At 29.0% G+C, this 60,948-nt stretch overlaps 2 protein-coding genes across 3 annotated transcripts in view; one reads left to right on the top strand and one right to left on the bottom strand.

The window, feature by feature from the left end:
• Window positions 1-461: 461 nt before the first annotated feature.
• Window positions 462-44,710, top strand: barr (barren). The gene is made up of 17 exons (XM_067279144.1): window positions 462-613; window positions 4,424-4,667; window positions 10,797-10,887; window positions 13,830-13,916; window positions 14,943-15,066; window positions 15,141-15,202; window positions 16,675-16,746; window positions 22,093-22,267; window positions 22,379-22,467; window positions 27,943-28,196; window positions 34,255-34,382; window positions 36,642-36,874; window positions 41,211-41,303; window positions 41,751-41,906; window positions 44,117-44,224; window positions 44,312-44,470; window positions 44,571-44,710. The coding sequence occupies exons 2-17, from the start codon at window positions 4,429-4,431 to the stop codon at window positions 44,625-44,627; spliced, it is 2,127 nt and encodes a 708-aa protein (XP_067135245.1). The 5' UTR covers window positions 462-613; window positions 4,424-4,428; the 3' UTR covers window positions 44,628-44,710.
• Window positions 44,711-51,761: 7,051 nt separating this feature from the next.
• Window positions 51,762-60,948, bottom strand: part of LOC136982360 (fibroblast growth factor receptor 3-like) — a 22,545-nt gene continuing 13,358 nt past the window's right edge. The window contains exons 3-18 of one of the 2 annotated variants that reach the window (XM_067278837.1): window positions 58,488-58,760; window positions 58,066-58,131; window positions 57,771-57,928; window positions 56,527-56,650; window positions 56,251-56,441; window positions 56,042-56,180; window positions 55,733-55,965; window positions 55,522-55,658; window positions 55,244-55,359; window positions 55,045-55,155; window positions 54,743-54,933; window positions 54,549-54,671; window positions 54,405-54,475; window positions 54,191-54,328; window positions 54,015-54,120; window positions 51,762-52,676 (exon numbers count right to left, since the gene is read on the bottom strand). In XM_067278837.1, the coding sequence (XP_067134938.1) occupies window positions 52,563-52,676; window positions 54,015-54,120; window positions 54,191-54,328; window positions 54,405-54,475; window positions 54,549-54,671; window positions 54,743-54,933; window positions 55,045-55,155; window positions 55,244-55,359; window positions 55,522-55,658; window positions 55,733-55,965; window positions 56,042-56,180; window positions 56,251-56,441; window positions 56,527-56,650; window positions 57,771-57,928; window positions 58,066-58,131; window positions 58,488-58,760 (2,291 nt within the window). In that variant the 3' untranslated portion in view covers window positions 51,762-52,562. The remainder of the gene's footprint in view (window positions 52,677-54,014; window positions 54,121-54,190; window positions 54,329-54,404; window positions 54,476-54,548; window positions 54,672-54,742; window positions 54,934-55,044; window positions 55,156-55,243; window positions 55,360-55,521; window positions 55,659-55,732; window positions 55,966-56,041; window positions 56,181-56,250; window positions 56,442-56,526; window positions 56,651-57,770; window positions 57,929-58,065; window positions 58,132-58,487; window positions 58,761-60,948) is intronic. The other variant, XM_067278847.1, reaches the window with a different exon arrangement.

Raw genomic sequence — 60,948 nt, 5'->3', positions numbered from 1 at the left:
TAACCCATAACATGTAAGATAGGCAGAAGCTACTTACTACAGATATACACTTGTGAATAAATAAATGATTAATGTTCAATGCAAGTTACTATTAAAGTAACTTAAATAATTGTTTAATCACTATTTATTTTAAAATAATGTATTTGTCCATTTAAAGTTTGAAATTTAAAATATAATTTAAGCATCTTACTTTTCTCCCCGCTAAATGTGGACTTTTATCCATGTTGAAATTATACAATTTTTACCAAACTAATCACATTGAAAAATCATTTTAAACCACGCGCTACTTCGCATTCACATACGAAAATATTGCGTAATATTTTTAATAAGTTTATTTAGACTTTTTTTCACAAAATCTTATTTATAATAATGGTAAACGAAATTTAAACGATAAGAAAAAACTTTTCACACTTTTTATATTCGAAAAATTGATTTGAATCCCCTAGCGTTCGATAGCCGAATTAAAAGTAAACAACAGACAGCCGCCAAAATCGAACGTACGATTTTAATATTTGTAAATTAAAGTTTAATGCGTTCGATTTAAGTACTTTATTCTACGTGACAGCTAATATAATCGTATTTGGGATAAGTGAAACAGTCGATTGACGTATCTGTGAGTTTTATTTGCTATTTATAATATAAGCCTGTTAGGCTTAGGAATTGTATATTTTAGCTTTAATAACAGAAATTATCTTAAAGTATGAAAAATTTAATGATTTTAACCAAATAAATTTGGTTTAATCGTGGTTTAATCAGTCCTACATTTCATTTTTTTGTATTCATTCATTAATTCTTATTTATATTTATATGTCACTTATTAGGCTTTAAACTTTCCATCATTGTCATTTGGTTTCTGTCTTATTAATTAACTAGCAGATGAGCCCAGCGTTGCTCGGGCAAAAAGTAACAATAGCGAAGATTAAGATTATTACATTATAGCCGATTTTTCGTTATAAACGAGAATTAACTTATATGATGATAACATTACTTGAATAAAAGGTTAATTTTAAAATTTAAAAAAACTTGCCCCATTCAATACTTATAGACAATTACCCCGAATTCGTTTATTTTGGATTTATTGTTTTTGGGTTACCCAAAAGGTGGAAATGATTAAAATATTTATTAACCCTCTCCCTAGTGTTATCACCCATCCAGTTTTCACCCGGACAGTCCGGGAATTGACTCACTGTTCGGGTGAACTATTAATTTTGTCCGGGAATTTCATAGAAATTGTGAAATTACGATGAAACAAAGTTTTTGCAAATATTGTTATAAATTTACACAATTTGAACAACGAAAGGTCTCAGACTCACTGACACTCATTCTCCATTTCGCCATGTTACTCTGTTTATGCCGACGTGTGATGCTCAACCTGCCTCTCCACCTTTTTCTTTTCTTTTTTATTTTTTTTTATTGCTTGTATGTTACTCCTACACAAGTCCCTAGTCTCTAACTGTAACTGATTTAGAATCAGCATGCACGTTATTCTTTGCATTGTGAAAGGACATTGTGCATGCATCAGGAACTTCTGTTCGAACAAACCTGACTTGCTGTCCAGGTCAGCGATTTTGTAAAGGTGGCAACACTACCTCTCCCTGTGGGGGAATTTCCAAAAATCTCTTCTTAGTGTACATTCTCATGACATACTCTGTGTACCAAATTTCAACTTTCAACTCCTAACCATTTGGGCTCTGCGCTTATTATTATTATGTTGGGTTTAGGAGTTATTCTTGGTTGACACCAGTGGCTGTGTACTATGCTGGACCATGAGTCACATCATAGCAACCAAAACAAAACTGAAATTAAATAAGTGTGTTTGTGTCTGTATTCAGGAATTTCCTAACAATATGGCATGTATTCAATATAGTGGCCTTCTGTAGTGTGATGTATGTGTTTCTATTCAATTATAATGTTTCCAGGCTTTTGTATAGTGTGTCTGGTATCACACCTGTAGAGGAGAGAACAACAGGTACAATAAGCACCCTATCCATCTTCCATAGATGCTTTATTTCCTGGGTGAGTTATGTGTACTTGCTAATTTTTTCAGTGAATGTGTTTTGTATATTGAGTGTTTGGAATGGATATGTCTATAATGTATGTGATTTTATTGTGTTTGTCTGGTCTGTTGTGGTAAATTGAGTGTGATTGAGTGTGATTGTCTGGTCTGTTGTGGTAAATTGTTTTATCTGTGATTATGGCTCTGTTGTTGTACATTTTGTGAGTGTTGTTTTTTAATATTGTCTGTGGAATGTAAATGTATTTGTAGTATGGTTTATGGATGTCTAATAATTAATTTGTGTTTGTTTGCAAACTCCTAGTGTATTATATTTGTTACTTGATTATGTATGTGTAAATAATCTGTCTGTGCCAAGAGCTTGCATCCGGAAGTGATGTGTTGTATAGTTTCTGGCATGATGTGACATTTTCTGCATGTGTCATTTGTGAGTGTTGTATCTTTGAGTATGTTTTCTGTAGTTTTTAGTATTTATGACCTGATCCTGTATGGCAATCATAAATCCTTCGTCTCCCCAAAGAAACATCCCCGAGCTAACCAGCTATTTGATGCAGTTTTGTCAACAAAATCCTGGGCCAGATCATAAGGATGCCTGCCATGGAGTGCCTTTTGAGCCCATGATTGGTGTTTATGCTTTTTATATGTTGTGTTGTGTCCATATGATGTGATTGTAAATTTAATGGTGTGTTGTTTGAATCTGCTAGAGTTACTGCTTTATGTAACTGTGATGTTTTTTGTAGAAAAACTCTCGCAGTGACTGTGTTTGTTTGTAGTGAAGGTCACGTCTGCCATCTTTACATGGAAGGGTTAATCTTTCTATGACAGATTTAGGATGATGTTGTTTATGCTTAGTAAGTGTTGTTCTTGTTTTCCTTTGGAGTTGCTCAAGATCTGTATGAGTATAACTCCATATGAATATGTGAATACTGGGATGATATATGTGTTTATTGCTTTAACTGTATGTTTTGCATTTAACTCTGTTCTGAGAATAGCATTTAACCTACTTTGGTATTCTTTAGTTAATCTTTGCTTTATTTGTGTATGTTCTGTTAGTTTGGCCTGTTGGAATCCTAAATACTTGTAGAACTCGCCCTCTTCCATAAATTCAATAACGTCTCCATTTCCAAGTGCAAAATCTTCTTTCTTCAGTATTCCTTTTTCAATGTGAAATGTTTTGCATTTATCTAGGCCAAACTCCATTTGTATGTCCTTGGTGTATGAATGTGTGATTTGTAGGAGTTGTTTTTGTGTGGATGCATAAAGTTTTATGCTGTCTGTGTACATGAGATGTGACAGTGTAAACTGTGTTGTTTTTTCATGTCTGATATTGTAGCCATATTGTGTGTTGTTTAACATGCTGGATAATGGGTTCAAGGTTAGGCAGAACCAGAGAGGATTCATGGAATCTCCTTGAAAAATTCCTCGCCTAATAAATATTTGGTTTGTTTGTATGTTATGAACCCTGAGATGTAGTGTTGTTCTTCAGTGCTGCATAGTGTTTTGGAAGAATTTAATGACTGATGGGTGTATTTTGTACATGTGTAGAATATGTAGTAGCCATAATATCAGGATATCTATTTTTAATAGGATAACAACGGGCTACAGAGATCAACAATTTGCGAGATTCGCAGTCCTGAGTGTCCATCAATTCTTTCCATTTCTGATCCAGAGCTGTTTGTCCCAACAATGATTTCCTGATTACCCCCTCTACAAATTTTTCTACTTCACTTATAAATTTTTCTAGAGTACTATTATCAGATAGTGGATCTTTAAGTTGTGTTCGTTCTTGTTCTACAGAATCCTGGATTCTGTAGAACAAGAACGAACACAACTTAAAGATCCACTATCTGATAATATATGGTAGCCAACTGTGTGGAATGCTGTCGAATGCTTTTCTGTAGTATATATATGCCATGTGTATGTTTCTGTGTTGTTTGTGTGCTTGCTGTATAATGACTGAATCTATGAGTAACTGTTCTTTGCATCCTGCGATTTCTAAAATATACAAATATATATATATATCAATTTCATTGATACTGTATGTATACTTTATGACCCTCGCTCACATATAACCTGATTTCTATAGTTAAACACATTGTGCATTATTGAATATGCTGAGCTATGGCTATCTGCAAATGGTTGGTAACTTCATTGACTGCAATGGACAACACAAATTGGAGAGATAAAAATCAATGCATCAGTTTTTTGTTTCTAATTTCTAAACTTATAAATATCTCTTTAAAAACATAAATTTTGTTTGTGATTTTGTAGATTATTGTTTTAAAATTAATTTTAAACATTAATTAATAGTTTTTGTTAATTGATTTATGTATTTTTAAGATTCTTTTTATTAAGTATTATTAATATTTTAACAAATAGTTTTTATAATTTTTCATTTGTCTTTTAAAGAAATAATGTTGTTTAATGAAGAGGCATCAACTAATACATTGCGTCATAGTCTCACTAAACCTACTGTTGCAGGAAGAATTCTCATTCATAAAAGAAATCTTTCTAAGAGTGAGCTTCAAGCATCTCCTAGATATTCTGATGTGCCACAAAATGATGATGAATTGGAAAGGAGACAAAGACGAAAAGAAAAAATTGAACAGTTACAGAGAGATATTACTAATAGTCCCTTAACTCCTGCAGAAAAGTAAATTAATTTTTATTTTTAAAATGTCATAAAATATAATAGAAACAATTTTTAATCCATATAATAAATGATTATTCATGTTTTTTTTTTTTTTTGCACTTTATAATAAAATAATTTATTAGTATATTTATTAATTTGGTATATCCTATAAATAGACAAGAACAACAAAAATATTTAAGTTTGTAATTGAGAATTGCAGTGTAAGCTTGATTTATGAGTATATCTCATCACCAGAAACCTCTCATAAATAGGGATAAGCTTATCTATTATTTCTCTATGATAAAAATTTGAATGTCATTTTCATATTAATCCAGTCACCCTGCCAATGTTTCCCAAATATTATTAAGTACTACAAAACACCCATTTATTAACAATCAGTTTATTTGATTTATATTAATTTTATATAAATAAACAGTTTCATCTTAATTATTTTATTTTGTTAGGTTATTCAATGTTATAAAATGAGATAAGCAAATGTACAGTATAAGTGGTACTATTTAGTGATAAAATAAAAGATGATAAACAGGCAGAAAACAAGCAAATTAGGGTTTAGTAAGCTCTTATCTGTGATTGTAATTTTTTTAATTAAAAAAGAATTTTACCCTATCTCTACATTATAAAGTGCACAATCACATTAGAAAACAAATGTCAAATCCCTAGAAAATAAAGAAAATGGAGACTGGAACCTATTAACTACCTAATCAATGCAAGGAATTTCAATTTTGTTGTACTCATGATTAGAATATTTTGTCTCATAAATAGGGAAAGGAATAAAATAAAGTATTTAATTATATCAAATTTTTATATATTGAGTCTTGTAAACCAGAGTCACATTTAATTAAATCTGGTATCTACAATACCCATTTTATTTTAATTTTCTTAATGAAATATTTGCTATTAAAAAACAGGATATGGACACTATATCAAATGTAGGGTAGATGTACCAGTTTTGGCCAGCGTACCAGTTCTGGCCAGAAAACAAATTTAACTTAAAAATATAATCACCACATATTCAAATCTGTCCAATAAAACAAACTTTTATTGTTAACTGTTCACACAGTTAACAATAAAAGTTTGTTTCATTTGTGATTATATTTTTAAGTTAAATTTGTTTTCTGGTCAGAACTGGTACTACACTGGCCAAAACTGGTACATCTACCCTATATCTACTATATAAAGCTGAAAAAATGGGCATTTTTTTTCTGTTATGGTATGCCAAAAATGGCCACTAGGGGCATCCCTAGCTTTTATTTAAATTAATAATATAAATTATTTTATATTTATTTTATATTTTTACAGTATAATAATCAGTATATTATTATTTTTATTTGTAATTTAGTATGCCCTGATGCCTGCATTGGGCCTTTCGACTTGTTAGTTATAAAATCTGACAATCAAAATTGAAATATTTCATTTAATTCATGTATTGATATCTAAATTAAATTTGATAGGTACATACTATTAAAAATTAAATTTTTTTAGTGGTATTTTTTGATTGTATGACAAATTTTCTAGCCTGTGCTACAGAACATTGATACTATTAAATGGTTGATTTGGGTAAATTATATATAAAACAAAGTTTTGAAAGATAAACTTGTAAGTGGTTGAAATAGTTATCCTATACTTTATTAGAAAAATTTGTACTTTGTAATTTATTCCAAAATTAAACAAATATAAGTATTGTTACTTGGCCCATTTATTAATGAAAATATTAAAACATAGACTTAAAAACTAATTTTACTGCTAATGCAGAAGTATTTTGGAATATACTTTTTCCATTATCAGGAGACTGAGTTATGAATATCCAAAGTTAAACCAAATCTGTTTCAAAATAATTTAAAAATCCCAAATTTTTAAGATGATAAAAATATTTAAAGATAAGGTTAAATTCATCAATAACGTTTATGATATCTTTTATACAAGTTAAAAAAGGTACAGAAACATTTATATACATTGAAAAAATGTCAGATACAGTTTATCTAGATTCTTTACACATAACTTAGAATAAGTTATTTACTCAAGGTTTTTATTCATTTTTCACTGTTTCAAAAACCTATGTTGTCCTATATGTGCAAGCAAAGGATTCTTTGCTTTTTTGCAATAATTTCTGTGAAACATGTATAGTTTATGCTGCCATTATAGCATGGTGCTATTGAGGTCAAGGTGAATGTCGCTTTCAAAGAGACAGTCCGAAAATAGCTTTGAGGAAAGTAATGATCGGTCACTATTTCTGGCTTATCAAATACTAGTCTATGATCTGTTTATCATAAGTTGGCACCTACTGTAAACCAGTGGCATGCCGTGACATTTGATGATAGGGAAGCTGTGTTTCTGTAAGAAGCCGACTTACAGGGGCAATCAATTAATTGCGCGTCAGGGCCCGTTCGTATTCGTTTGTTCGATAAGCCAGTAAAAACCGTATACTTCTTTAAATGTATTTTTAATAGATTATACGACGTACTTAATAAATAAGAAAGTTCAATATAATTACCTCCGTTATTAGATTCAATAAATTTCCTATGCCCTCTAAATGCCAATTCTCGCTTTGAGAAAAAACATAAAACATCTATTAATTTAGATATATCTATTAATCGTAATTATCTCGTTATAATTTTCAATATTTATTTTATATTGTCTACCAATGTTAAATTCTATTCCTCTTTGATTTCCAAATTGCTTCAATTTTACGAAACAATCGTCATAAATGTTATCGTCAAAATGTAGAAATTTTTTGTCGACGTATTTATATTTACTTTAGGCATTGGTCTTTCTCTTTTAATAATGTTTTCTTTTCCATTATACGGTCTCGAGCCAAAACTTTTTTAAAATAAATTTTTGAATCACTAACCACGATATAAGGGCTAAAATTAAAATTATCAGAAAAACTTACTTGGTAAAACAAAATGTGTGACGAATATACATACCTAGTACAAAAAATTCTTCAATTGTACGAATATACTTTTAATGAAACTTATAATTAAATATAACTTTGTGAAGAAACGTACATAAAAATAACAAAATATTCTGTACTTTTTAAATCTTAAAACAATCCACTTAGTAAAATACTGTAGCTCCCTACGAGTGGCTAATGAATGGAATCAGAGACGGTCCAGGTAGGTCTGGGCGTGCAAAATCCCGAGGGTGCCGATACTGGTCAATGTCAAATGCCTCTTTTGTCGCGTCACTAGTATATATCAAAGGACGCGACGGGGTTGTTGTAGACTTTAAACGTTTCTCGCCATAGCTATAAAAATGTAAATATGTTAAACTTAACAGATTGTCCGTCGTTCGTTTTCTAACTAATTCGTTTTAGGATCGAGTGTTCGCGGAAATTTCCAAAATTTACAACTTTTCGGTCACTCTCATTGAACTGGAGAAATTTCTGTCTTTATTACATCTAATATTACGAAGTGAACAGACCCCGCTGTACTCGGCAAGAGATTGGTTCGGTTAAGCTTCTGTTTAAGTAAAATTTCGGCTCTTTCATCGGGGTTTTATTTATGTTTCTAATTCCCTAATCGCTTAATTATTTAACTACTTCTTAAATAGAAATAAGTCGAAACCGGTTACTTTGTACTCGAATATCTGTAGTCTCGGGAAAGAAGTGGAAAGAAATTTTTATGACAACCGATACATAAATCGTAAATTTAAGGAAAATAAATTCTAAAGCTTTTTTTGTACCATTGTACGTCTCATTCATTAAATTTGGTTGTAAATGATGCAGCCAAACTAACAGTTAATTTTTTATCACTGTACTAGAATTGTACACGTTTTTTCTGCATTCCCTTACAGATGCGACATACTAAATCGTAATATCACCGGTTTAACATCGAAATCCGTAAGTAATATAAGATGGGAGAGCGGAATAAACGCGGAATAAATGTATCAAATATTTTAATGGATTTTTTTAAAACTCCCGTCAACTATACAGAACTATCATAAAAACATGCCAGTAAATTCCAGTTAATTACTACATTTATTTCTCTTATCGTTTTCGAAAATTACAAAGAATTGGAAAAATAACTATTAATTAGTTATTTTTGCAATTTAATAATCTATTAAAGATCTCGCGGGCCGGATAGAAACTTTTCGCGAGCCGTAGCTGGCCCGCGGGCCGGGGTTGCCCGCCATTGATCTAGTCTACTCGTGATTCACGTAATCGGGCGAGAGCGGCCGAATATCTAGCAGGCAGGCGGCTAAACAGCCCACAACCGGTCCGGGATATAAAGTTAGAAGCTTTATGTGTGAAGCATCCACCAGCTAAACCGGGTGACGTTGGTGCTCTGTAAAGCGCATGCGCCAATGCCTATAATCTGGCTGCTTGGAAGTTGACAGGCAGGTGGCTAACAGCCCACAACCGCTCCGGGATATAAAGCTGTACTCTTTACGAGTGTGTCGCTTACCCGGTTTAGCCGGGTGAGGTTGGTGCACTGTAAACCGCATGTGCTAATGCCTATATAATCTGGCTGATTGGAGACTGACCCGGTTTCGACATTCCTTCCGCCACCGAATTATTCGAATATGCAATAGCAATCTTATCGTTTTTTTTCACATGTAGTATAGAAATTTGTAAAGGATACATAATGCAGTTATAATAAAATATTAATTTTAATTAATTCAAAGTACGTTAAAATATGAAAATTTATATTTTATAAAATACAAGGGAAGGTCATTGGAAGGTGGAATCGGCGCTTCCATCGCTTCCAATGACGGCACGCCACTGCTGTAAACAAACTAAGACATATCCCCCTTTGTTTATTGGTTTAAATCTATGTCCATCAATTAGAAACTGTGTTGCATCTCATTCATCCACAGAAAATAGTTCCTCATTATTTATAAAATCATTAATGATATACTGGTCATTTAGCAATGATTATAAATGTAGTTATTTCATATTTGTTAAATTGTTATTTATTAATGAATATTAGCACATTCTGAATCATTAAAAATAAACTTTTTGCGGTCATGTGCATTTCAATGTTTTGGTTTTGTTTTACACTTACGTATTAAGGCAAACATGATTGTTTGCCTTAATATGTGCATTTGATAATATTTTATTTGTGATTAAACAAAATAAAATTAGAATTGTTAAAAAGTCTAATTTTCTTTATTTTGATCTTTAAAGTCGCATCTTGTCCTATATGCAAGATCGTCTTATATGCAAGTAAATACAGTAAATGGAAAATGATAAGCTCAGATAGGAGAATGTGTACAGATCCGCAGATAGGATCCAACTTATGACAAAATTGGGGCCTATCTGTACTGTCTATTCTATGATTCCATAAGAAGTGAAACACAAAAAATACAGTTGGTAATATTGTGTGATACAGTTTTCAAAGCTGCACAATATATAATACAATATAAAACTATATTATATATAGAATAAGCTTATGTAACATCCATGTTTCTGAAATGTAACATCCATGTAGGCATATTGTAGCACAGTATGCCTACATGGATGTTACATTTCAGAAACATGAAAGTAGTCAACCAGGTTTAAAGGAATCAAAACTCATACTGAGAGAATAATGTAATTTTTGTAGAAATTGATTTTATTTTTATTTTTATTTTATTAAAAAAAGTTAATAATAAAATATTAATTTTTATTTATTCAATGTAATAATAATTCATGTTATCCTAATTATAAAAATTTAAACTGGAACGATTTTGGATCCAAGAGCTCTGCAGAAAGTTAATTTTATTTTTATGTTTAAGTGCCAATAATGTAAACCTGAACTATAGTTTAACATAAATAAATTTACCAATTTATATAATGTGTGTTAATTGTCCAACTTACAGTATTACATTTAATTCCTGTTCTGTGCCATTAGAAAGTACAGTTGATTGCTGGGGTTTAAAATTAAGTTATTTAATATTAGTTTTGACCATCATAAGATAGTAGGTCATAAATCAAGATTTGACTTCACATGAAACACTAATATTAGATTGCTTTGCAAATAGAGCTTTCCATAAAATTTAATATAGTTTATTAAAAATGAGGAAATTTGAAAAAAATTACATAAAAATGATTAAGATATTAATTGTAAATATTTGAGTTTTATTGAATTTTAGAAAAAATAAATATAAAATTCTCATAAACTAATTTTGATATTTTGAATTTTTTAACAGAAGAAAATCTATAGCAATCAACAGTTCAGGTTTAACAAATGCTCAATTGGCTGAACATTATGCCAATTGCATGAAATTGTTTACAGAAAATGTAAGTTGTTAATTTGATTGAATAATAATAAATTAATTTTTAATTAAAATTATTATTACATTTTATAATGTGTATTTTTTATGGATTGTAAATATAAAATTAAATTTACTTAACAATGCAATTAATTATTATATTCTTAAAAAGTTTGAATGGAGTAAAATGATTATTATATCAGCAGCTATGTTTTTCACTACATAAAATTTATTCAAAGATAAGATTTTCAAAATTTTTTATTTTTGATAATTCTGTTTCTGTATTGATGATAAATGTGATTATAAAATCACATTTATTATAACAATCACTGTGAAGATAAATTGCTTGCAATATTTGTTTTGGTTTCAGTAGCATCATAATTATTTATCAACATTTTAATTATTGCCAAATGATTTCTAAATTATTTATTGGACTACTTTAAGGTTAATTTAATAATTAGATATAAAGCAATATGTAATTATTAAATTAACCTTAATGTACTCCAATAAATAATCTAGCAGTTTATTTGGCAGTACTAACTGAATTGTGTTGTTTATGTTATTAATTTCTATTGTATATTTTCTGTGGTTTTAACAATTTAAATAAAAATAAAAAATTATAATGAAAAATAATAAATTATACAGTGGGCGATCGGTTAACGAACATAATCCGTTCCAAGACTTTGTTCACTATCTAAATTGTTCATTAACCAATTATTGATTTACCATAGGTTTTTATGGGAATTTGATTAATTTGTTCTGGAGACCCCAAAAAATAAAAAATATATACTTTCTTACTACATTTATTTATATGTAGTAATAATAAAAATACATATATACACAGTCTTGCATTTTTATTAGACATGTTGTTTTTCTGTTTTTGAGACCTTAAATAATCTGTCCAATGTTGATTGCTTTTCTCTCTTCTTCAGGATTTTTCAGAAGTAATTAATAGTATTGTAATTATAGAGATCTCCAAGCCTATTAACCTCAACCGGTTTGGATGCCATTCTAAGACCGTTGTTCTGACATCCTCCCACTTCTGTTTAATAGCAGATATCGGCATTAATCCTCTTTTTCAGAAGAAAACATATCTCGCCGAGTTTCTTGGTGTTCTTCATTCAAGAGTTCTTGACATTCTTCTGTCATCAGACTCGTTTCATGTTCCATTATGAGCTCTTCGATGTTCTTTATTTCTCAGATGTGATTTTTGTTACTCCTTAAGCTGCTTGAGTCTTCTTGATAATACAGTATCTTTCTTAGAAAGATTGAACTGTGGCCTACTGTAGACCTGTTCAAGCCATACTGTCTAGCAACATCAGACATTTTCTGCCCACTCTCTACCTTTGCTATTATACTCTCACCTTTTGTAAATAAAAACAGACAACAAAACCCAACAGTCTCACGAATGCTATAAAAAAAAATTGTTTTTGTCAGAGAAATAAAAGGCTGGAATTACAAGGGAGAGTTTCAAAGTTTGGAGGAATACTATCCTATCAGTATGTACCGGGTTGAGCACCGATGTTGACGTCTCCCGTGCTCCGAAAAGTTTTGACTTGTTGCCTGATGACAAGGGAAGACCAATCAGTATTCATTATTTTACGTCACTTCTTCTTGTGTTTTTGTTCTGTGAGATGTTTGTTGTTCGAACATAAAAATCTTTTGCGAAAGTGTTCGTTATCTGATTTGTTCATTAACCAAACTGTTCATTAACCGATCACCCACTGTATAACGTTGAGAATAGATATCCTTTACAACATTCAACCCAATTGTTCAATTTTTATACATATTTTTAGGAACATATTGTCTGAAAATCAAGGGCTAATATAAAATTGTATACATTAACACAAATACAATATCATTTAAGAAACAATGTTAGTTACCAGAATTTAATTGTAATCTTCTTGCCTTCAATAAATTATTTAATTATCTTAAGCTTCCAATTGGGGGAGTTAGTGGAGACTTATCAAGTTGTATTTGAGCATCAAAATAATGGAGATCACATCTTTAAAAACCAATTTTATTAGTGGAATGTATTTTGGTCCTATATCTACAGACAACTCCTCATACATAGTTACTGACCTGTTTAATACAGGGTAACATAAGGAATTGTCTGTACTTATAGATTATATAGAAGAATTTTAACCAGATGGCTAAAGGGACAGTTAGCAATGTATATCCAATGTAAATTTAATAATAATGTTAAAATAATGCAAGTATTAATTTTTATATAAAAGTGGCTGAAGAGAGTCTGTGTCTGATCTGTGTTTCACTAATAAAATGTGATCTCCATTATTTTGATGCTCCAATACAATTTGATACATCTCCAATAACCCTCCAATTGAAAGTTTGAGATCATTAAGAATAATGTTAGTTATATTTAAATGTTTCCCAACTTACAACACTTACATTTTTAGAGATTAGACAGATTTTTAGATATGTGAAATTAATGTAGAAATATGTCTGCAGTCATTAAATATTATAAATTTCTCAATGCTTGTATGAATATATATAACTATAACTTAAGTGTATCACAAAACTAATGTAAAATATCTTCCTATTTTCTGAGTTTTTTGCTGAAGACTACATTTTGGACTTTGGAAAATGGTTTTGAGATTATTAATGAATCTATATTCTTTTAGAAATATTTTATATTGCAAATTGATAAAGCAAATTTGAATTATAAATAAAATATTTTTAAAAATTTACAAATATATCTATATCTATCTATCTAATATATCTATATCTATCAAATATATCTGTATTTGTAATATTTTAGTAAATCTTAATTGGGAATAATTTTTTGTTTATAATTTAAACTTTAATTTTTTTGGCTTATTTTATTTTTATAATATGAGTTTTAGTATTAGTATGATATTTTTAAAATTTTTGGATTAAATATAATTTCAATATATTTATTTGAAATTAATATAAATATCTTGTACAAAAATATAAATGATATCTTTTTAGAAAATAAACGTTAAGAATGCATTTGGACTTCATCTTATTGATTATATGCCTGAAATATTAAATAAAGATGGTGAAACAAACTTTCAGGTAATTATTTCTTGATAATATAGGTTTTTAATTTTTTAATCTTCTATAACAATTTAGTAGAATTCAATCAATTTACTATTATAAATTCTTTAAAGTATATAAATATAATTCTAAATGTAGATATATATATAACTAAAATTAAAAGATCAATATTTTTAATACATCTTATATATTTCAAGAAACAGTCAATGTATTGAACTATTTATTACTAATCTTGAATGACAGGCATAACTTGAAATTTGCTATATATAAGGGACACATCTTTTGTAATAAGACAAAAATATACTTAAAACTATATTGAAGAAACAAAAATTGTCTTCATAAATCTGTCACTCAGTCACCAGGAACAAAAAAAGTTTTAATTTACAGAGATGAGTTTTTATAGAGGTTATGCCTTTGTAAAATATGCAAAACAGTTAAAAACATCAATGTCAAGAATTAAATTCTTTGTTTTGTCATTTATTTTAATTCTTGATATCATAGCCAGTGGATGTTTTTAATATTTAAAACTATTGTGAATGCTGGACTTTTTTCCTGGTGATTGTGAATGCTGGACTTTTTTCCTGGTGATTGTGAATGCTGGACTTTGAAGAAACAAAAATTGTCTTCATATGTAGTTTTAATATGTAAATACACTTCAGCCATTTTTAATCGACTATAAAAAAATATACTTCTAAACATTAATTTTTTTTTGAATAAAATTATTTTGTTGTATTCACTGCCTATATTTAGATTTTGTGCTATTTTTAATATAGGAATATGTATTTTATATAGAAATCTAAGAGTACACACTATAAAATAAAACTAAAAGTTTAAATAAGAAAGTATATTTCTGAACACTTGCAGAAATTTGATTCCTTTAAGAGAAAATTTCAAACTTTTTTAAAATTTGCTTTTAAAAATTTTTATTTCTTCTTTATTGTAAAATGTTCTATATAGTATTTTAAATTTTAGAGAAAAAATTATTCACATACAAAATATATTGCAAAAACTCTAAATAAAAAATTTTAACTTTTTTTATTTAAGATTGCAAGTTGCACTCTTGATGCCGGAACTAAAATTTATGCTTCTCGTGTGGATTGTGTCTATGCCAATACTTTCAAAATTGCTAGTGGTTTGGGGATTGTTGAAGATAATAGAAAGAATAATGGTATGATTTTAATATATTAATTTATTTATGTTTTAATATTAATTGAATAATTTATTCACAAATTTTTAACATAGAACAAGTTGAAAATGTAGAAAATGGGGAAGAACATGGCAAAACTGATAAGAAAAAAAAAAAGGCAAGTTATATTAAATTCCTGAAGTTTAAAAATATGAAGAATATAAAACATTGATTTTTTTTTTTTTTTTTTTTTTTTTTTTTTTTTTTTTTTTTTTTTTTACATTTTGTTCTGATTTTAAACTAAATTTTATTTTCTTCAAAAACAATAAAAATAATAAAATAGTAGTCTGCTTATTATAGTTACCTAGACCCATCTAGTGAATAGGTATAAATATTCACATTCACACAAGATCACCAGATGGTGTGGCATCATACCATCCTCAATTTTTCTGTTTAGCCATTAATGTATGCTGGCAAGCTAAAAGTCTTGACTCCTTGGCTGTTGTGACTAAGCGCTCCAGGTAATCGTCAGATTTTATGAGAGTGAAGTGTCTGTGGTTGTCTCGGCTTCATGTCTGTGGAGTAAACAGAATAGAGTGAATCATGAAAACCCCTCTCGTGTTTGATTTTTTTTTTATTTTCTAAATCCTAAAACATCATCTGCTATTAACAAACTTTCAAGCAGAAAAATACATCAGACATGCATTTATTTATAAATATTTATCACTTGAGAATAAAAAAATTTTACAATTGTAACATAATTTAAAAAAGTTGTCTGAGATAGGGCAGAATCTCTACAAACTAGCCAATGGCAGCAGACTATGCAGATGGATACCTTAATTTTTAAACTTTGATAATTTGCTCATTATGGCCCGTAGAATGAAACAGTTTGAAGGATTCCATTATAAAAAAACACTGCCTTTCTATCAAAATCAATCAAAATCAGGGGACATAGATGTAGTAATCTATTAGTTGTTGAGATTGTGGTAAATCTTTGTCCGATGGTGATAATTATGATTAATTTTTTTAAAAGACAAACTCCTTCCCAAAAGAGGAACCACCATTTATTAACTTTGTGTTCCAGACATTACACTTTTGGCGACTGATCTTTCTTTTTAGGCTACTGGCCGCCAAACAGTCCTTTAAAAAACACAAACACATATCCAATTAAAAATATAAGCACTTTTAAAAAATAGGAACTGGTGATGTATGGACGTCTTCTATTAGCCATTATACCTTCTTGGGGTTGTTTCTGCTTTTATCTACAACGTAATAAGTGCTGGTGAAATGTAGATGAGGAAAGCTGCACCCTGGTGATGATACTTTAAAAGATTTGTTGAGATTGTGTTATATTTTTAATTCAAACAAATTATAATTTTGATTTGTAATCCAAAAAATATTCACTTATGATTAAATATTCTATATGAATTTTAACTATCTCAGAAAATATTTACTATTTAGTAGTAGTAAATTTTTCTCTTCCCTGAACCCTCAAATAATGGATATATTTCAATGAAAAATAATTTTTATGACTTAAGTAAAATTCCTTTTTCTATTAATAAGTAATCAATTAAAGTAATTAACAAACTTCTTTAATTTTATGGCTGTTAATTCTTTAAAAAATATTTAAAATAATTTGTTTTAAAATAGTTGAAGAAAAGTAGTACTGTTGAACAAAATCCAAATTTGCTAAATATAAAAAAGTTTGATTCAGGATTTCAGGTTAGTTCATTTATTTTATTTATATATTTATATATAATATCTTTTACTTATTTTATGTAATTGTTTTACAGAAAGATGTTATTCTATTATTTAATAAATTATTCTGACAAATTTTTAAAATACTTTTTATTGGTATATATGTCATTTTTATAGGAATACAGTAGAGCGTCGTTTATCCGAGACGCCAGTTATCCGAAAGCTTTCCAGTCAGACTGTGTCATGCTGAATCAAACGTTTTTGATACTAGATTAACTTCTAGAGTATAATTTTTTTGTTTTTATATTTTTCAATATATTTATTTTGTTTGTACAAAATAAAGAAATAATTTTTAACGATACAATAGCCTCGATTATTATTATAAAAATTTTTGTTAGGCTTAAAATTGACGAAAATTCAACACGAAGCGACATGCAACGGAGAAAAATTTCAACATCGGATAGGTTAATATATTTTTTCATACATAACTGATTTTTTTCGGATAACCAATTATCTGAACAACCGCAGTCCCCAATTGATTCGGATAAACGACGCTCTACTGTATATATATAGTCTGTTTGTAAATGTTTCATAATTAAATTTGTATATTCTGAAACTAATTTTTAAAAAATGGAAATAATTCTTTCTAGATAATCTATTATTGTATTAAACAGAAAAAAGGTAAAAATTTAAATTTATCATTTTTAATTATTGGAAAAATGAGAAATTAGAATTTTATTACAGAAGATTTATCATAAATCTAAACATATTTGAACATTTTGTGAAAAATTAACAATTTGTTTAACAGAACTCATTTTTATTATGAGTTGTGCTCTGACAAGAGGACCATTAAATTACTTTCATCAAATTGTTTGATTTTTTAATGTTTACTGCATATTAGTTGGATAAGTAGTATAAGTAACTCTTGCCAATGCACAAGGGTTTGCAAGATATCAATATTTTAAATTTTCTGTTTTGGTTATATACTGAGTTTGTAAAAATGAACCACAGACAAGCATAACAGGCCTCGGAGTCGCTCACTTTTACTCACTTTTCTGAAGTATCCTCACTTTTCTCACTTTTCAGGTCATTTTCTCACTTTTCTCACTTTTTTGGTCATTTTCACGTGCTTAATTAAGATGTGGGGCAAACCAAAAATAATTTTAAAGCCAAACGAATTGCCGAATTATCGGACTATCAGAATAGAATTTTTTAGATAAAAATACACGGCCCTGAGCAGACTCAAAATTGCAACTGCCCGCTCAGTGTCGTTAGGTTATAGAAAACAAAAATTTATTTAACGTATTTAAAAAAATCTTTTATGCACTTAAAAAATCCCTCTCATTACAAATTCAGAAGCCAGTGTTGAGTAAAGTTATGTACTCATGCCATATTTTCATTATTCGCCAAAATCTACCTTATCCGAATTGCATTTCCTTCTACAAAGTTTAAAAATAAGTATTCTAAGCATCCCTGCAGTTTTGGCTGTTTTCTAAGAAAATCACTAAAGTCCTTTTGCAGGGGAAAGCACATTACGCAGAGGGATTAATCTCTCAAGCTGACAACACTGCTGCCGCTTTTAAATTCAAAATATATAATTATTAAAATTAACACGAGATAGTAGCGTAACCTCCTACCACTAAAAAAGATTTCGTTTCTGACCATTTAGTTATCCTGGTTATAGCCCAATAATTTGGCAGATTATTTGGTTTTAATTAACAATCGGGTTATGGAGTTGTCGTTTACAAAAATATTTTTTTACTTGATTTATCTTTAAATAATTTCATAAACTTGAGTTTAATAAAATTACTTTAATGATTTCATAGCATATTGTTAACGTTAAATCACATCTACATCTTCCCATAAATGTATGTTTAAATTGACTACAAGTATAATTATTCCATATAGTAAGTGTTATTTTCATAAAATGTGTGATTACTTTGCTTGTGAAATATCCATTTTTTAATCTTCTCTTATGCCGATTATAATTGTGCATTAATTGAGAGACTAAAAAAGTAAACGAAAATGTAAATTCATATTTACATATAAAATTTACCAAATAAATTAAAATATTCGAAGTGTTGTAAAAAGTACAACACGTAATTGCTTGTGAGAAAGATTTTCACACGCTTCCCAAAGGTTAACAACTTTGCAACGATGTTGGTTTTTATTCATCTGCAGGAAAAAGTTTTTTGTTATTTATGAAATCATTAATAAAATATTATTTTACTTATATTATTTGGAGTATATTTATTTCAGATTTATTATTTTATTTGGAAATCAATATTTACACATCTCGAAGCATTAAAAAATAAACAGTTTCTGATAATGATAAATATCCGAGAATAGCCAAATTAGTGAAATCAGCATCGAAAATCCCGTTCCCATGAATGAGAGGATCAATTTTATGCCGGGCACTTTCTCCTGATAGAGCATCAGTGTTGGAAAGAATGCTTAATTCACTTTTGATTGTTAAGGAGGGACTAAACATGTATGACCAAAGCCCACACCTTGTACCTATTGCAAAGGACGACTGAAATTAGCTTCCTCGGTGCATAGAAATTATCAAGAACGATTGGAAAATGAAAAGAAGTTAAAAGAATAAGAGAAACGGAAAAAAGAGCACAGAAATGTTTTGAAGAACAACAAAAGAAAGCTGTTCGTAACATGAAGATTATGGAACGGCAACTGAGTTTAAACCAGAAAAATGTAGAAGAAAATGAAATACATGCGACAGTCTAAGTTTTGTTAGAAGCAGCAAACAAAAAAACTGGAGAAGGCTATTAACAGCAAGAACATGAATGAAGTACAAGCAGCACGTGTGATGCTTATTAGTGTTAAGTGTTCAAAAGCAAGAGGAAGCGAAATAGAAGGAAGTTGATAACATGCAGAATAATCTTAATAAAAGAACATCATCTTTCATGACTGATTATTTACAGAAGCCAAAGACTTTTCAAGTATTCATGGTTTACTGGAAATACAGAAGCCACTGGTTATCGGGAAACAGAAAAAAAAAAACGCGATATAACCGAGTAATAAAAATTCTGGGCTTTTACTAAACAGATTATACATGCTATGGAATCTCTGTTCTTTCATCAGCAAGTGTTTCTGATATAAAATAAGCTTAGTTTTTCAATCCTGAATTTTATTCGTAGGTTATATCGAATTAATTGACGTTTACGTAAACATCGAAACCATGAACGCCCATTTAGCATTGTTTCTTTAACAATGACATTGAAAGACAAATACTGTCGATATAAAAACATCAATTGCGATTTTATTATACAGTACTATATAAATCGCTTATTAGAAATTCGTGTAGTTTATATTTTTCAATAAAAATTATAAATGCTGTAATTGAAAATTTAAAAAAAATGAATATTGAATATATAATAGAACATCAAAACTTATAAAATTACAGAGTAAAAATTCTCTAAAAAGCAAAATGAAGTTACTACTGTATAAAAATTTTAGAAGTTTTCGTTCAGAATTAGAGAGATCTTTTCCTTACACGTTATGCGGTGAATTCGAAATTTCACACCTTTATGTGAATTGACGCAATACCGTTAATTCACATAAATGTATGAAATTTCGAATTCACAGAAACTTGTAAATGAGGAGACTGTACTTAAAACTAATAAATAAACAACTTTTATATCAAAAGGAAACAAATGACAATCGATCTATCCACCTGTTCTGCATATTTAGCTCTTTCTCGTATTTCGTTGCAAATAGAAATTCAGTGGTAATTGGTAATTTAAAATTAATTGACTCAAATGCTTTTAAAATTTAGGGGACCAAAAAAACGCGATATAACGAGTGGCTACTATATTACAGTATATACAGAAATTTTTAAAATGTGTTTAACCATAACAGAATAAAAAGAAATAACAATTTTTACTGCTGTTTTGCTGAGTTTTCCTTCTGTGTTTTCACTTTGTTTTGTCACTATTGCACTCACTTTTTATTCACTTTTTCTGTATTTCAACTCACTTTTCTCACTTTTTCAAAGGGGAAATAGCACTCCTAGGCCTGCATAGTCAAACTAGTAAGAATGATTGGCAAGCTTTATATTTCAGCTTTCTACCTCTCTAATTTCTTTTATTTTATTTTGTGTATTATATAAAAGTATATTAGCATCATAATTTTATCACGTTGTTCTCAGAATCTTGTTCCAAATGCAAATTTTTACACATATTTGGATGATAAATATCAAAAGTTAAAACAAAGCAGTGATTGGCATCACATACGTTTAATAAAAGCAATATCAAGATTATGGTTTATTCTATATTTTCAAAGGAAGCAGAATTCATTGACATTTAAAGATACTGACATGTCATCAAACAGTTTGAAGGCATAACAGGCATATCTTATTATTGGAAGAAAAAATGGTGCTCTCAACGGGTGCAAAAGAAGCAAGTGAATTTTTAATTGTAGCCTCTCAAGCAGCTGTATAAAATGATATTTTTGGCCTAATGTATATAATTCACATGATTATATATTACAGGAAAAGATTGCTTCAGAAAAAAATGAAAATTCAAAAGAAGAGAGGTGAGAAGCTGCAACATTGAGCTTACCAATTAGCCATCTTACTCATTTGGCTTTGTTTTTATGAATTCAATATATAACCAAAACAGAAAACTTTAAATGTTGATATCTTGCAAACCCTTGCACATTGGCAAGAGTTACTTTACTGTGTATCAGTCAGATAAGTATACTATAACAAATTTAAATTAAAAAAAATCAAACAGTTTGAGGAGGGCAAGGGTTGGTCTCCTTGTAAGAAATAACCAATCATTGACTTAAAATATTTGAAGATAAGATGAATTATATTATTATGTAAATATTGAATAGTTACAATATTTGTAGAGATTCATTAATACAGTAAATGTAATAGAAAATATGAACTACACAAAAATGACTGTTTAGAATTATTAGAAAATTTAGCTCTTGGCAACAATATTATTATTTATTTAATGGTAATTTTTAGAAACTTTTTTTTGTTTTCTTTATGAGATTCAGATTATAATAAAGTACATTTAATACAATGTAATAAAAATATAGCATAATATAGATTTCATATTCAGATGATCCAAATTACTATTTGCTTAGTATCAACTCTAATCAGTTTCACTCAACTTCCCAGTACTGATTTAAAAGGGAGTAAAAGCAGTTGGAGCATTACTTCATCATTTTTTATACTACTGATTACTATGAATTGATGGGATTATATTTCCACTATCTCATCACATCATCTCTAGTTTAAAATTAAGATACTTTTTTACTTTTATGTATGTTTACAAAATTTATTACAACTAATATATATTAATAACAACTATAAAAATTTAAAGAAATCATTTCTTGTATTAGGTTGATCCATTACTTTTAAAGATGTCTAATGAATTTGATACTGGAGGTCTTAATGGTTTTTTATTTAATACTTTTCCTGCTCATGATGGAAATGAGCAAATTATTGATTCTAGAAATATTCCATTACCTTATGTAGAAGAAGAAGAAAAATTTATTGATAAAACAGAATTAAAAGGTCAGAAAATGTTACAATGTATATTATTAGTAAAAATTGAAAATTCAATATATTTTAAATTCTTTTATTTGAAAAATTTTAATTGTATAATTAAATTATGTTTATTTTCAGAAATATTTAATTATTTACAAAGGAATGTAAATATAGATCCTCAATTATCAGAGATGAGTTTTCTTAATTCTGAAGATAACATTAGAAAGGTATTTAAAATTGAATTTTCTTATATCTGATAAATATTTAGTTTTTCTATTAAATTTTTGCAACATTTATATGTATTAATAATAGTTTAGTAATCCTTCTGTGTATAATAAGGGATTATAAAATATTTTTAAGTGGTTGTACAGTACAATGATCATCCTAGTATTGTGGGAAATCCAAGTTCAAACCTATTGACATCCTGATACTGCCGATACCATATCAATACTTTACTTTTGGTATCGGATCTGATGTTACATTTTTCACAGATGGATAAGATCCAGTTGAAACCAGACTTTGCAGCTGAATCAGAAACTGAAATAGAATCTTACATTATTTTCAGTTAAGTTAGAAAAGCGTACATACTAGGGAGAAATTAGAATGGTAATATTTCAAAAAATACTTAGAGATGGGTAAGGTTAACAGCATATTTAATAGTTCAGAAATTGATGCAGGATCATTAAAAAAAGATGGAGTCAGTGGCATTCCCAAGTATCTGTTTTAAAAAATCATAAGCATCTTTTATCTCAAAATATTCTTATCTGGGATAGAGAATGTTCCTAATATGATTGTATAAAGCAAGTAGCATCCAGTCATCCATATTGGATATAACGAAATAGAGGCAAAAGACGTCTATCTGCTCATCTCTGAGAGACAAGAGAATCTTAGAAAAAGTTATCCAGAATTATGTTTGGAAAGATGAGGTGATCTCTCAAAATGTAAACAAATGATTAGTCAATTAGTGACAAGCTTGTGAAGTAGACACTGTCTCTCAGAGACATGAGACGATGACCAGAATATGGCCCCAGCTTCTGGGCACCAGAAATGCCAAGTAATGGCACCACAGCAGTCAACTCTGGTGCCATTACTTGGTGTGCCTCACCTAGTTAGGGACTATTTGTCTCTATACTCACATTGATTTAGAACTTCCTACTCCATATGTCTGTCACTTCAGCAAGTATACATCACTGTAATGAACTTTCATTTATCAATAATTTTCAACAGCTTTTACCTCTTCACTGCTAAAAAACAAATGGCAAAACATTGCTTGTCTTTCATTCACATTGTCAGTAGCATGGCCATCTTTACATTGCTATTATAACAGCATGTAGTTTGTCTGCACAACACTTTATCTGCAACAAACTCCTTAAATTATCATCAGTTCACACAAGGACAATAGTATGGTGTTTAGAAGTTGTCACAAAAGGATCTACATTTAAAAAACAATCTTATTTAAGTTTTTATACATTACCATATGTTTTTAGTATAAATTTGGAATTTTGAAATTTTTATCTGTACTATTATCCTCTGAATTGATTTGCTTTACCTCTGATGACATTATGCCATTTTTGTCAGCTTTTGTCTTTTTCTACCAGTAATTCTTGAACATCTTCACATAGTCATATCATCAAAGTTTTCCTTCTGCTACCAACTTATAAAGTTTTATGATCACTTTGATTTTTTTTTTCTGGAGATTTGACCATATTTCTCAAATAAACTGATTCTATCTATACTTTTTTCTAGCACACGTGTAATATTGACAGCATTTCTTCTTTGAACAACGGAGCTATGACTGTCATTCTTGAATCGAAAAATGTTTCCATGTCTTTGATTCCAAATCTATTGAAGTGAATCTTTTACAAATTCTATTATTATGATTTTCTGGTGCAATGAATTTTTAAAGTAGATAATGCAAAGATTCACAAAAAAGAATAGAAATGTTGAAAAATTGCATTCAGCATGGGCATACAAAAGTTCAAAAATACTGTTTATGCAAGAGATATTTAAAAATTGTATTAGAGGTTAATTATACATGAATGATATAGTTGTATGCAGGTAATTGTCAGATTTTATGGGAAAAAGTGTCTGTGGTCATCTTGGCTTCATGTCTGTGGAGTAAAAAAGAACGGAGTGAATCCAAAAACCCCTCTCGTGTCTGATTTTCTTTCTGATGTTCCGCTATAGTTTATATATTACATGCATTAATATCCCATCTGAATCTTACTTAATTAGGATAATCTGAGTTCATTTGTCATCTCATTTCCTCTCTTTTCACAGATGTTTTGTGTTATGGCAGCCAACAGAATAGTACAATTTTTTATAAACTAATTTCGGTTAATGTAACCCTTGGTGCCAAGGTGGCGGCACTTCCGGTTGCCATCTTGGATTGGCCTGGAGACTGCGCATTTAGCGCTATTTTGATCGGAGATCACCTGTCTCCGAAAATATAATAATCTAAGATAAAATATTGATAATAAAAAAAAACATACTCACGTTAACGATTCCTTTTTTATAATCGATCTTACTTTTTTTCCCTAGCTTGGTAGATTCAAATTTCATTTTTTTGCAGGTCCTTTCTTCCCTAATGTTGTCGTTTCTGCTATAACCTTAGAGGAGTGTTTGGCTGCCTTTTTTATTCACATTTGCTGGTGCCTTTTCCTATTCCTTTTTTATTTTCAGTATTTGCTTCTTATTAAAGTTCGGAAGTAGTGCAGACAGAACATATTGTAGATCAAACCATTTTGGAGTTTTCTGGACACACTGCACCCAATTGTTTTGCGAAAAATTGGAAACTGTTTCCATGTTTTCTTTATATTCAATCAGATATATGCTTCGGACAGTGCCAAATGCTGTAATTCCATTTTGCTGTACATTTCAAACACTTTGAGGATGAACCGAAAGACAAAATATGACCAAAATGGACATTGCCAAATATGCTTTTGAATGTTTCTTTCGTATGCTGAATACTTATTACCACTTTTACAAATCTTAGAAAACATGATTTTAAGTCGCTTCTATAGTATAATTTACATGTTTTAGCACACGAGTTGCACCTTGCATGAGTTCGTTGTAGTCCTAATTTTAAAGCAAATTTAAAGCCGTTATTAATATCATTGTCCCATGCTAATTTCAAATATTAATTTTCATCTATCTATCAGAATTTATGGAGAGTTTGACCTAACAAAAATTCACTTGACCTAATTTCTGCATAACTACTAGACACAAAATTATCAAAAAAATAAAATATAAATAACAACTAAAAATGTTTTTAATTTTTTATCAAATTCCCAAATACTATTGTTTAAGAACAATATAGTTACCTTTTTAACTTTTTTTGGAAAAACTATTGAAAAAATCAAAATCAAAAATTCCACTATAGATACAACGCAACGCTGTCAGTATCATCTACCTACTGGTTAATTTGCATATTTCCATGAAAAACTACTGTCTACCATGTCATATTTTACAAATTTGCATAATCTTTCACATTCTTTTTTTACATCACGTTAAACATCATTATGCATTACGTCAGTAAATTACATGATAGCTCCCTCTATCGCTATTATCTCACAACACCCGGATTGGAGATTACCAGAAGCACCACCATCTTGGCACCAAGGCTTACATTAACTCTAATTTCTCTATCAACCATTAAAAGTCATCGAAAAGATTAAAATTATTATATATAATAAATAGAGATTTTATTATAATAGTCAAGGAATTAAAACAATCATTTTTGCATTTGAAATTTACAATTCACATTAGAATAGGAATATTTCTTAATTAATGCAAGTTCTGTTTTCACAACAGTTGTTACATTATGTGTTTACAAAGATTTGGTTAAGTCATCTGATTTAATGAATGAACTAGGACTCTGGTTGCCACAAACATAAATTAACACTAGATTTAATGCAGATGTGGTAACACAAATTAGATTTACAGTGGAACCTTGCATAAAACGAGCAAAACAAATTATAAAAATTTGTCTCACTTAACAAGCGAACTTCACATAATGAGTTACAAGGAGAGGGGAAATCCCAGATTGTGGGCATGTTCCATCAGTCTGTGTTTAGCTCCTGTTCCACTAGCATCTTAGTGTTGTTGTGATCACACATTTTTCCAAACTTGTGTTCACACACATATTACATATAAACATTGACAATCATAGTATGTTATATAATAAACACGTCATCTCGTACTAAATTTAATGACCAATTTCAAATTAAATTTTAGAAATGTCTAAATAAAAATATTAATTATTTATAATTATTAAATTTAATACGAGATGGCAGCATAACTGCATACCTCTAGTCAAATCAATTAATTTCTAATATTTAATTATAGCCTTTACATAGCCCAAGAATTTGGCATATCATTTGGGTCTTCATCAGACATATCTGTGATTTTTTTTTTTTTTTTTTTTTGCTTGTTTTCTGCAAATCAAATTTGCATTCCAGGTTGGTTCATTCCATTCTAGAAGAAAAGATGAAGTTGATCCATGCTTTTTAACAATATATATTGTGTAATTTTCTCTGAATAAACGTTATATATAAAATATTTGAGTATTTTTCCGGCATGGAATGCATTATCTTATTTTACATTAATTTCTACGGGAAAAACTGTTTCGCTTAACAAGTGTTTCGCATTACGAGTAAGATTCTGGAACAAATTATGCTTGTTAAGTGAGGTTTCACTGTACATGTTAACCTATTTAAAAAACTTTTAATAGGAAAACAAGCAATTATTTATTGTGACATCATCATAATGCCAGGCTGCAATTTTTAATAATTTTTTAATTTAAAATATATGCTCTCTACCTCAAATTAGTAGTGGCTTGCTCCTGTACATCATACTTTTCCATTGGCAATAGTCATCTTGTCATAGCTAATTTCTTTCAGGAGAAAGTTTTTGAGTTGAAATAACTTGACTTCTGGTTTGCACTGGAAATTCATATATAGTTAATTGGGGCCTCCTGCCCCTAAGGTTTTCATATCTGGTCTTGACTTTCATCTACCTAACTCCATTCTCAAGATTAAGGAAAGACAGATGAACGACGGTGGGAATTTATAGGTCTATAATTTTTCAAATTGCATCCCAATAAGTGACACAATATGGTTCTAGGAATGATGACTATTTGAAAGGAAATACTCAAACTTATTTTATTTTAAGGACATATGTCAAATATTAGTCTTTGCAAAAATTAAACATTAGTCAATTCATATTTGTATAATAATAATGTTTGTTTATTTTTTTTTTTTGTTTATGACATCTATTATGATATGAAATAATGATGTAATGATGAAATCATAATTTTATTTAACTAATACTTCCATAATTATGTTAAATGAAATATCATTGAAAAATGTAAATAGGTAAATATTTAAAAATCATAATTAAATTATTTCTTATATATAAAAATGTTGCATTAGATTTTGCATTGGTATTCAGGAATATGAATCTACAAATTTTTAAAGCAAACCTGCTGATTATATAAATGTAAATATAAATTAAAATAGAACTAAAGCATATGCTGGATGAAATTTAAAATCGAATTGTTTAAATCATCAACTATTTAATTTTATTTTTATTAGAGTTATGTGAAAGCTTATAACCATTATTATTTTTAATATAATTCATTTATATATTTAAACATTTATTCTTTTTATTTCAAAAATAAAATACGGATTTCTTCAATATAGATTACCTATTCACATAATGATATCTTTTCACCACCTGATAAAAGAAAAAGAAGTTTATATGATGAAGCAATAATTACAAATAGTGAATATTCTGAAGAGGTATTCACTGAAGATACAGATGAAATGTTTGAAGATTCTGAAGAATTAACTGACAGAAATGCAAATAGACTTCCATTTGAATTTGATGAGTCTTCTAGAGTGAGAGCATTCTCAGATCATTTTGAATTACTAAAAGACACGTCAAACAAAATAACGTAAGTTTTCTAAATACATTTTTAATATATCAGACCAGCATTTCCCTTATTATATAAATACATAGGTAATCTTATTAGAAATAAAATCTGTTCTGAAAATGGATATACATATATATATATATATATATATATATATATATAAATGATAGTTACAAATACAAGAGATGTCCAGAAATAAAGAACATTTGCACATAGCCGTCCGTGCAGGTAAATTACTGCCATCAATTTAGGTCAATTTGTTCTCTAATGTGATAGCTTAGATTGTGTAGAATTTCAGTAATGGCAGGCTTGTTTTGACTGTTTTGTCAATGGTTAATATGTGTATAAAAATTGAAAATCTCACCAAGTGCAAAGTGTTATTCATTTTCTAAATACAAAGAAAGTTCATCCTACCGAAATTCATAAACAAATCACAAAAGTGTTTAGTGATTACATTGTGAATGAAACAAGTGTGAGAAAATGTGTTTAATCAAGGAAGCAAATACACAATCACACTCTACTACAGCCACACAAGCTGTGTTTCAGAAATTTGGCTGGGATGTTCTCAGCCATCAACTATACAATTCCAATCTGGCCTCCCAGAGACTTTCCATGCTGAAAGTTTTTGGGAGGATTTGGAACATTTTGGAATGGATGAGAGATGAAAGAAGCTGTCATTAACTGCATTAGAAAGCTGCATTTTGTAAAGGTTGATAGAAGTCGAGACGGAAACATTATTTAGTGCAGTTAAAGAAGAATGTATGAATTTGACCTTGCCCTTTTTGAAATGTCACACTATGATTCCTTTTATAAGAAAGGAATATTTTTATTTAAAATTTCTCTATAAAAAGTTGTACTAAAATTGATGGTAAGAATCGGATATAACGAATTTACCTTGGAAAAACTTTTGAGTACATAAAGATACATACTTCATCTTAAAGCCAAAAGAATTCCAATTCTATTAGTTAATTATGAAAAATTGATTTAAATTTAATTATTTTCAAGAAAAAATTAAATACAATAAAACAAAAAAAATAACGATTTGATGAACAATATAATAAATTGGTCCATAAAATACTTTCTCCTGCTCCAGCTACAATGGGAATAATTACTTTTTTACTGGTAGTTGACTAAACTGAAGTATATAGTAGAATTTTAAAGTATGAAATTTGGGGGAAATTGGTCATCTTGAACCAACAAGTGTAATCGTGCCCCAAAAACCAGTGAATGATAAGCATAAACAATCTTATTAATTACTTGAAATAGAATAAATAAGGAATAATAAAGTTGCCTTGTATTTACAGGGTAGCTAATTAATAAATATCTTAAATTAGTTTACATATATTTAATATGACAATCTCGTCATAATATGCATCAATTGCCACTGTCTATCCAAGCACCATAATTACATTTTACAGTTTTCTCTTCCTCTTTTAGTTTGTTGCAGTTAGATTCTGATTTTGCTTTTTCATTGTTTTTCTATTGACTGTTTTAAGACCAAATTATGTTATAGAAGCAATAATAAATAATCATAATTAACTCAAAACCAGTAGAAGGGTAATGAAAAATTAATTTTAGTCAAATTAGTCAAAAAAAACAACTGAAAGCTAAAGTAAAACATCTGAGATTTAAAAATATTGTGCCAAGTAAAAATTATGGCATCCAAAATGAAAGTCATATATTTTTCTTGGGAGCTTCTCTTTGATAAAGATAAGCTTGGCACTTCGAAGGGATACCAAAAGTGCCAAGCTTATCTTTAGCTACTACTACAAGTTTGTGGTGGTTTTATTTATGGAGTCATTGATGGCCTTAAATTAATAAAAGCTATTTTCTGAAAGTATATTGCATGTTGCATGAGATATGCATAACATTTTGCCATGAAATGGCCTTTATGGATTAATATTTTGATATCTAAATTTATTGAAATGTCTATTTTCCAAGAGTTTTTTTAGATACTAATTAATTAAAAAGTACTCTTTTTACTTCACATTTTACTAATAGCAAATGTAGAGGTCAGAGTTGCTGGAGTTGAAAGAATTTTACCAACTCCACAACACTACTTAACACTGTGTTCCTTTTATGTATCTTTTTTTAAGAAATATTGTGCTCTGAATCTTTATTTTTATTTGTATTAGACAGTCCTTAGTAAAGGTCACATTACCTGAATGTTTTCTTTAAAAATTTTTTGGATGAAACTTTCTATATTTGTTTTCTAAATATGTTGATAGAGGAACTCCCAAAAATATGTTTAAAAGTATCTCAAAGTAAAATTGATACTAAATATATTAATAGTCTCATTAATGGTTATTTCATGAGAAAATCAAAACAGCTCAAAATTGTTTATCTGTATAGACTGAATTTATATAATTATATCTGACTTACATGATGTCAAATAATCCAAGTACAGATTGGTTTTCAAAATCTTAGAAAATTTTAGGATAAAATAGATTCCCTCATCTTCTATATTAAGCATTTTTCTTTAACTGTAAATTGTAAATGAAATTAAACATCATTATGGAACTTAAGTAATGACATGAGTCACTTGTTAAACAAAAATACTTTTCAACTCTATTTCTAATCTCTGGTCAGATTATTATTGATTAGTGATTAGAAATGAGTTCTTTACTTAATTGTACTATTAACTAGCACACGGAAAAATAATTCTTCTATCCTTTCTGACTTCTGGAGGCTAAAAAATTCCAAGTCACTAATCCATTTACTCAAAATGGAACGTGGACTGGTATAAAAAAGCAGATCATGACATTTACAACTATTATGTATGATCAACTTTTGGAGAAGTTGATCATACATAATAGTTGTAAATATCATGGTACTTGTGTTAATGATGTGTCTTCTACTGATGGATAACTTGTGTTATGTTCTGTTTGTAAGAAACTGTACTGAGGAGACCGATAAAGGCAAAATGCATTTAGGGTTAAGTATAGTGTAAAATAATAAAAAACTATTTTTTTCTCAATGTTAACCTATTTGTCCTTTTGCTTTTTTATACCAGTCCACATTCCATTTTGAGTAAATGGATTAGTGACTTGGAATTTTTTAGCCTCCAGAAGTTAAACGATAGGAGAATTATTTTTCCATGTGCTAGTTAATAGTATAATTGGGTAAAGACTGATTATCTGACTCCATTGGTTTTTTTAAATATTTTATTAGAAATGAGTTTTTTATATTTTATTTTTTTTTAGATACATAGTATCAATATTTTGTTATTTTGTACATATGTTACAGTCAAAACCCGTTTTTAGTTAGAACGCGTTTTAACTAGTTGAAACTAGTATATACTGGATGTCTTTGTTAAAACCCGTTCTGTCTAGTTAAAACTAGTTTTAACTCATATTCATTTTTGACTAGCAGTAAATTCTAGTTATAACAAAGACATCCAGTATAAACTAGTTTCAACTAGTTAAAATGTGTTCTAACTAAAAACAGGTTTTGACTGTAACATATAGTGATTCAGGGTAAGATGGTAAGCGGGGAAGATGCCTACTTTTTGATATTTTCAAATGGTGAGTCAGATATTGTCATGTGTTTGTATGATGAATTGTTGGGCCAATATTGAGTGCGGAAAGCTGTAGTTGGCTATCGTTACCTCATTTTCTACATCTGAGAAGAATAAAAGCTAGATAAGAATGAAGTTTTTGTTGTGAAATGTTTCTAGAATCATTTTAAAACTAAAAGTTAAAATAGAAATTATTAAAAATTGCAAAAAACAATTAATGTGTGATGTAGTTAAGGTTCTAAAGTTTCCATTGTGAGCTACCGCCGATCCCAGATCGTACACACTAGAACACGTGACTCCACTAGGCATCTTACCCCAACAAATGGGAAAGATGCCACATTTTTCTTGGGGTAACATGCCTATTTTTTGTTAATTGAATTCCAATATGCCTATTTTTAATAAATTTTTGTTTTCTCGTTTTATTGCAGGATATGCATAGAAATTATATAAGGACTTCTCAAAAAGGTTTCTGAACTGAAAAGAGCTTTCAGCTAGCTATACAGCACGTTACAACGGGCGGAAACTTAACAATAGTTATACTGTGCTGTTATACTTACTATGAAGTACTTTGTACTACATATGCAATAAATTAAATTTGGTTAAGAGATTTGGAAATTAATTTTATGCAATTATATTTATCTTACCCTAATGGCATTTGTCATTTCACCCGGATACTTAGGGCGAGATGCCTAAAATGCCAGACAGTAAAAAAGTCGTCATTGCAAACACAATATACAATTATTTTTCATATACTCCAAAGTTTTATTTGAAAAACATGCTCAAGAATATGATATTTTCGTTAGAGGCCTTCAAAACCCAAATTATCGCTATAATTTCCTTTATAAGCAAAATGTTAGGCATTTTCCCCCGAATCACTATACATAACTTTATTTCCCCCAAACATATTTATGTAGCTAAAATTAGTTTTAACTAATGTTAAAAGTTAAAACTAGTTTTATCTAAAATCAAAACATGTACAGCAGTAAATTAACTAGACAAAACCCATTTTGTCTAGTTAAAACTAGAATTTACTGCTAGTCAAAAATGAATTTGAGTTAAAACTAGTTTTAACTAGACAAAACGGGTTTTAACAAAGACATCCAGTATAAATTAGTTTCAACTAGTTAAAACGCGTTCTAACTAAAAACGGGTTTTGACTGTAACACATATATTAGCAAAAAAGTCTTGTTACACAATTTTGTTGTTGATGATTCATTGTTTCTTGTTCAACAATGTTTTTGATGCAATTGATCACCTCAACAGCATCTTGTTTTATAAATGATGTAGTATCTAAAAAGTCTCTGAAAGCTTGAGAGCTTTTGGTTTCCATATATGTAGGGAGAACAAGATATTTGTTCTTGATTGGATTTATTTCTTCCTCATCTTCATTACTACTTTACTTCAGCAATGATGTCATCTTCAGATAAATGTCTACAAACAGCTAGGTCATTGTCAACATTGACGAAAAGAATCTTCAAATAACACTTCATCTCTTGTTACTGTAATATAATCATGTTTTCAATATAGTCAATGGATTCTGATGGAAATTCCAGTTTGTTTAAAGCATCAACGACTTGTTGATCAAAACTTGCTTTTGTAAAGTAATTTTCAATGGTTTTTTTGTGAAACTTCATTACAAGGTTTATTAATCATTCACCTTGCTGCATCTAGGAGGTTCACTTCAACTCACTTTGTTTATCTTCAATAACATACAATCTGTTCTGTGTGAGAAGCTTTCTGTATATTAGTTCAAAGTTTTGAATAGTTCCTTGATCAGATTGGGAATATTAAATTCTTTTGTAAGTTTTAATTTTTTTTTTTTCTTTTTGCTTTCCGGTTTTTTTCTTTTTTTTTTTTTTTTTGCTTTACAATGAATATCTATTCTGCTATCAACAAATTTTAATTTTCTCTTGTTTATCATTTCTATCTATTTCAGAATGAAAACAGTTAATATACTGATTAACTGGTCACAATCAGTGATGAAAATGTCAGCATGCAATTCAAACTATACAGTAAATTTTTAAAATAATGATTTTAAAGTGCTAAGATTTTGTTGTTAATTATTTGTGTTTTAAGAATTAGATCATTACTGTAGGCATGAAGTGTCATTAAAATTTTGAATTTTATGTTGTGTAATCAGAACCACAATTGTATACAATACTACAATATGATTTTTAACTTTTTTAATAATAATGTCTGTCTGTCCCTTTGCAAAAGAAATCAAACAAAATTAGACATGAAGTAAAGTCTCAGAATCTTAATTAGCAAAATTGATGTTAAAACTGCTTTGACTCAAGCACAGAATGCATTAAGTTTATGGAAGTCAAGTTGGGACAAAAATAAAATTTGAGTTAATGAAGTTTGACTTATATTGAGAGTATATTGTATTTTCAAATCAAAATATAGTATAATAATTAAGTGTCATTTATCGTTGTTTATTTTACTGATGGAAATATTAAACTTTAATTTATAATACAAGTAGTACTATTAGTTATTTTATTATTAAATATTGTAGTTTATTATTTCATGGATGTTTTTGTTAATTTAACATTCAAATTTCAGGATACAAAATATAAGTGATATGGCTACTGTGTTAGCAGATGAACCTTCTGAATATTCTTATTTCAATAATAATTTACTTTCTGGTTGGGCAGGACCTAAACATTGGAAATTATTTAATCAAAACAAAGGTAATCATTTATATTTTATTTATTTTTGCTTTTTTTTTATTTATTTAGTTTACTGTTACATAATAATAATTGTATTGTTTAAGTGAGTAATAAGAATAATATAATAAATACTTTAAAAAGTAAAATTCGTATGATCTCTCAAAAGAAATTTATAAAATTAATATACTGAATAGTAAGAAAAATTTAATATTCTAATATAGATAATTTATGTTTACATTTCTAAATGTAAATCTATTTGTCTATTATAGAAATTAAAGAAAAACTGTTTATGAGACTGAAAAGGGATCTAATAGGCATAACTTTTCACAAGGAATGTAATAGTGCAATTTAAAATTACTAAAATGGCACTTCTGCATATTTATTAATTAAAATCTATTATACACACAAAAGAATAATCATTTAAAAAAATGTCATACATAGCCAATCAGAATCAGAGTTTCATTTATGGCACTTGATCTATATTCAGTCAATCATACAAGTCTAACTTCACACTCCAGAAGTTTTGCCATTATTTGTCTCTTGCTTTGAAGATTAAATTGATGATTTGAGTACTTACATCACATTTTTATTTAAAAGTTTGTCATAATCTGCATATATTTTGATAGTAGCTACATATTTATTAAATACTTTCCTAATTAATTTTTAAGTTGAGAGTTGTTTGAGATAAAAATGAATACTGATAATGGCAACACATCTGGTTTTGTTGCAGCTCAGTTCTGTTATGCCTTTTAAAATTTATTTTCTTAATTTTTGCAAGCCAAATTGTGTGCAAGTTGTAGGCAAATGTTTTGTATATTTTATAGACAGGGGTTGGACAAAATAATTCAAACACCAACAAAACATCACTTTTTGTTTATTAATAAGAGGTATGATTCCTTTTGCAGATAATACAACTAAAATACATTTGAGGAATATACAAACATAAATCACAAACAACATTAATGTCAATTTTGTACCATTCTTCAACCAATACTGATGATAATTCCTTGACAGAAGCAGGCAGTGGAAATCTGCTCTAATCTTTTACTTAAGAAAACCCCAGAGGCTCAATAATATCCAAGTCTAGTGATTGGGGTGGCCAAGGTAGATGCTTAAGTTCAGTTTCATGCTCCTTGAACCAAGATTGAACACACCTAATAATGTAGATAGGAGCATTATCATCCTGGAAGATTGCATCTCCATCTGGAAACAAAGTTTGGATCATGGAATGGAGTTGGTTACTTAGAATATGCAGAGACCTCTGGACTGTTACTTTACCTTCAAAAATGACTATTGGACCCAACAAGTTGAAAGATATTGGACCCCAAATCGTACAATAATCTCTGCCATGCTTGCCACTGGGTTACACCTAGTGATCTCCAGACATAAACACAACTGGAAGTGGGAAACAGTAAAAATTGACTCATCAGACTATATTACATGTTTTCATGTCAAGTGTCTATGTTTTGTACTCTTTGCACCACTGCACATGCCGTTTGACGTTTCCTGGAGTCAACAAAGGTTTGGCTATCACAGCCGTGCCATTGATATTATCTTTATGCAGTGGACTGCAGTCCCTACTGGAGATACACACAATCCCCATTATCTCCCTATACCCTTGACCTTTAACCATCAAAATTTAATAGTATCAATCCCTTAATAAACAAACTTCTCTGCAAAATTTCAGAAATTTTCGACAAAAAGTACAGGAGTTATTAAGCTTCAAACATGGCGAACAAAATTGTGCCCCCCACACTCAAACACTAACATCCATACATATAGAAATTACCTCCAAATTTTTTTGCATTTCTCAATATTTCAAGGTGTTTTAAGTCCAAAAACGTAAAAATCTAAGGTGTCATTTTTTGTTGGTTTGCCATACTTTCCCTCTGCATAACAGCCCAGAAAGTAAAATTTTTTAAATCTATCTCCATCTTGTGGGTACTAAGGCTTTTTTGCAAGCCCATTATGGATTTGCTCAAGCCCCTAGTGGAGAAACTGGATGATAAGGGATGGAGGTCCAACAGATCTGGACAGACCACTCTCATGAAAAATGAGTTTTTTGAAATGGAATTCTCCTGGAGTTAAATTCCTGTCTGGATTTGATTCTTGATCTCCAGAGTGGTAGGAACCTGCCTTAACTTCTTAACTGCTTGGCCATCTGGTTGCTCTTATTAATTAAAAATATTAATGTGCCATTAACAATAAAATTCTGTTTTAAAAGATATATATATCTTTTAAAATAATTAAAATTATTTTACTTGTCATTAATTTTTTTAGCAAAGCCTGATTCATCTGAAAAATCTAATGAGAATAAGAGAAAAACAATAAAAGTCTTTAAACTTGACTATAATAAAGAAAATAATTTTGATGATCACTTTGTGAAAGCTTCAAGATCAATTAAATTATCTGAGAAAACCATGGAAAATTGGAATGAAGAAAAAACTACTCTACCAGATGATCTTCATTATGATATTAGAAAACTTATTCAAATATTTTTAAAACCTATTACAGTAAGTTTTTCAAAAATTTATTATGTTATAGTTTATTTATTATACAGAAGTAGTCTTTATCCCTTATTTAATTATTACAATTAATAAGTATTTGCTTATTTTTATGCATTTAACTTAATACATAGCTGATTACTTTTATAAATTGCTATTTGTATTTTTAATTAATTTTAAGTATTTATTATTCATTTGCTTACATTAAAAAAAACAAACTCTAAATGTATATTAAGAAACAGAGTTTTAATAAATGTTGTTACTTTTAATGGCTTCAAAAAAGTATTTGTTTATAAAAGTGTTTAAAGTTACCCTTGTTACCAGGGTTTTTTTCAAGTACTATGAGTTGAGTTGAGTTTTCTATTGTTTATTAGCATTGATGAATAATCCTTTGTTTTTCTAAATTGTTTTATTTTGCAATTAAGCATTTTAATCTCATTTAATCTTTTGTCATAGATTATATATTATATATATCAAAAGTATAATTTTTCTGTTGTTTTTCATATTAATACAATGCACTCTTTTTTGACAGTTTTTTCCATTTTGTAATATTTATTTTTTTATTCTCAAACATTTTTTGCTAGCTCCTGTATAAAATAAATTTCATAATGTTTTTGTTGTGAAAACTTCTAGGAAATGTTAGTGTTTGGCAGATTCTTTTAAGTTTATTTTATTAATAAAATAAACTGAGATAAAGAGAAGAAAATGTAACCTTTTTATTTAAATTTAATAATGTATTATTTTGAGGCATATTGAGAATTATCAATATTAGATTATAATACTCTATTACATATTATTATGATATCTCAGTATAACCTTGTGTAAAATTTTGAGTGATTATGTGCATCGAAATTTAATGATTTTGTTGGATCTCTTAGCCAAAATTTTCGACAACTATTTCAGAAAACATTAGTATAGAACTTACAATGAATAGAAAACTATTTCTGTTTTCATGTTTAGAATTCTTACTGTTTAAAAGAAACTGATTAGCGTTGAATTGTAAAACTAATTTTTATTTTTAGTATTACCTCCAAAATTGTAAATTCTCTCTTAAGAATTAGTAAGAGATATACAGGGTGTCCCATAAATTTGTAAATAGTTTAAAAATTCATGAAAGTTGAAAGAGTTGATATATTTGAATGCGGTTTGCATAAAAGTTATTCTCACAAAGGGGGATTTTTTTGGGTAGAGAAAAAGGATAGTTCAAATTTTTGTTGATAAAGGATGCTGAATGCAAGAAAATCACTGGAATTGTGCAAATCTGAGTCTTATAAAATGCAGGGTGTACGATTAACAATGCATTTCTGAATTTTCCTGTTAATGGTGCTGACATATGATTTTCATTATGATGTTGACGTTGATGATAAAGCACTATTGGTGAAGTTGTTTCATTTCAGCCACAAATTGCCGGCTGAAACTTTATGAAGGTTTAGGACACAGAAGAGAATGAAGAAAGGTCCATTGAAGCCACATCGGAGGTACGGACCTCTGATAAACGTGGTGCACCACTGCTTGGGCGATTACACAAACTTCCTGTTTCTTCAAAACATTGTACTAGAGAAACCAATCTGGCAGGAGTGATTGGACCTGAACCTTTCTTCATTCTCTTCTGTGTCCTTAACCTTCGTAAAGTTTCAGCCAGCAATTCGTGGCTGAGATAAAATAACTTCACTAATAGTGCTTTATCCACCAACGTCAACATCATAATGAAAACCATATGTCAGCGCCAGTAACAGGAAAATTCAGAAATGCATTGTTAATCGTACACCCTGCATTTTATAAGACTCAGATTTGCACAATTCCAGTGATTTTCTTGCATTCAGCACCCTTTATCAACAAAAATTTGAACTATTTTCTTTTTCTCTAACATCTCATATATTTGAGTATTATTTTAAATAGATGGGATTAATGCAAGTTAAGTGTTTAGAATTAAAATAAAATCTACTCGTGAGAAACTTTTATGCAAAACTATAATTTCACAAGAAAGAGAATTTGAATTGTGTGACAATTACTTAAAACAGGAAGTAATAATTCCAAATTGGCTAGTCATAATAAGCAACAGATTCAAATATAGAAGTTGTTTTCACTTATTTTTATTTATCAACTTCATTTTTATATTGATAAATGAATTGTAGATATTGTTTTTAATTTTTCAGCTGCATAATTCATATAGCATAAATATAAAAATATTAAGGAATTAATTTCATTAATTTATATTTAAAAGTTTTAATGAGTAATTTATTATTTGTATGAATTTTATTATTTAAAATAAAGATAAAATTTCTATGCTTGTATTTTAGAACATTTATATAAATCAAAATAAATTCCAAAAATTTTTATTTCAATACATGGAAAATTTTATGTATGTGTTGTACGTGTATTATTTCTCTAAATAAAATAAATAAGGCCACACGTTACAGTTTTTAGATTGAATTTCAAGCATATCTAATCGTATTCTTTTGTATCTTATTTTTAATGCTAATTTTTAGCAATGATACTAAAAGTAGAGTATGAAAGAATAGATAAAACAAGTCTTTACAATAATGTATATAGATTATATGGACAATTTTGACTTTTAATTTAAATCATATTTAATTATGTATGCCTACTTATTTCTCTATATAAGTGTTCATTGAAATCAGTTCTGTATCAGTTATGAGCCAGTTTCCATACCATTCTTGAAATATTCATTAAAAAAAAGTTGAATTTGATATTATGTCATAACATTAAAATTATAATACATATAAAAATAAAAGTTAAAGCAACAATGCTACTACTGACATGCATAAGAAATAAACTTTTAAGAACATTATTAGGAATTACCATAGTACAGAAATAGAAAATTTTAAACTAAAATTTTTTGACTGAATTGTGATTTTGTAATAAATATTAAGATTTTACACATTTTTAAAAATAATTCATATTTTATAGAATTAAATCATTTGTTACTAAGTTACATTATTTTTAAAAATCAAATTATTTTAATATTGAAATTTATAAATTAAAATTCTTTAAAATAAATTCATGAACTGTTAAGCATTTAATTTTTAATATTTACTTGGTTATTCAGTCAAAAGTTTGAAATTTAGTAAAATTTTAAATATTAAAAATAAATGCATCAGAACATATATATATATATATATATATACAATATCTGACAGAAAAATAATGAGATTGATGCTGTAACTCTTATTAATATGATTCAGGAAATCCTTTGTGATTGTCTTCAAATTAGTCACTTTCAGTTACATACAATAATTTAAAGCAATGCTGCAGACTTTTTATACTTCCTATTCCATGGGCACTAAGAGACCCTTTTGATCAAGCCCATTGTGGGTTCAACTAGGTTTACCATGTGGCATTTGGGTGGGAAGCCCAACATATCTGAAACAGCAAATCTTTCCTAAAAATTTCCTGGGGTTTGTGACCTATCTGGATTTGTTCATGAGTTCTCCAGAGCAGAAGATTGACAACTTGGCTATGTAACTGCCCACCTCGTTTATCAACACATAATGCATTTCTTTGAGCATAAACTTGATCTTTGGGAGGAGGTAGAAATTGAAAGGAGCAAGATCTAGTGAATAAGATTGGCAATCACATTGATTTTTCTTATTGGTCTCAAACTTCTTTATAAATAAAACATTGTGGATGATAAGTTGCAAGATCCACCCATTTCTTGGCAGTTTTCTTCTTACTTGTTTGAAGAATTTTGTCAATATTTCAATATAATACCCTGATTCCCTACTTTCTGATGGAAACACACTCAGCCCTCTTAATGACCTGGATCTTGAACAAAGCAATGATCGGGCACTCACCATTTTTCACACTTTCTCTGCCTTCTGAAAATCATTTGTACCATTCAGAAACAAATGCATAAGTAATACAATCTTTACTGTATGCCTCAATAATTGAAAGTTTGCTTCAGATGTCTTTCGTGATCAGAAACCTGATGTTAACTTGTTTGATTCAAAAAATTAGTAACATTTTCTGATTAAGCACAATGATATATCTATTCATTCCCTTCTACTAAATAAAGTGAACGGGATGAAAATGCTAAACTACTTGCAAATACTGTTTGTATATTTTTTTTCCCTTTCAATATTAGTTCCTGAATAAGAATCAATCTCTACTTTTGTATCTGACCTTCTACGCATGCTCTTAAAAGTTAAGATGCATTTTAAAAATAAATTTGTGAGTTTAATGTCGATGTATAGCATTATGTATTTTCTTACACATCTTTTTTAATATATGTATAAAACTTGCATGTTATTAAGTATTAAGTATATTACTATTAAAATTAATTTATAGATTATTAATTTAATATTTTTGTACAATTAACCCCTAGATTAAACATAATAGAAATCCTATGGAAGTAAAAGGAATTAATTATAATTATGATAACCCAAATGACTGTGAAAATTACTGTCCTGACATTCAGGTAATTTAATTTTAGAATATTTATATATTAAAAAATTTATTTTAATGAAAATTAATTTACATTAATTGGTATTGTTTGAAATATTTTAAGTAACAAAATTGAAATGTTAAAATAACATTCAGCATAAGGGTTATATCTTATCCCTAACTTTATCAAAGTATTAACTAAACTAAAGACATGAATCCACTTCAGTTTTTGAGATTTAATACAGCATATAGAAAACAAATAATTAAATACAGTATTCATACATAATTGCTTATTTTACTTCATTACAACTATAATGTTAGATAGTATAAAAAATAGTAAAGAAAAAACACTAGATATTTGATGCCTTCAGGTTTGCATCTTTGAGATAATATAACAATTGTTCTGTAGATAACAACATTAAATGAAAATAACATTCAATAGCAATTTTTAAATAAATTTTATTTTTATTAATATTTTAAGGATGATAGTGATATTGAAGATGAGAAAACAAGATTTCCAAATGTGAATTTTACATGTTTTGAAGCTACTCAAATTGGTGAGAAGATAGATATGATAACTCCCAGTTGCGAAGATAACTCAGGAGGATTAGGAAATCTTATAGAGGAACCACAAAGGGTAAGATTTTTTTAATATTTAATGAATATTTTGAATGCTGTTATTAGAAAAATACTTATTTATTGATAATTACAAAAATTATTATTTTAGTAAATATATCTACTAAACTAATGCCTAATAATATATGTGTACAAAAGCGATCAAATGAAAAGAGGACTGATTAAAAAGTAGTGAAAGTTTGTCAACAAATGTTTTAGAAAATATGAGCAATGAATATTAGTAATAATATTATTTAAATATAAACTACGGTCTGTAAAGAAATTATATGTATACTTGAAATTTGTGTATAACTTCACACAATGTTTATTTATATTAATTTAACAATTAATGATCTCATTATTATAAATAATTATACACAAATATGTCATATTCGTGAATAAAACTATTCAAATTTCTGAGTGATGAATTAATATAAGAATTACAACCAAATATTCTGTAAAATAATTTCTTTTGTTTTGAATTGGCTTGTAAATCCTAGTAGGCATTGATTCTGACAAATGTTGCAGTTCATGTAAGTTTATTTTATCCCATCACTTATAAATTGCAACTGTCAGTTCATCCGCAGTTGTGTATTGTTTATTAGCATAGACCAGAGGTGGGCAAGCAAGAGTTCAGTGGGAGCCGAAATGTAGGTTTGGCAAAATGCATGGGAGCCGCAGTTCTGTACTGTCATGGCGGATAGTATGGTAAGGCAGGGAAGAATAGGGTGTCTCCCATTCAGGTCGAGAACTTGTTTTAAAAAAATAGATTTGAAATGTCAATTTACTTTATTGCACCAACTTGGAAATAAATTACTAAATATTACATATATATAATTACATATTTTCACAAAATTGTGGAAATAAAATTGTAAAAATAATAATAAAAAGCAGAAATTAACACTTTCAGCAAAAGCCGCACGTAACTCAAAAAGAGCCACATGCGGCTCTCGGAGCCGCATTTGCCCATGTCTGGCATAGATCGTTTGCAAAAGTATTGCCGACACATTTTCTATTGGATTCAAATCTGAACTACACAATGGCCATTCCTCCATTACATTTATGTTTTCTTGTTTAAACCAGTATTTGGTGGATTAAATGCATGTCAGGGAGTATTGTCTTGCTGGAATATTCACTCATTTCCCTCAATCAGTGATCTAAATGAAATAAGGTGTTTAATAACATAGAATGATTTCAGACAAATATCAAAATATCATTAACTATGATAATATCTACTTTTCCATTAAAAGCAAATGCTAAACAGCCATGACTCCATCACCTCCCATTTCTCTGCTAAAATATTTCCTTGGTTGTTTTCATAAACATTGCCAACAATACCTATTAACCATCTGGTCCATCTCAATTAAACTTTTTCAACTATAAACATCAGATTTTTCCATTTGTCAGTCCAGCTCATTACTGATTTTGCCCATTCTAGTCTATTTTATTTGAGTTCATTTGTAAGTGTAGGTTTTGCCTTGAGTTTACAAAGACAACATTGTCATTATTTTTCAAAACATTAGCTATTGTTGTAAGTGACACTTTTGGTGACAAACTAACAGCAATGGCACATGTATACATTCCATGTGAGGTGGCAAGATGGAAAACTTGTTTTCCTTCTCTCACTTAGAACTTGTTTTTGAACAGATCATTTACTTATCCCACATTGGTCATCTTTTTTAATCACATTTTGAATTTCTCCAATTTCCTTTTCAGAAGTGTTGCAATCTGTCCATAAGATTTTCCTCGTCTATGAAACAAAAAAAGTTTTCTCACTTCTCTTTTGCTCAGTTCTTTTCCTTGTGGCATTTTATGAAAACTCAAATGATACAATTATTGTGGGAGGGGGTAAATGATGCACATTTTAATTTGTTTATTGCTTACATAGTATATTCAATTATATGATGTATTATACACTCTGTGTGTATTATTATTTTACAGCAGATTTGGTTATAATTTTTATATTAATTTATCACTCAGAAATTTAAATATTTTTATTCATAAATATGATGTATTTGTGAATAATTATTTATAATGAGTTTATTAATTGTTAAATTTGCATAAATAAACATGTGAAGTTATATACAAATTTGAAGTGTATGTATAATTTCTTTACAGACCTTAATTTTAATAATTATATATGTATCATAAATTGTTCTATTAATATGAGTCATAAATCATTGTCATTGTAGATTAAATTTTATATATATATATATATTTTTTAATTAATAGATTTTAAAAATTGATATACATTATGCAAGAACAGCAAAAAAAATAGACATAAAACGATTGAAGAAATACATGTGGAAAGTATTAATCAGTCATCCTGAAGCTACTGAGGTATTTTAGTATTAACTTAAAAAATCAATGATAAATTTATTTTAAATATTAAAAACAAATTTGATTATTATAATTTTAAACTTGCAGAATACAATTGATAAAGAAATCGTTAATCAGAAAATGGATGATAAAATATATTTCTCTAGATTATATAACATACTTCCTAATCATTTATCTTCTACTATGATAAATAATTTAAGTGTTCCCATTGCATTTGTTTCATTACTACATTTGGTAAATGAACAGGTTAGTAAATAAAAATGATAAAAATGTACATTTATATATTGTGTACACAAACTATGACAATGATGTATTAAATTTTTCATTTAATTTTTTTTTTTTTCAGAATCTTGCATTAGAAGGACATTCAGATCTGTCTGATTTTATTATTTATCAACAATAACCTTTTACTTTTTAAGTTGTACATAAATATATATATACATAAGAAGATATTTCTAATCATAACAGGATTTGTCATATTAATTAAATAAATCATTGTATTATTTCTAAATAACTTTTTAAAGAATTGATATAAATTATAAAAAGACATTATTGAGAAGATTCACTCTGTATAGAAATACAGTTTAACCCAATTATAACGTCATCCAGGGGACTGGCAACTTTTTGACATTATAACCGAGTGTCATTATCTGTGGGGTCATAATTCCAGTCCTATAAAAAGTACCAAGTGTGTTCAAAAATTTATTATAAAATCCATTCTAATTTAACATCATATGTATTACCATAAAATTATTTCTTAATGATAATACAAGTTGAAAAGTAAATCTTAGCAAAAACATGTACATAGAAAAATATTTTTGAAAGTTTGAACCAGAATACTAGAACCAGATTTGACAGTAAGAGTCAACATGTGAATAAAGTGCACATTAAATAGACTACAACTGCAGGAAGTTTTGGATGAAGCAATGTCACCATGATAATAAATCAGGAAAAGAAGCATTGACATAGAAAAAGGCTTCAAGCTGTACTTATTGCCTTAAAGTTGTTGCACCTAAAATAATTTGGCTGAACATTAGAGCACCTTTGAGCAATATTAGTGAAGGAACTTTAAGGCACAAAGTACAGCTTGAAGCCTTTTTCTATGACAATGCTGATTTTCCTGACTTATTTTGGTGGGTGACATAGACAAAATGAGAAACTATTTTTATTGCTTATCATTTCATTGTTTTTGTTATTCCTTCTGCAAATGAATGTATTTTAGCTTTGTAAATATGTGAAATCTTTGAATGTGGACTTGTACTTTATTTTGATTTGTATTATATAAGTATATACAGTACAATTATTATTACATATTGGCATTAACAAATAAATTAAATGGTGAATGTAATGAAACACTTTAGTTTAGTCAGTCATATTTTCAGCTAAATATTTAACTACAATATAAAATTACTGATTAATTGATTTTAAAACTAGCAGGTATGCCCAGCGTTGCTTGGGCAAAAGTAATTATAGCGAAGATTAAGATTATTACATTATAGTCAACCTTACCCATTTTCACAGAATGCAAGAATTGAATCTCCCTGTTTCCAGACTAATTAGAGAATTTTTAGATGGGTCTAAAAATATGTTTGATTTCCCGCAAAAAACTACATCTGCATCTTGCACGTTGCTTTCTCTTAACAATTCCATTGTTGATGAAAGTGTTAAGCCTTAATCCTGTCCCTCTCCCCTGTGGGGAGGAATTTTGAAAAATCTCTTCTTAGTATGCATTCTTGTGACACCCTGTGTTTCAAATTTCAGCTTTCAACTCCTAACTGTTTGGGCTCTGCGCTTATTATTATTATTAATTCATCTGGATTATATATATATAGATAAAACTTTCATGCAATCTGATTTTTTTTAGTGTTTATGAATTTAATTGGAATATTGTATTTTGAATTTTCAATTTAAATAACACCTTTTACCAATCATTGCTCCTGTGATAAATTTTTGTGTAAAAAGAGATTGATTCATAAAAATAAAACTCAAGAAATAAATTTTAAAGAAAATTTTATTTTTGATTTATTGTTAATTTAAAACACGGTTTTAGACTTTCTAATCTTTTGTATTCGGAACAGTACACTACTATTACTACTACAAAAATTAATCATCCAAATAAATGAAGCAGACTATCTTCATAGTTAATTATTATTCAGTTGTTAAATTTTTTGGTCACTTATCAATGATGACACACATTTTATGTATTATTAATTAATCATTATTGTATTTAACAATAAACTGTGACTACATAAACAGAAATTATGCATATTGTACTAAAAGATAGACTTTAAGGAATCTTGTACAATATAATTTTAAAATTCAAATATAAATAGTAATTTAAATGTAGGTAAGAAACAAACTAAAAGTCAAACATATTAAAACAAATATTCATGATATCCTCAATCTATTCTCACCAAATATAACTTATTATTTTAACAAAAATAATTTATGATGTTAATTGAGGCAGAACATAGCAAAGCCTCTTCTATACGGATTAAAGTTGATGTTCGTTCTCAAAATTTGATGGGTCGATTTTGATTAAACTTTTGGATTCCTCATCACAATTAAAAAATTACAAAGTGCAGTAAGGGTCCATTTAAATGTAAAAAGTAGGGGATCATGACTGTTTTTGATATATGGTGGGGTCAAAGTGAAAATGTCCACACTCCCTGACGTGACAGAGCGAGCCTAACAGAATTTAGGGGTCAAAAATAAAAACAACATTGCGTGCGCCTAATGGAAAATAGGTGTAAAAATGAACAAAGCAATTGCCATTGATTACTTTGTTCTTAGATCGCCTCTCCATGTCGACAAGTGCAAACGAGCCTCTGATTGCTAAATCTGCCCCTGGTTATCTAACAGGTAACCCAGTGAGAACTGCTTGCCTATCATTTTAGTTCAAAATACAAGAAGTTTTATATTAAAATGATAGGTAAGCAATTCTGTTAAGAATACTCGCACTGAACGTTTCACTTCATGCAATCTATTTTTCAACTTTTTTAAAATGATGTCAGTCCCGAAAATCTTGGGACTAAAAAGTGGTCGGGATCCCGGGATCAAATCCTCTGTGTATCCCAGTGGTGAAAGTGATTGACGATGACGGAGTTTAAGATGGGCATCGAAAAGCAACTCTGGTGGCTATAAATTGAAGTACCATGTCCATAGTACTTCTCCACTTGTATATAATATAATTTTATTTTAAAATTATTAAATAATTATTAATTCAATGGTAGATATGAAAAGATTACAACGTTTTGTAGATAAGAATTTTCTGAAGATAGCATTTTTATTCCAATTTCATTATCAAAATTTTTAAGTATAATAATTGAGTGAGGTCAAATTTGGAAACCACGTATAGTAAACACAAATTTGTTCTGATAAATAACAAATGTTATACTGTATTTAATTGCCTTTTTAATTATTCTAGTGTTTCAATTTAGATACCTTATCTTAAAATAAAAACCATCTGAAGAAAAGTGAATTACTTATATTTCAAAATGTTGATTTTTTTTATTTTTAATTTTGACCTTTATTAAACCGAAATTGTCTGTGTGATTAAAAATATATACAGTATTAAAAAATATTCAGCAACGAATTGCTTAACTTTCCCGGAAACATTTAAAATTGCCTATGTGGCACCATCTGTTATAATATTTTATTATTAAAAACATATTTTTAATTATAAAATTACAAAAAAATTCATTTTGAGAGCAAGGATGGGTTTTATAAAAAACAATTGTAAATGCTAATAACGAATAAAATCGTCACGAAGTCTGACCCTACTGGAGATACACAAGACCCCTCGACCTTTAATCGCCAAAATTTAATAGCATCAATCATCTAATAAACAAATCTCCCTGCAAAGTTTCAGAAATTTTCGGCAAAAAGCACAGGAGTTAAGCTTCAAACAGGGTGAGCAAAATTATGCCCCACCCACACACACTAACATCTATACATACAAAAATTACTATAGAATATATATTTTTTTTTTTAATTTCTCGACGTTTCCAGTGTCCTGAGTCCAAAAATGTAAAAATCTCGGCGTTCATTTTTTAGCGATCGCCATACTTTCCTTCTGTTATGTATAACAGCAGGGAAAGTAATAAATTTAACTTTTATATATGGTATTATTCATAAGTAGGCTCATGATTTTAAAAACAACCTCGTAACCGAAAACTATATAAATGACTTGCGAATTTTACCTACAGTACAAGTAAATACCAAATTTCATTTATGTGTTTGAAATGGCTGTGCTGTGATACGGCAGACATCTTGTAAGAAATTTCCTCACGGAGTCGTCATACATTTTCTGCAATAGTTTACCGGTTCAAACTTACGAAATATTGATCCGTCTATCCGTCTTATTTTTTGCAAATTTTAAAATTGGTTTGGTTCAGTTTGATAGAATACAATAGCGCAATACATGGGCTATCTGTCAAAGGGAAGACGTTTTGTGACAAACTGGCTCCTATTTAGTGTTAGAGACGTGAAGAAAACTCGTAAAATTACACGTGACCGGTCCATTGGTTAAGCACGAACTCGCGACGGAATTTTAAAATTTATCGCTTTAAATTTTGTATTCATCCCTCAGCAGGCTTCGTGTGGTTTCACAGCATACATCTTGGGAACCACTGACTTAAAATTTTATTTATTTATATGTGAATTTAAAAATCGGTCTCGTCAGATCCGACCCCTAGGCCCAGTTTGCTTAGGCCAAAATCTGGCTCTACTTATAACGAAGTGGTTTTAGCTACTGTCTAAGGATGGTTTTATAAGAGAGCGATAGGAAGGCAATCGACACTCAAGATTTATTGCTAGCAGGAGCTTATTTTATTAAAATAATAAAATTAAAATACTTCTTATCACTTTTCAATTGCGTTGCACTTCTTAACTTTACGAACTTTTTTAAATAATTATTAAAATAATAATAAATCGCCCATTCAAGATTTTTAAGATCGATTTTGCTCCCGGGAAATTGGATCCATTTAATAACCTGTAGGGTGTTCGGAAAGCCACTGTGCACTTATATATTTACAAATAGTTTTATATATATAGATTAATAGGCATGTTTCAATATAGAGTACATGAAGTAAATATGAATGACAATTATAAACAATGTTGAAAGTTTCGTTAGCATCAATACAAGCTTGGATTCTTCTTTTGTTTCTAAACATCGCTAACAGTTAATCGCTTGAATGAATCCTGTTATCGCTGCTTTTCGATACACTGCAGATTTTGCTGCTCCCCATAGATAAGTCTGGTGGATTTAGATCTGGTGAGCGTGGGGGCCACACGTCTTTCGAAATAATGCGAAAATATGATTAGAAAAGTGCACAGTGACTTTCCGAACATCCTGTATAATGAATATAGTTTATTTCGAAAAAGAATTTCTTGTAATAGGATTTTTATGCCATTATTTTTTTTCAATTTTAGATTTATCGAAATATCCATTCTCTGTTTCTAATACAGATATTTTTCAGTTTAAAAGCATCTGTTATAAATTTGGCAACCATTTTTCGGACTCATTGCAATCAAACGTTGACTTTGTTTATGTAACGTTGTTCATTTACTTTTCACTAATAATTTTATGAGAATATTTATTTTCATTATAATTAATTGTATGTATATAATTATATCAAAAACATTAATAACTATAAATAATATAACTATGATTAATTCCGCTTAGAGTCATAGTAATATAATTATAGCATTTCTTTGGAAAACTGTCAGCAATTATATAGAATTGTATTACTAATACAACGAAATTCTTATCTATATTATCTGCATAAGTAATTTATGAAGTCAATTATTAATGAAAAACACGTCTGGACAATAAAACTTTTCTATAAATACTAAATATTGATAAATGATAACAATTTCTGAGTATAAGTTATCTACGCAAAGTAAATTCATAATGTTGTCTCCTCTAATCATATAAAATAATTTAATATTGAAGAATTAATACGTATAGTAATCGTATAATATCGGTGGATGGCCGAGTTGCTATGATGGCAGCTTACTGTTCTGGAGGACCCGAGACCAAATTCATTGTGGACCCTCCCCACTGTGGACTTGGCCGCACTCATAATGGGCTTGCTTAAAAACAAGAGGCCTCCTCAGTGCCCACAAGGCGGAAAGTTAAAATAGTATACCACGAATTGTGGTATACCAGTATACCACGTACATATTTTACAATTTATCGTTGCAAATATTATGAAAATGTAGTAATAAATAAATAAATTAGACTATTTTAATCGTAGAATTTCTTAATGTTTTAGAATGTCGTTTAAATTAATATTTTATTATAAATACAGTTATAGTAATGTCTTGTACTGTATATGTGGGAATATAATATCTAGGAGTCATACCAAGCATTGAGCATTGTTCTTTTAATTGTTCTCATAAGTGATAAACACTTAATTATATCTAGCAGCAGAATATTAGCATTTTATTAATGTACGATTTCAATAGTATACGTTCATTTTAAACAATCACCAACCAATAAAAAGTGATGTAAAATCATGTTCTGTTATGTATAAATTAATTTAAATTAGCAGATCCGTTGGATTAATTTAAAAGAAATTAAATAATTAGTAATAAATTCTTTAGTTATTTTACTTTCAAATTAAGAACGATAACTAGCATCAATGTAGCTAAACTTTCAACTATATAATTCTTAATGAGGAAAGAATGCAACAAATGGAGAGTAGTTTCATAATTCTCTAGCTATTAGTCATCTTTAGGTCATCGCTCGATGTCTGTGTAAACATTAAACTTACATAAAAACATCCAGTTCAAAAGAACTGGTGATTTAAATATTTTTTACTAAGAAAAATTCTTAACCGCTGACTTCATTCCTTTCATTTTTCCCCCTCTAACAATTATCATCTCGAAATTAAAAAAAAATCATCTGATATATTTCATCACGTCTAAATATAAAACTTCAAAGAATATTCTATTAAAAATTTAGTTTATTTGGGAACCAAACAACTATGTTATAAAAATAAATAATCGTGTTTATTAATGATTATATGAAAACAAATTCTAACTAATAAAACAGAAAGCTTCGGATTTAAAGTAGAACGAAATTAAAGAATATTTTGAGGTTTCCTGTAAAAGTCATTGGTGTTGCAATTTTGTTTTTAAAGTAATTCTGAAATCTCTATTTCGATTTGAACAAAAATATATTTAAAATAAATCGTTTTGTTGGGTCACTAACTTGTAATAATCCATTATTTAACATGATAGAATCTGTGTGGATCTTTGAAATAAAAACGTGGATGATTTTAATGTATGTTAAAGCAAAAAAAATGGGTTTTTATGGATTAAAATGAGTTCAATTTTAAAGTTTAAAATATTAATAACATCAAAACGAAACTTGATAACAGGTCAGTTGTATACCCACGTTTCTCACTTGATACATTCTATCAGTGAACTCTTAATATGTGTTTATTTAACATACCTGCGACGCGATGCCAGGAATGAGACCTTGATCCTCTCATAACAGAACAGAAAAAAGAAAAAAGTTAATAGAAAATAAACGAGAGTGCTGCTTTATTTTTTCTTAATTTGAATAAATACAAAAAATTGGCCGTAAAAATTGATAAAAATAGCATTAGTATTGCTACAAATTTTAAAATATTTGCATAGTAATGCAAAGAAATTTTGCGTTTATGTTTGCTTGATGGATGGATAGAAGATAAATCACTATGATGACGAATAAATATGGCACTTGCACATGAATATGTTCTATTTACAAATGACTTCCTTACTCTAAAATTTATATATATATTTATATATAAAAACATTTGATAGCTTCTGCTGGTCAGAATTACAATTGCACAAATGTTAGATTACACCTGAGCTAGTCAGTTTATTAAATAAATAAAAATTCAAAAAATTTGTTGATTTGATCTTTCCATTCTTCATCGTTAAAAGTTCATTTCTATCACTTGATAAACTTTATTTACATACAAAAAATATCTAACATTTCACCATCAAAGGGGACGTCTGGGCTGCTGAATAGGGAAGATAAGTTTTGTAGTCATTTTCTTAACCCCCAGCATTGTCTTGTACCACATAAAAATCACTTTGTAAAGTAGAAAATGCTCAAACAACACAAGCAACAACTACAAAAGTTGATATTATTTTTTGTACTTTCTTCTGGAACTTGCTGTTCTATTGTGACTTCAACTAATAATTGCGCTGTTGACGAAACAGCTAAGCCACATAGATCATTGTAATTATAATAAAAGAAAAGGTTAATATAAATATAGTATACACATAAATACTAGTAATATCCGAACTGACTAGTTCATCGTGCCTTTTATGGTACGTATCATATGGAGTATTGCATGCTGTCGTTAGAATCCGTATCTGATATGTCGTCTTCTGATGATGTACCACTGGATGGAGGAGTGTCTAGAACTGAGATATTCAGGTCCAAGTATTCCTAAAAGATATATAAAATTTCATCTATTTTAAGAGAGGAAAGATAATTTATATCAATTAATTTTTCAATCTTTAAAATCAATGTTAAATAATTAGCAATTTTCTTTTTAAAACATGGCAATTTTCCAGTGTTACAGTCATTCGTAAAAGCATTTCTTAGAATCAAATTGTTTGACTGAATACAAAATTTCCATTTCTAATTATATTATAATTATATTCAAAGAATATTTTTCATAATAAATTTAAATTTGCCTTTGTTATATAAAGTAAAACGATTAAAATTGTTTATTTTTTATCAAAAATTGCGTTTTTTAGAGTCTAAATGCTTATAGTTTGCTTTTAGACTATAAAAAATGCAGTTTTTTCAGAACTCTAACTAAATAAATTTTTATAAATGTTCATTAGATGTAATGTAGTGTTTAATTCATGTTTTCGAAGGTGGACCGGACATAATGCGCTCTTAATATATACTATACGCTCCTTAATTACCTTTATAACATGCAATTCTATTGCAAGTTATAAAGGTAATTTCATTTCCAGAAAACAGAAAAAAACTACAAAATCTCTTATTAAAATAGGAAAAGTTGCATAAACATTTTATAATGTATGCAACACTATTTTAAATGTTAAAATTGTTAGTAAAAACAAAAATAGATAATACAAATGAATACTGGTCATAAAAGCCACCGCACAAAAATATACTTCAGCTTAAAATTTACTTTATAGAATAAGTATTATGAATCATGAGAATTTAACAGGATTTGGAAAGTCAATTGCTTAATTCTTGATTAAGTATTCTGAGAAATGTTTATAATTTGCTTTGGAGGAAATATATTTGTTTAATATAATCTGTCAGTAATATCTAAAAGGCAACTTAAAGAATCTAAATAATGAAAGCTCTAATATAAACAGCGTGAGCCTAGTAAAGTTGTTGGGATTTCGAAAGTCAATTGCTTAAATGTTCTGTGAAATGTTTCACATTTACATTTTAGTTCGTTAGAAATCATTTAAATTAATTATGTTTTTGTACGTGTTAATTTATGTATAAACGTCAAATAAATAAACCAGAATTACTACATTTTTGCGGTGATTTTCGTAAAACTATTGATGATGCAATAAATTTGTAATTAAATTGGCAAAATCTGCGTCTATTGGAATAAAAATATTTCAATAGAGTTTATAGATTGTTTTATGGGTTTATATTTTTGATAATTTTTAATAAGAAATGTGTTTTCAACTAATACTTGAAGTATAGATGTTTCTTTTTAAATTCTTTTCATTTTATATTTTCAAAATATATTATATCTTGTAATTCAATTCTAAGCATGATGTCAGTTACCTGATCACACGTAAGAGTTAATATCCTGTCGAGGTCCTCTACCAGCTCGCTAAAAGTAGGTCTGTGATTAGGTGAGGCTTGCCAACACTCCCTCATTATCATATAGCTAGGAAAATAAATATATTTAATAGTACAAATAATTATTAAATAAGAGATAGTGTGAAATTTGCACTTACATTTCTAAAGAACAATGAATGGGTTTTTCCATTCTGTGACCATCTTTTAACAACTGAAATAGTTTCTCGATAGGAATGGATGGATAAGGTGTGCCTCCTAAAGTCATAATCTCCCATAAGAGTATACCATAGGACCAGCTACAAAAACGTAAGATCTTCGAATTTAAATATCATTTAAAATAAGCTTTAATTTACAATAAATTTAAACACTTACACGTCACTTTGAGGAGTGTAAACGCGATCGAAGAGTGCTTCTGGTGCCATCCATTTGACCGGTAACCTTCCCTGTTGAATTAGTTTGAGTGATTAAAAATTTTATTATTGAAATTTCTTATAAATAATTCATCATTAGATTTACATCAGTAGTTTTCTTGTAGTAATCAATGTTATGTATATCTCGAGCCAAACCAAAATCTGCAATTTTCATAATGTGGTCTTCAGTCACTAAGACATTACGAGCTGCCAAATCTCTGTGTATACACTGAAAAACATTTTTTAATATTAATTTTTGCATACAAATCTGAAGAAAAGAGCGAATAATTGATTAGTTACCTTTTTGGATGCGAGGTAATCCATTCCTCTAGCGATTTGATAAGCAAAAGAGACTAGATCCATCTGATTTAAAGTCTTTGGTTTGAAATTTGTACCGATTGCGCGTTCGTATCCAGAACTAGGACGGTGTGATCTTAAGAAATCGCGAAGATTTCCATTTGGAGCATATTCTACAATTACGTACAAAGGACCTAGAAAAAATAAACAAATAAAATGAATTTTAAACAATTGTTCTGCCTTACAAATTAAAATTATCTTGAGTAACCATGTTGTTGAAATTCATAAATAAAATTTCAATTTACCATTTTGTGTACAACATCCTAAAAGATTAATAATATTTATATGCTTCCCAATCAATTTCATCACTTCCATTTCTGAAACCAAATCTGCCATTTCTCGATCCGTATGACCATCTGCAGATAGAAATGCAATAAGTTCAATTATTAAGATAAAGCTTGCATTTAGACTAAAACGAAAACCATAAACTGAGTTTTAACTCACCCTTTAACATCTTCACTGCTACAATAGTGGGTTTTTCCTTTCCGTATAATGAATAAACTTCCCCCTTCATCACCTGACCAAATGCCCCTTCACCCAAAGGTTTTCCCAACACCAACCTAACAAGAGGAGAAGAAACGCTTTGTTAGTCTTGAAAATTCATGCAACCCCATTTATTAGTTAATGAGATTCATGCAATACAGAAGAAAAGAATAGTAAAAGTGGAACGAGAAAGAAAATGTGAAGGATCTTTTTGATTTTTGAAAAACAGTTTAGCTAACCTTTCTCGAGGAACTTCCCACTCTGGATCCAATGGCAATTCGTATTCTGATACAGTCGTTAATTCTGAAGAGAGACGACCTCTTGGGCAATCTATCTTCACTAAAGGGGCTACTGAAGTTTGAGATGTATCAGAATCCTATAGACAAGCGTTAAACCTTTAGACAAACGTTATTAAATCCTTCCGAAAGTGGAATCTACAAGGATTTATACCTGTCTTTCCAACACAACTTTTTTCTTAATAATAATGTGATTTGGTGCATTAGCTAAAGATAACTTTTGTTGTTGAGATGCTGCTGCACGATAAGCCAAAACAGCAACACCCGTGCTTACCACTCCAATAGCGACCATACAGATGATTACGATGGTCCAAGTTTGCAAACCACGAAATCCATCAGTTAATGGCATAGTCACTACATTATCGGTGCTGTTATCTTCCGTAGGATCTAATCAAAAAGATAAATAATCATTTAGCAAAGTTAGATTTTCATAATATTTATCTAAATTGAGTAAAATATTTACGTGGTATGACGTTAAGATAAACTGTTCGATATGTATATCCTAAAGAATTTCCTGCGAGACACGTATACCATTCTTCATCGTCAAAGGTGACATTATTGATAACTAATATATGGGGATCTGTGATATTAGGATCGGTATTCTGAAGAAGGAACGTCTGGAGATTAGTGTCATTTACTAATATTCACTTTGTTTACTAAATAGGAACTTACATAAATAGGCGTCACGTAAGGAAAACTGTCGTTATAATTGTAAGATCCGTTGATTGTGTAATGTTTTAACCATCTAACATGAGGTTGAAGATCGCTGATGAAACGACATTCAAATCGTGCTTGATCTCCTATGTATACAGTCTGGTTGGATGGATAACCATCTCTTATTATAGGTTTATGAGGCACTCGTTCTATACAAAAGTAAACAATTTTTAATAAATAAAATATTAATAATTGAATATCAAATCATAATACTTGGAAAACAAAGAAATATACCTTGAACTTCGAGAATGTAAGTAGAATTAATACTTTCTTCCCCATGCGTTAAAATACAAGTGTAATTTCCGCTATCCGTTGTCATTAAATTATGCATAACTATTGACCATTTACGGAATATAATCTGTTAAATATTTTAAAATGTTAGATTATTATTTTTTTTAATAGAAAATAATTCATTATTCATTTCTTTTATTTAAAATAAATCAGCTTGTAAGTAATTTGCTCTTTATTTGTTTTTACCAGTAATTGAAATTTATAATTTAAAGTTTACACTTTCTTGATTTACGCTCTCTTTTCGTAGGATTTATCTCTAAAAAACATGAAAAAAATGTACAGACATCACACTTCATCTTTTTTTAGTTGCATTCCAGCATCTAAGCGAAACGTTCCTATTAGCTTTCCCTGTCTGTTTGTACAACTACAAAAATAATATAGTTCTAGCTGAATGGATCTGATTAAATTTTTATACTTTAAATTCTTACATTGATTGATATTTTTTAAGGCTTTAGTACAATTAAGATTTTATTTTATGGTGATGACTGCCTGAACGAAAATGAATTAGCAAATTGTCATCTTAATGGACCGTTTAACGAACTTTGTCGTTACAACGTTTACAAAAACATTTTGTAAATTTCTCTCTTGTCTATTCTAGAATGCGTGTAATTTGTGTTAAAATTACTTTACACCTACCTTCTCACGGAGATATAAATTTAATTTAAGTAAGGTTTTTTTATGTGTTTTACAGTGATATAAATTCGATATATCGCAGTAAAAATAATTAAAACTTAGATAAAACGCAAATTAAACATCGAAAAATTCTCTTTAATCGTGGAATTTATCAAAAACATTTAATATTTTATTTAAAAAAGCAACACGAATCTGTGATTTTCAAATATTTGTCACGAATTTAAAATTTATGATAAATACTTGAAAATCATAAATTATCTGTTCGAAATTCGTGTTTAAACTGTTAAATTCAACGAACATGTCCACAGAATTAACACGAAAAACGTGAACTTGACATAAATAAAACATAAAATTTTATACACAGTCGAACCTCCGATAACGTCCTCCTCAAACAGCGCTCATTTTTTCAGGAACTTTCTTTGAATAAAAATGCATATAAAATAACCTTCAAACAATGGCCAGGGCCATTTTTGTTATGCTCCTGTCAGTAGCCGTTGTTCAAAAGTTTGACTATATTTATATTACATAAAATACCATTAATTAAAATATATTACCTCTTTATCTAAAGTTCTTGTAGGTGTTTGAGAATTTTTTAACCAAGTCACGTTTGCAGAAGTAATACCTTCGTAAGGACACTTCAGCACCACCATACTTCCTGCCGGTTTGGCAATTAAAATGACGTCTTTTTTGTCTTGTTCAAAAAATTTTGAGTCTGAAAGATAAAAAACCAATTACTTGTCTTTTCGTTAGGAATTAGAAATTAAAATTTATTTTATCTTAAAATTTATTCGAAAACAAAATTCTGTTAAATAACACTATTATAAATCTTTTTGTACAATAATTTCTTACATTTTTCAGAGGAATCATGTTTGACACTTGTATCAAAATCCATACCTTCATCTTGAAACATGTCATCTGGAAAAAAATTTGGTCCAGAAGTATTTCTTATTGGGAATTTTATTAGGTTTTTTGTTTTAAAACATTATTTTACAAGGAAAATATTATTTATAATTTATTTTGCACCAGCATTTAAATTTTTATATTTGTATTTAAAGGAGGAGAGGGAAGAATATAGGAGAAGGCATGGACAGGAAGGTCTAGGATTAAATATGGCTTAATAGGGAAAATATTTGGGAAATGTACTTTAAAATGAGGGAAAACTAATGATTAACTCCTTTTTTGTATTGGATGTTTTTTTTAACTTTACTGCAATATTTTTTGTGAATTTAAGTGAAAAATATGTGATTCATCAAGGTTTATTTGATGCTTACCAATAACTTTCACCGTAAAGTTTTTCCATAAGATTCCGAATTCATTAAAGGCTTTGCACGCGTATGTATCAGTATCATCATCTTCAACATCATTTATAGTTAAGCTGTATCTGCTTGTCTTTATTCGTGGCGAATTGCTAGATATTAGTTCATTATCTCTGTACCATATAAGATAAGGTTTAGGTGAACCATCAACTGGACAACGCAACTTCACCTTTTCACCTCTTGGCACTTCGAGATATGTTGGTCCATCTTCACGTAACTTGGGTGGAACTGTAAATATAAAGGAGTATTGTGGATTGTATATAATATTTTAGCAACATTTTGTTTCTCAAGGTTAAAAATATAATTATAAAATCGGTAGTGACATCCGTGGGACACCGGAAAACAAATGATGACAGAGATGGATGGCCAGCATCCATTTTGCTACAAAAAAAACATACAATTTGTTCTCTAAATAAAACAAATGTTCATTATTAAAGTAAAGCGTTGCTCTATCGGGATTAATTCGAGCGTAGTGCTTAGAGATTTTTAAATTTCTCGAGTTAACTCACAATCGATATACCTGGAAAGGAACGTGTGGCAGTTTGAATTTTGGGATGTTCAAAATAAAGATTAACTCGAATAATCTACATTGATATGGAGAATTATCCATAAAATTCTTGAGAGTCATTCAACTCGTGTCATTCGATAGCAAAGCAAACTGTCACCTTAGGGACATAGCGCTACACATTCGTTAACACCGTAATGCCATAAAGGCCGTCTGTCCATGTTGGGAGAGAGGTTGGATTATTGCCAAAAGAGCGCTGTAAACATATGTGCAGCGAGGGTGACTATATCCACGTGCAGGGGAGACTATTAATAAACAAGAGGGAATAGCAGATAGGATTAGTTGATGAGCAGATTTCATCTCTAGCTATAAATAACACTTTCTTCCGATCTGTCACCCTCCACAAATTTCCACTTTATTCGTGTTTTAAAATCCAAATAGGTTCTCCTAAAAAGGCGAATACGACGTTTTAATGTCTCTCTTTCGATTTCCTACACCTTATTTGGAGAGGAATTAAAACCTTTAATGATCACGATATCCATTTATATATCGTAAAGACGAAATTTCCGATGTTGCATAATTGCGTCAATTGACAACAGATGGCACAACCTATCATTTGCTAGTCGATGACCGAACCCATTAAACTTCTTGTGCTCTTCTTAATTTAACATTCATTTTTAAAATTAATGTAATGTTACTTTACATAATTATCATCATTTTTAAATTGAATAGCAATAATAACAATTGTGTGTTGCTATTTTTTCTCTAACGAGAACATACTGAACTTATGTTCAGTGTGAATTCGCTGAATTTGATCAGTAACATGAATCAACCCACTTGTTTTTTAAATACATCGAGTAAACTTATTATGCAATTCGATTGTGTTTCTGAGACTATTCCCTGAAATGAAAGTATCAAGAGAGTGTTCTTGAAAAATACTTCAAAGAATATTGAATCGTACTCTTTGAAAATCCATACATTTCTCTGAATCTTGTTTTTTTAACGAATCTTGATTTTTAGGATCCGCTATACTCGAATTAAACCGTTAACCCGAAATAATTGGAGCCGTTTGAACTCTCGTTACATGTTTGGATGCGCAATCTTTCTGTGGTTACAATCGTGACCACAGGAATATTTGTTCTAAGAATTCTTGTTTCAATTAAATGTACCGCACGAGCTATACTAAATCCTCCTTTGAAAAACTACATAATTTAATCAGTTAAAAAAAATACTGTAATCTTATTTACACCAAGTCGTTTCTAAACTGGTAATTTTGATAGTAACAAGAACTCATATTCATGTTTAATATATGTAAGTGTCTTATTTCTGTGGACGAGTAGAAAGTTGACAACTTTTATCGCAGGAGGGAGACGTTGCAGTTTTTAGGAGCAGTCGGTAACGTAGAAATACCTCCACAAATCAAACACCCTAAATACCGATGTCAGCTTCTGGTCGCGTCATTCCGTGAAGTGAATTCGTTTCTGATGGCTTTACCTCTCGAAGAGACACACACCAGAAATTATCTGTTTTCTATCTCCAAAATTTCGAGTGAGGTACTCCACCCAACCTATTTGTCTCTGCTGCACTTAAGTACTCGTTAGGAGTTTCTATATATGAGCAACCTTAATACGAGGGATGATAAATGTCATAATTAAAGGAATAGAAGGGCATAATGCTCGGCATATTGAATTACCTTAACTTGTATACAAATCTGTTATGTATTCTTCTTTCTCTTTACTGTAATTACTGTAGGATGCGTATCACGTTTACCGAGGGAGCAGGTGGACAGTAACAACTAAATTAAGTCGAGTAGACGAGACGTTTGTCGGCCCACTCCTTTGAATATTCCTCGAAAGAGTGTGTCCGAAATTTCCGGTCAGTCCTTCCACTCCTTCGAGTTTAACGAATGTT

The sequence above is a fragment of the Centruroides vittatus genome, unplaced genomic scaffold, assembly GCF_030686945.1.
Source record: "Centruroides vittatus isolate TY-2023 unplaced genomic scaffold, ASM3068694v2 contig_1168, whole genome shotgun sequence".
NCBI classification, from domain to species: Eukaryota; Metazoa; Arthropoda; class Arachnida; order Scorpiones; family Buthidae; genus Centruroides; species Centruroides vittatus.
Note: the sequence above shows the minus strand (reverse complement) of the source record. Positions and strands in the feature narration are given on the sequence as shown.

Bases quoted from the DNA above. Each gene is read 5' to 3' on its own strand.
- barr (XM_067279144.1), top strand. From the start codon at position 4,429: ATGTTGTTTAATGAAGAGGCATCAACTAATACATTGCGTCATAGTCTC. The intron at 16,747-22,092 runs GTTAGTTCATTT...TTCTTGTATTAG, and splicing joins AGTTTGATTCAGGATTTCAG to GTTGATCCATTACTTTTAAA. The intron at 36,875-41,210 runs GTAAGTTTTTCA...ATTAACCCCTAG, and splicing joins TATTTTTAAAACCTATTACA to ATTAAACATAATAGAAATCC.